At 35.5% G+C, this 72089-nt stretch overlaps 3 protein-coding genes across 4 annotated transcripts in view; 1 reads left to right on the top strand and 2 right to left on the bottom strand.

Moving 5' to 3' along the window:
* Window positions 1–13947: 13947 nt before the first annotated feature.
* On the bottom strand, window positions 13948–33770 carry LOC144978623 (adapter molecule Crk-like). Its single transcript, XM_078924915.1, has 8 exons — window positions 33612–33770; window positions 32550–32669; window positions 29957–30110; window positions 29536–29580; window positions 27523–27651; window positions 26277–26351; window positions 25191–25268; window positions 13948–19360 (listed from the first exon to the last, which is right to left on the bottom strand). The coding sequence occupies exons 1-8, from the start codon at window positions 33644–33646 to the stop codon at window positions 19253–19255; spliced, it is 744 nt and encodes a 247-aa protein (XP_078781041.1). The 5' UTR covers window positions 33647–33770; the 3' UTR covers window positions 13948–19252.
* Window positions 33771–33856: 86 nt separating this feature from the next.
* LOC144978622 (tRNA (guanine-N(7)-)-methyltransferase-like) lies at window positions 33857–52321 on the top strand. Of its 2 annotated transcripts, none has more exons than XM_078924914.1 (7): window positions 33857–33962; window positions 38181–38320; window positions 40114–40262; window positions 47335–47519; window positions 47924–48037; window positions 51062–51211; window positions 52142–52321. In XM_078924914.1, exons 2-6 carry the CDS (start codon window positions 38226–38228, stop codon window positions 51182–51184), a joined length of 666 nt encoding a protein of 221 aa, XP_078781040.1. In that variant the 5' UTR covers window positions 33857–33962; window positions 38181–38225; the 3' UTR covers window positions 51185–51211; window positions 52142–52321. The 2 variants fall into 2 exon arrangements, with proteins under 2 accessions (XP_078781040.1, XP_078781039.1); XM_078924913.1 differs by having other exon boundaries at window positions 33868–33962; window positions 51062–51163.
* An 8632-nt stretch (window positions 52322–60953) lies between these two features.
* LOC144978620 (fatty acyl-CoA reductase 1-like) overlaps window positions 60954–72089 on the bottom strand; it is a 38517-nt gene continuing 27381 nt past the window's right edge. The window contains exons 8-12 of the mRNA XM_078924912.1: window positions 71039–71120; window positions 68981–69070; window positions 67735–67864; window positions 67387–67514; window positions 60954–66999 (exon numbers count right to left, since the gene is read on the bottom strand). Coding sequence (XP_078781038.1) covers window positions 66837–66999; window positions 67387–67514; window positions 67735–67864; window positions 68981–69070; window positions 71039–71120 — 593 coding nt within the window. The 3' untranslated portion in view covers window positions 60954–66836. The remainder of the gene's footprint in view (window positions 67000–67386; window positions 67515–67734; window positions 67865–68980; window positions 69071–71038; window positions 71121–72089) is intronic.

The following is a 72089-nucleotide window of genomic DNA, read 5'->3' as shown; positions in this document are numbered from 1 at the left end:
TTTGTTTCATGACGAATATTTCTTCTCACAATGTTTTAACATTATAAATTTTTACCTCATTTCTGTTAAGCAATTATTTTCAGACAATAATCTTAACAGTTTTTAATGTATGATTAATGACCCAGGGAATGATTTTCTTGTACACGGTTGTTACTTCTTATGTCTTTGTATTTATAATGTACACATTTCGTTGATTGGATTTGACTTAATAACATTTCAATGTATATATAATATTGTTCCCCCTTCAAAATACTGACTGACCTTTGAATATTTATCATGTAAAGCACATATATATATATATATATATATATATATATATATATATATATATATATATATATATATATATATATATATATATGTGGAAATGAGCTAATTGTGATTGTTATAAAATGATGCAAGTATTTATGTTTTGTGTTTTTCATTCGTCATTTGAAATCCAATTTTATTCAGACCTCTGGGTTGACTTCCCATGGTGAGCAGAGAAGTTACTCTTGCCTTGTCTTCTAACCCTTCATAACTGATTTTCCTTTCTATGTCTTTGTTCTAGATTGACATTGCTCGTTTTTTTTTTCCTACGTCCTGGCGGGGGTCCTTAGCTGAGAGGGAGGCAGTAAAATGTATTGTTCCTTTTATATTTTTTTCCTCGTAAACCATCTCCTTGCTATGTACTAGTATAGTTTTTAGTTTGAATAGATTGTACTTTGTAAACATTTTAGTATATCCTTCATAGTGAGATCCTCTGCTTGTGCCTGGATGGGACTTTAAGGTAACGTCAAAATGGACACACGGATAGATTGTTCGTGGAATCTTCTGTCCTGGATTTGAACCAGACTTCTTAAGTCTTATTTTTTCTTTGGTGTTTTTAACTTATGATCTACAACTTTTCCCCTATCATCTTCCTTTTTACTGGCACTGAAAAGCCCAACCGTGTTGCAAGGGCTTAAAAACACCAAGAAACAAAAACAAAAAAACAAAAAAAATTAACCCAGTAAACTTAATAAGCTGGCATGGTAGTTTTTTGCATCGCTTGCGACTGCAAAATATCACTGGTGTGCATTGCGGTCGCAAAATCTGATTTTTTTGCAAAGTTTTACTAATTTTTGAGATTTTGCAAAGAGAAAAAATAGGTGGAAAAAAAAAAAGACGTATTTTTATTTCTTTTAATTTGATAGCTCGTGAAAGATAATTAATCAAGAGTAGTTTCTTTTTTATACTATCTCATTTTCTTCCTTTTTCCTGGCGCTGATATGACCTTACATTTGTTGCAAGCGCAGTGGAACCCTTAAAAACAAACAAATACCTTACTCTTTCATGAATTATGGGTTTTTAGGAAAATTAATCGCAAATTTTTGCTAATTTTTTGCAAATTTTGCTGTTTTTAGCTTGCAAAATTTGGGATTAAAAAAGAAAACAACCGCCATGTCAGAAAAAGGGAAATTAGAGCAGGTGAAGGAGACTGAGGATCAGATCTGTTAAACTATGTGATATATCCAATGTTGGCCTAACTACTGGAGGCTGTTACTACTGTATATATATTGCATTAAGGGGATGGGCGGGTCCTCGATTGTCAAAAATCGAGTAAAATATCGATTTTGAGATTTTTTTATTTTTGAAAAGTTTGAAACCTTTGCTACATGAAAATGTGTTTGTTGACTCTCAGATGGGTCAGTTTAGGTCCAAACTGACCTCTTGAAGTCCAGGGGTCAGTAAATATAATGTTACAGCCTGGCTTGACAGCGAAAAAGCCATATAAACATTAGGCCAATATGAGCATAAAACATCGATAATAATAGGGAAATTTGGTATCGATAGTTTCGTCTATTTTTGGTCTATATGAAATGCCCACTGTCAAGGTCTTCGGTCTATCTATATTTAGTCAAGAGCCTTTCCAAAAACCCCTTCTCTGACCCTGTGAGGGTTGCCTCGATTGTAGTAAAATCGTGAGTAATTGTTGTGACCTTTGCCTTGCTAGCGCTGTTCTCATTGGCTGTTCAAAATAGTCGATGATAACATGACCTGATACTGCTTTCTGAGTGGTTAGCGGGCGAGTCAAAGTTCATGCTTTGACCTCAACTTCGCATGCGTCGCATGTAAACATTGTTATTCTGTGTGTGATTTTTCTTCTTCCCGGGGACATAAAAGTTTTGTTTTCAACTGCATTTTTCTTCACTTGTGAAAAGTACCGACACGTACGCAACAAGTATGCATAGAAAGACTCGAATTGTACGACTTGCAAAATCAGCAGCTCGAACAAGATGGGAACAGTAATATTATTGTGAATTTTTATAGTTAGAATTTGTCACTCCTTCGTAACATGAAACAAAATGAAAAAGCGCTGAGGTCTCTAAATGAAATGAATGGAGTTACCGTCGAGCTAGACTGAGTATTGGTTGTAAACGAATGAGCGAGAGGTTTGTTATGCACTTGAGAACGAGAGAGAGAGAGAGAGAGAGAGCGCAAAATCCACTAACTGCTCAAAACGCTTTACAAAGGGTCCCTGACCGACAGCAACACGTAAAATGTAGAACAAGACATGACGCCTGTTAGGCGATATTACAATTTTTCCGACAGAGACAGCACTGTTGACAGCTAAGTACTCATTTTACACCCGAATACGGTGAGAGAACGGGAGTAAATAGTCTTTTCCAAGGACTCAACTATGCGCTGAACCAGGCTCGAAACCAGGACCTTCCGATCCGAAAACGAGTGTCATACCACAAGACCATATAGCCGCTCATAGCTCAGATAGATAGATAGATAGATACATAGATAGATAGATAGATAGATAGATAGATAGATAGATAGATAGATAGATAGATAGATAGAGTGTGTGTGTGTGTGAAGCCGAGAAAAGGCAAGGCAGGAACAGGAGGCTGAAGAGGGAGGGCCTGCACATCAAGCAGGGTCATTTTGACGCATGAAGCATGATCTTGTCTGAGTTTCCTGTGCTTGAAACTTTGAATGCGTTTTTCTCTGTTTGTGCTTTTTCTACATATATTTTGCTACTTTTCCTTTATTTGTAAACATTTTTGCATGATTTTTCGCATGTGCATACAGTATTACTAGCTTCATAACACTGAGCATTTGTATTTCAGATTTATTTTATAAATTTTGCGTAAATGTGGGTCAAAAGTCCAAAAATGGGTCAATTTTTGATGTTTCAAAATTGATGAACTTTGAAAATCAATAAAAATAATACTATTGTAGATATTAGAAAATCGATGCTTAGCCCAAATGAATGGCTCAAATACTACTTATATACCTATTTTCATGTCAATAACTTGTCATTTGGCGAAGCCTTAGCATTTTGAAAACTACTTCATTATAGGGTATCAAATTTCAAAATGGCGGCGTTACCATGGTAACGAAAAACTGAAATTTAGGTTTTCAATTTTTTTTCCTCTAATTAGGATGTACATAACCTAAAATTACCACTAAAAGTCAGCTACTTATTACATTTTAGAATTTCGCCTTCAGGACCCGCCCATCCCCTTAACTGGGATTATATTTCTCCTTTTTAAATCTGACACAATGATCTTAGAACAATCTGCTAGAAAAAAAATGTCACAAGAGTTTGTCCACCATTGTGAAGAGAAGAAGATGTAGGTGGACTGGTCATGTGCTTAACAGAATAGATGATAATGCTTTTAACTAGGACAGTCCTCAACTGGACCCCGCAAGAAAATAGGGTGGAACATAGGTCCCAAGTTACAAAGATGGCATCTGATCGCTCCAGATGAAAATCCGTTGCATCAGGTCTTTTGTGCTGTTCAAGGACCAAATGGAAAGTTAGTGTAAAAGTAAGCGAATCCGGTGATTTGTTCATTTGCTTATTTTTTGGTCCAATCGTGCAGATTTGGAAATCTTACACAAGGAGTTGTGGCTTTAGCTAGTTATTCTACTACGCTGCTGCAAATCGATGATATGCATTTAGATAAGATACTCACAGCATCTGTCAGTCAAATTTAATATACCAACACACTAAACTGTGTTGAAGGTTTAGAGTATTCTTCGCATTCGCTAGGTTTATAGTCTGATTGATAGGTACAATTTACTGAGAACTAATCACTAACAGGCTGTCTAGAAACGATAAAGAGCTGAGTGACGTCATCAACTTCGTTCTCCAAATAATAGTCCCACTTTTGTTTGTGACCTTCAGTCTCGCCAACCACTTACACTGACAAAACACTTTTTTTATTGACATTTTAGAAAAAAAAACAAACAGAAAAAGAAAATAAAACTAATTTACATATCAATTAATTGAAAGGACTCCATTATTTTTATGGTTTCATTTTTAATTAGATTTTATTTTAATAAGGTCATGACAATACATTGACACGAAAAGAAATATAATATTTTGGCCAAATCGTGAAAAGGCATTAAATAGCACATCAGCACTGTATTGATTGAATGCTGGCAGACAATGAGGAAGGCTTTGTTATAATAATCCTATTATTAAAAACTGCATTTGTATTTGTAGAGATACTCAGATATTCAAGGCCTTTGAAATCTGAAAAAGTGACAAATGAGAGCCATTGTGTTATCCTTCTCTCCCCCTATCGTTAATGTTATGATTTACATCTGATATGCTGGACTTTTTATTTTTTTTTTTATCTGGGGGGTTTGGGGTTGGAAGGGTGGTTAACAGAATTTATCAACAGATCAGGGCGTCTTATTGTTTACTGCTAAATAAGGATCATAAAGTTGTTTTTGTGAAAGTAAATAATAGTGATTGTTGATAGTTGTTTACATTCATGACTTATTTTTTTGGGGTCAAAAATGACCAATTTTGTTATGAAATCACAAAATATAGTACCCGTTTTGGCCAGAACTCTTAAAATTTAACTTCAGAAATCGATAGATTAAAGGGATTTTGATTTATTTTTATGACCCCCTTGTCCACCAAGCTGAGATTAGGTAGCTGGCTCTGTTAGAATGTACTTCTCGATACCCAAAGGGTAACAAGCAATTGCTATTCTGGTAGGACCTTGGGTTCCTCGTTCAAGTCCTGCTCTGGCAACGGAAAGTTGAGTCCTTGATAAAGGTTCTTTATCCACATGCTTTTACCATTATCTAGTGTAAAATGAGTACCTGGTCAATAACGGCATTGTCTTTGTCCAAAGAAAAAATGTTGTACCACCTTACAAGCATCATGCCTAATGTTTTCCTGGAACCTCTTGTTTGGTCGGTTTTACAGTTCTTGTGACGCATCAAACCTAATCTGTTTTCCTGGAACCACTTGTTTCATCTGTTCTAGGGATTTTACAGTGCTTGTGACACCCATAGATCATATCAAGTAAAAAGGACGATGAATGAAGAGGAAAAGTTGTAGATCTGAAGTTAGATTAGAAGCGCCAAAGAAAAAACAAGTCATTCACTTACAAAATAACCGGCTGGAGTATGTTGTGTTTGCTCACTGAAATACACAAGCATGTCGCCACATGACGCACACACTCACGTGATCAGGAGGGTTTTGTTCCTTTTCATAGCACACTAGAGACAACGGGTATGGGGGCCAAGGTCTTTATCTATCATGCCCTTTCTTCCCCATTGTCTCATCCACCGTACGCCATGCACATCAACGGGTAGTGATTGTCCCCCCCCCCTCCCCTCCCCCCACTTAAAGCCTCACTAGGCTAGTTAGTTTCAAGTCGAGGGTTTGCCAGAGTCTACTTGTATAGATTTTTTCATTGAGTTGGAGAATTGGATCCATGAGAAGGAAGAATCTTGTCTGGACGCCGGTTTGGATCATTCTTGGTCTGGCTACTCATCTTTAGCTGTTCCAGCAAGATTGGATCTTGGCTGGTATCACCTTCAGGGTCATAAAATCGCAAAAAGAAACAGCTTGGTGAGAAAACTCGCAAGTACCACACGGGGAGCCTCACCTCAGGTACTGAGAACGTCTGCTTTGGCACTGTGCTCCAGTGTGGGAGAATACTGTGCCCCTGTTTGGATGTGTCCACATGTAAACCGGATTGACATCCGATTAAGAGAATCAATGAGAATAATAAGAGGATGTCTCAAGTCAACTCCAACTCAATGGCTCCCAACACTGAGCGGCATTGCACTGCCGTCTTTGAACAAGACGCTAATCAAAGGATACATAATGCATGCAAGAATTTATGAAGCTACAGATAACACTCCTATATACATAAAGTAAGGGAACACCTTCAAAAACAAATAAGACCTTTCCACCTAACAAAATGGTAGACTTCAGCGTGGAAGATGTTTTTTAAAAAAAAATGTTTTTAAGGGTTTTACGGCGCTTGCAACACATTAAGGTCATATCAGCGCCAGTAAAAAGGAAGAAAATGGGATAGTAAAAAGTTCTAGAATAACAATAAAGCACACAAGAGAAAGTTAGACAAAGGGGAATTGGTTCATATATGAAACAGGTGTAGATTCCAAAAGCACTCTATCAAAGTACTTAGTTTGAGATCACTTAAAGTCTCATCCAGACACAAGTACAGGCCCCCGCTAAGAGGAACACACTCAAATGTTTTACAAATCATATATAATATAAAGGAAGCATAATACAGTGCATAACAGAGAGATGATTTACAATGAAAAAATTATCATCTCCCAAAACTAACTATACATTCAACTGTTTCCCCCTCAGCCAGGGCATCTGGCCAGGACCAGGACAAAACCAAGTAATCTCATTCCAAGACAAAGACAGAAAACATGTTGGAAAACAGATATAAGGGGATAGAAGACACAGTATGTACCCGCCTGCCCACTATGGGAGGTCAGGAACCCCACCCAGTCAGCGTGGAAGAGAAATGTGGAACAGAGAAACACCAAGCGGATGAAACATCATAAAATATATCACCAAGACTGCATGCATTCCACAATGCCAGGGATTATTGTTTTCTCAGATTGCCTTTTAACAGGACATGGCAGAACTGCATCAAATATATGCAGACGCAAACTTGGGAACAATGATGCCTGCCGGAAATGCCAGGCAGCTCCAGAGACCACATCATCTTCCACTGCCCAGTGACTAAACTTTGAGGTAGCTATGGAACAGTTCTTGGGGCGGAGGAAGACTTTCGAAGCTGGGTTGACGAAATGAATTTGGAGGTGTAGCCATACCCTACTACTACTAATATAGATATCACTGGGGTTTGCCAATCGGTAATAAGAACAAAATGAATGGCACTCATCGCGCAATTAGCTTAGACAAGGGGACGAGTGATGATAGCCTGTCATCTGCATTTTTTGCGGCCGCAAATGTAAGGGCGATCCGCAAATTTGGGCAAATTTCCCAAAATTGGCAAATCGTGGCAAATTTTGGGAAAATTGGCAAATCGCGTGGCAAATTTTGGGAAAAAAAAAGAAGCGAAAACAAAATAACGAAAAAAAAAGTGCGAGACTTGAGTTATGTTGCAGCTTTGCCCGGGCCCAAACCATGACTCGCAGTTTATCTGCACACACTGCAATTCCCAATTTTTGTGATATTCCTCAGCATGAGTTCACGAGGTATATTGAGAAACTGGGGCCCAGTGCTGTGAGAGAGCCTGATACTGGAATTATAGATCTGACCCTATTTTGGAAGTCTGTGGCAGATTATATTCCAGCTCTCGCTGCATCGGCGTCCCGGTATGCCTTCTCAACATGCTCGTCAGCTGATGCTGAGCGAAGTTTTTCTCTTTGCAATCTTGTCTTGCCTTCCAGAGGCGTAGACTCACAGAAAACAACATCAAAGGACTAGTTTTCCTTTACTACAATAAGTTTATCGATGCCTCTTTTTTTGAGTAGTAAAAGAAAACTAGGCCTTTCATGAGTCTGACTGAAAGTAAGTGTACGTTTGTGTGTGTGTGATTGTCTGAAAGTTTGGGCGCATAAATCGCTTTACATTGTGTAAATTAATAAATTTAGCCTCCTTAAAATGTAATAAATAATAAATTGTCTTTTATATATATTTTTTCCTGTATTGCATGTTAATTTTTACTGAAACGCTTAGTTCTCCTCGGCAATTTTGTGTCTTTTTGGCAAATTTTGGTTTTTTTTGGGGCAAATTTTAGGTCCCAATTTGGCAAAAAAAATGCAGATGACAGATGATGTCGTCTCAACTCGCTCTGCCTTTTCAAGCATTTAGATCATCGCATGCCTGTTGCGTGGGAAAGATGATTCTCACGACATATATAGTATAGTAAAAAATAAATAAATAAAGAGTCACTCTTAAGTCTTAGTGTTTAGCCAAGCTTCAGAGTAACAGTAACAGGAAGCCGGGCTGTCTTTTTGGAGATATGTAGTTATTAAAAGAGGATAACTAATAAATCAATCAAATGTTTGTTACTGAAGGGTTGTTCCCCTTGAGATTTGGATACCATAACCTTTTTTTCTGGTCCCAGGGAGTTTATCTTAAGTGGACTTGATCAACGCATAAGAGAGATGATTTATAACAAGGAAAAAAAATAATCTTGTTTTGTTGTTCCGTTTCAAATGGCTAGTTGGAATTTCGAGTTTTCCGTTTTGTGCTTTGTGGAATACGAGGAGTTTGTTGATGAAACGTCTTTCATGTAGCGGTTTCAATTGGAGATCGTTCATGAGCTGAGTTGTTCTCATATCCCGCTCATAGTTTCCACTGACATAACTGGTTGTATTATTATTACTAGTTTGAGAGGTCACCTTAAACTCTCATCCAGACACATGCACAGGATCCCATTAAGATTGTTTTGTCTGTCTATAACTCAGTCAACCCTAACACCGACTATATCCGTAGTTTACCTGGATTACTTTTACCCCATGCCTATTTATTACATTTTTCTGAGACAAATCATAGCCGTAATATCAAAGCAAATGTTTTTAGTTTTTGCAAGTTAATGGTAGTTGAATAAAACTATGTCCATGCTCATTTTAAATACATTTTTCCAATTATGAAAAATAGCAAAAATCTCCACGATTGAGTGAGTTAAGGGTTTTGCGGCACTCGCAACACATTTAGGTCATATCAGCGCCAGTCAAAAGGAAGAAAATGGGATAGTCAAAAGTTCTATATTTAATAACAAATTAACAAAGCACCCAAGAAAAAGTAAGACAAAGGGGAACGAGTTCAAATAGGGAACAGACGTAGATTCCAAGAGCACACTATCAGTGTACTTAGTTTGAAATCACCTAAATGTCTCATCCTGTCAGAAGCTCAGGTCCCTACTAAGAGGATCCCAATCAAATGTTTACCAGATATATTCCAAACAAAAATACAAGGATCAGGGCATAACTGAGAGATGATTTACAAGGAAAAAATATCACCTCCTGAAACTAACACTTTACTGTTTACCTTTCAGCCGAGGATCTCCTGCAAAGGCCAGGACAACACCAACGAGTGACCCCATTCCAACACAGAGAAAGCAACAGAAAACAGATATAGGTAGATAGAAAACATAGTGACCTCCTGCCCACCATGGGTGGTCACAAGACCCCATACAGAGCACATAACATAGAGATGATTTACTTTGATTTCTTTTCAGGAGATGATATTTTTTCTTTTAAATTGTAAAGCCTTAACACATAACAGAGAGATGATTTACAGCTAAGGAAAAGATATTTTCTCCTTAAACTAATAACATTAATTTGAATGTTTCTCTCAGTGAGAGACTCCGGCCAGAATAAGACAATGTCATTTTCAAGACATAAACCAAAAATAAAAAAAAAAGAATCTGGAAATAGAAATAGAAATTGTTTTTAAGGGTTTTACGGCGCTTGCAACACATTGAGGTCATATCAGCGCCAATAACAAGGAAGGAAATGGGATAGTAAAAAGTTATAGAATTACAATTAAAGCAGCCAAGAAAAAGTAAGACAAAGGGGAATTTGTTCAAATAGGGAACAGATGTGAGATCACCTAAAAATCTCACAGAGACACCAGCCCGAGATCCCACAAAGAAGAATACACTCAAAGGTTTACATATATGTTATAGAATACACTCAAATGTTTACATATCATATGTTAAAGATAAGACAAAATAACAGTACATAACAGATAGACGATTTACAAGGAAAAAAATATCTCCCAAAACTACAACTATACATTCGACTGTTTCCTCCCAGCCTAGGTCAAGTCAAGACGAAGTAATCTCATTCCAGGACGAAGACAGAAAGCAATTGGGAATCGGATATAGGGGTATATAAAACACAGCAAGCACCTCCCTGCCCACTATGGGAGGTCAGGATCCCCATCCAGAAATAGAAATTAGACAAAGAGGGATAGCATTTTTTTTGTTTTTAAGGGTATTACGGCGCTTGCAACACATTTAGGTTATATCAGCGCCAGTAAAAAGGAAGAAAATGGGATAGTAAAAAGTTCTAGAATTACAATTAAAGCACCCAAGAGAAAGGAAGACAAAGGGGAACTGGGAACAAATAGGGATCAGATGTAGATTCCAAGAGCATACCACCAATGTACTTAGTTTGAGATCACATATGTCTCATCCGGACACAAGCACAAAATCCAACAAAGAGGAATACACTCAAATGCTTACATAATAACACACAACAGAGAGATGATTTATAAGGAAAAAAATATCAGCTCCCAAAACAATAACTATGCATTTGACTGTTTCCCTCCCAGCTAGGACTCAGGCCAGGGCCAGGACAAAACCAGGTAATCCCTTTCCAAGACAAAGACAGAAAGCAAGTTGGAAAACAGATATAGGGGATAGAAGACACAGCAAGTACCTCCCTGCCCACTATGGGAGGTCAGGAACCCCACCCATAAGAGGGATAGCAGACACAGCTAAGAGGACATCTGTTTTTTTTTTTGTTTTTAGGGGTGCAACACATTACGGTTATATCAGCGCCACTAAAAAGGAAGAAAATGGGATAGTAAAAAGTTCTAGGATAACAATTAAAGGACCAAAGAAAAGGGAAGACAAATGGGAAATAGTTCAAATAGGTAACAGATGTAAATTCCAAGAGCACACTATCAAAGTACTTAGTTTGAGATTACCTAAAAGTCTCATCCAGACACAAGCACAGGCCCCAACTAAGAGGGATACACTCAAATGTTTACAAATCATATATAATACAAAAACAAAACATAATACAGTGCATAACAGAGAGATGATTTACAAGGAAAAAAAAAATATCATCTCCCAAAACAAACTAACATTTGACTGTTTCCCTCCCAGCCAGGGTACACGGCAAAGACAAAACCAAGTAATCGCAGTCCAAGACAAAGACAGAAAGCATATTGGAAAACAGATATAGGGGGATAGAAGACAGTATGTACCTCCCTGCCCACTGTGGGAGGTCAGGAACCCCACCCAGAAAGAGGACATCACCCATTACATATAGAAAATGAAGTGCATCACGCAACGCTCAAAATGAAAAAAAAATTTATTTACATTATGAGCCCCTTCTTGCCACGGTGACAACAGCGCAGGAGGGATAACGTGTGGAAAATTAATACATTAATAGAATAGATAAATTGCTGGGGGAAAACAAAAACAAATAATTTCAATTACATATTATGTAAAATCCAAAAAAAAAAATTAAAAGAAACAGAAAAAATACTTTATACACTCCTGACATGGTCGCATACAATGATTAAATATAACAATAACAACACATTAATATAGGATATTTTCTATGTACAAAAATGGAAACATGCAACTGGTACAATATTATCTGACAGTAATATTATTATCATTACGTTATATATAACAATTTGAGTAGAAATTGAACTGTAGGCATCTCCACAACTTGTATCAAATTACAAACATAGACATTAATAATACAATAAAGGAGAATCCAGTGAAAATAAGTTAATTTAACCAAAGTAATCTGTTTGTTTGATGACACGAGGGAAGCAGCTCGTGATTATGACATACTGAAGTACATATGAATGGGTAATACACTTTACTTCTTTTAAATCCACAGCCACTATGCTCTTACATAAGCCGAAATAAATGCCTATGAATTTTGGTCCCCCCACCTCATTGTACCATGAACTTTAAGATGTCCTTATACAATCTTCGTCTCGGCCCCCCCCCCCCCCCCTTTCACTACCAAAACCACCCTCCTCCCAGCCAGGAATACTTTATTAGTCAGACCTGCCATAAGCCAAAACAAATCTGTTACCACATGAGGCAATGACAAAAAATTGTTGACTCAAAAAGCTCAGAAGTATAGTCGGAATACCTTGTCGAAATGTAAATTGTGGACAAAGTGGATACACTTTATCCACACTATGGGAAGATATTCAAGCAATTATTTTTTGGTACAAAATTTCATGATTTAGATAATTTTCCATCAGTCAAATCTTTCCAAGAAAAAAATATTCAAATTTCAAGGGAAAATCTGCATCGTTCAAAAAGGCATGTTTTCTGTTTGTTTTGTTTTGTTTTTAAGGGTTTTACGGCGCTTGCAACACATTAAGGTCATATCAGCGCCAGTAAAAAGGAAGGAAATGGGATAGTAAAAAGTTCTAGAATTACAATAAAGCATCCAAGAAAAGGGAAGACAAACGGGAATTGGTTCAAATATGAAACAGGTGTAGATTCCAAAAGCACTCTATCAAAGTACTTAGTTTGAGATCACTAAAAGTCTCATCCAGACACAAGCACAGGTCCCTGCCAAGAGGAACACACTCGAATGTTTTACAAATCATATATAATATAAAGAAAGCATAATACAGTGCATAACAGAGAGATGATTTACAAGGAAAAAAATATCATCTAAAACAATAACTATGCATTCGACTGTTTCCCTCCCAGCCAGGACTCCGAGCAGGGCCAGGAAAAAACCAAGTAATCTCATTCCAAGACAAAGACAGAAAGCATGTTGGAAAAGAGATGTAAGGGGATAGAAGACACAGTATGTACCTCCCTGCCCGCTATGGGAGGTCAGGATCCCCACCCAGGCATGTTTTCTGCCATACACAAATATGAACAGTCACTCTTAAACGCTGTAGATTAGGTGCCATACAGGTAAGTTACACACCCACTGATGCATGCAATATATGTATAAATGGCAGGTCTGAGAAATTCTGTTTTTGTTTTTTTTGTTTTTAGAATTACAATTAAAGCACCAAAGAAAAGGTAAGACAAAGGGGAATTTGTTTAAATAGGAAACAGATGTAGATTCCAAGAGCACACCATCAAAATCAAAGTACTTAGTTTGAGATCACCTAAAAGTCTCATCCACACACAAGCCCAGGTCCCAACTAAGAAGAGGGATACACTCAAATGTTTAAAAATCATATATAATATTTAAACAAAACAATACAGTGCATAACAGGGAGATGAGTTACAAGGAAAAAAATATCATCTCCCAAAACTCTATACATTTGACTGTTTCCCTCCCAGCTAGGGTATCCAGCCAGGGCAAGGACAAAACCAAGTAATCTCATTCCAAGACAAAGACAGAAAGCATGTTGGAAAACAGACATAGGGGGATAGAAGACACAGTATGTACCTCCCTGCCCACTATGGGAGGTCAGGAACCCCACCCAGTCTGAGAAATTCATCCATGGCGCTACCCTCAAACTGCTTACCTACATAATAACATAAGTTTACCACATTCATCACAATTTGAGTGCACAAAGTCTTAATTGGGATCTATGACATTTGTCCTCTCCAATAACAATAATATTATACTGGCACAAATGATTAAAGTATTTCTGCTCCTTTTTAAGTTCATAAAGAGCTGATTAATAGAAAAAAAATATATGAACGCAACATAAAATTTGAAAACTATACATTGCGGGATAGATTGAGTGATACACAACCTGGACCTGAGAACAGGAAAAGGTTTGCATAGCATATGAATTGACACCAGCTCCAACCTTGGGCACAGAGTGACGAGATAATTACTAGAATGGCAGAGAAAGGATCTCCAAAAAACTCTTAGTTCAAACCTGAATTATTGACAACATAGATCAATAATAATTAATCTTGGATTGGTCTTGCACATGTTCGTTAGATTCAGTAAAAACTGGGCTTTTTAATTTTTTTTTTTGTAATGAATCATTTTAGTTTTCCTCTCCCCTTATCCACGGCTTATATCATATGTCATCTTATTCGTTATACTGCTTTTTAAAAACACATTTAGGTCATTTCAGTGCCAGTAAAAAGGAAGAAAATGGGATAGACAAATATTCTAGATTTACAATTGAAAGCACACGGAAAAGGTAAAACACAGGAGATGGCTCAATAAGGGAACAGATGTAGATTCCAAGAGCTCATTATCAGTGTTGTTAGTTTGAGATGACCTTAGTCTCATCCAGACACAAGCACATGATCTCATCAAGAAGAATACAGTCAAATGTTACAAACCACTCGATATTCAAAACAAAAAATATATATCAGTACATAGCAGAGAGATGATTTACAGGGAAAAATAAAAACCCCATCTCCCTAAAATTATAACTATACATCTGACCGTTTCCCTCTCGGCCAAGGACTCCGATCAGAGGACAAACCAAGAAATCCCAATAGAAGACGAGGACAGAAAGCAACTCGGAAAACAGATATAGGGGGATAGAAGATGCAGCAGGTAACCTACTGCCCACAATGAGAGGTCAATAAACTCCACACAATATTCATTATCTTCTTCCACAGCATGATAAAAACTAGATTGTACGTGGATGCGGTAATGGAAAAATTTATGTAAATCAAATCACAATAGAAAGGATTCATCACAAAGTTAAGTTGATACAACTATCTAAAATCACAGAAAAGATGAAAAAAAAAGGGTAGACCTAATCACAAACCTACTTAATCTGACTGGCAGAGTGGGTAAGAAGTCAAGTTAGAGTTCAAACATTTTACACTTAATTTGACAAAACCTGGACAGACATTCACTAACCGACTAAACTGTCTTTTAAAAAATCTAAACATTTAGCTTCAAAGGCTTTTTTCCAATACAAACAACATTACTACAAAAAAGAAGCACCCTCATGCTGAATATGATTGTGATAGAAAAGACTGATTTGAATTTGAACATAAATAATACAAGCATTTTCCTCCAGGGAATCAAACACATGTTTCAATACATCTGTTGCCTTAGTTTAAATTTTATACATTAATACCATGTTGATCAATCAAATCGGTGATTGAACATATTAAAAGTGACAAGATTGACAATCAAAGGATGGGGAATCGCCAGTCTGACCACATTGATTGTAAAGGAGAGAAGTTATATTCTTACTCAGAATTGTTAAGGGCAGTGAAAACAAAATATTTATTTTCTTGGCTTAAAATAAAAGTTTCACCATAACACGTATGTTTAAGCAAACTTAAGCGTAAATTTTAAACTGTCTTTTTTATTTGTTTTTATCACTTTTTACACGATTCAATTTCAAATGCTTTAAAATAGATTCTAGAAACAGATTCATTGTCAGATAAAGACAAAAAAAAAACAAACAAAAAAACCTACATCAAGTTTTTAAAGCTTAATTTGAACTAAAATCTAAAAGAAGAAATCTATCTAAAATTATCAAAATTTTTGTGGAAAAAAGTATTTATACTAATGTCATTGAAATCAATGCTCCATCAACTTATACTGCTGGGAAAAGAAGATGAAAAACAAAGAAATGCGTTGAGAAAATATATAAATCCAAATTGCAAAACCTGATGGGTAGAACAAGTATGATGGAGAGATATCGTGTGGTAATCAAAATGCTCAAACAACATCACTGTTTACAACCACCAATCACTCAATGTCAATGTGAAATATAATGAGTATAGATATAAATGTAAAAATTGTAGGAAATAGAACTTCCAACATCAATTACAGCCCTACCACAGGCAACAAACAAAATGATCTAGATATCAATCTCTCCCAGCTCCCACCCCCTCCCCTTACACACCCAAAAATAAAATTAAATTAAAATTAGAATTAAAAAAAAAAAAGAAGTTTATAAACATAAGTGTTCACGACCACCACCTTTGTAAACGAATTATCCTTCGAAAAAGTTTTGCAATACAAGTTATTTAATTTAGTCGCATACTAATCTCTAAGCATAATAAACTAAATTTCCAATCATCATCCCTAAATAATCTAAAACTTGTATTTAATTACTCCTAAAAAATTCTATATCTGATTATATTTGTATGAGTGGCAGGTATGCAGTTACAACAATAATAGACAATCATTAACAAGTTATCATTAATGGTGAATTCTTCATCCTGTATAATATATATATTTATATTTATAAAACATCCATTTATCTTGGAAAATGGCAACAAGACACGTCACAGAGGTTTTAGGGAAATTTATACAAAGACAAAAACCGATTAAACCGAAATGACCTAAAAAAAAATATCCAACAGATAATAAAAGTCAAACCAAAACCAGTCTGAAATGCTGTCATTTTTATATCTCTGTTTATTGTTAACTCTCTCAACAATCTGAAAGTGCCAAACTAAAAACCCAAAAATATAACTTCCAATTTATGGTTCAAACTGTGAAATTGTAGGGGAAAAAAATGGAATTCAAGTCTTGACGTCATACATTCTGCTCAGATTAAACTGTTTCCAAGGGTTCTTGGAAGCATTGACAATGACCATCAAGAGCAAAACATTTTTATATATAATCAATCAGGTGTGAGTGAGTACTTGCAACAGGATCAGGATATATTTTAAAGAAAATTTGAACTTCAAGAAAAAAAATCTGTTTCAACCAAAATTTCTACCCTTTTATGAATTACATTTTTAAATGCTTTAGACTTGATAAAAACGTAACTACATTTGGTTACAGATCCCTAACCGAGTAAACAAACAATTATTCACCATTATTCTCTCAGTCTGATTTTAAATATTTGAATCCGGAGATTATACCCCCCCCCCCCCTCTAAAAAAAACAAAACTTTGGGTCTCAAAAGAATCTGTGTTTCCAATTCACCCTGTCTAAATGGAAGGTCTGATTCCCTGGCTATAGGCAATGACAGATTGTGTCAGGGTGCTAGCACAAAATATAAGTACTTGCACTGTATAAAATAGGAATTATGTTCTTTTAGGCATGCATGGGGGGAATGAAACATTGGGAAGCGCATTGAGCATGGTGAATCGATGAAAATGCACTATACAAATATCCATGTAAAAAAAAAAACCCAGCAAAACAACAAAACTTCCAAATTCATGATTGAGGTGCATGCTTTGTTTATCTACGGATTTTCAATCTCAATACCAAAAAATATTTAAACTGACATTAAAACACAGACTCATTTCAACTCCGGTTTAATCGGTTTGTTACAGCTAGAATTAAAAGGAAAGAGAGAAAAAGAAGTGAAAATCAAAAGGAAATAAACCATCAAACTGTCTGGGTGTTCAATGTCATTCATTCCTTTACATATTTGACAAAATATCATCTGTTGTATTCACAAAGGCATTTATAATATATTATTTTATCTGTTATATATATATACATATATAACTGTTTGAATTGCTCAGGCATTCTTCCCTCCCTTCCAATCGTTACATTCTAACTGATCCCCCCAATGAATAATGTACTTCATTTTAAAAAATCAAACAACCTCTCTGAAATTTCATTTGTACGCATGTCACAAGACAGGAAAACATGAAAAAAACCCCCAAAAAACAACTCTCCTAAGACAATTATAAAAATTTTCAAGGCCTAATGCCTTGCCAATCTGAATCAAAATACAAAATCATTGAGTAACACATCCTTAAAAAAGAAAAAACCCAATAAAATAACCCTTAAGTAAACAACGATACAAGTCTGTAATACTAATATTTCACTGCGAAACGAACTCATTCAACTTTAGATGATTTGCTCATTCGATCAGTTCGTTGTAGGGATACAGGATGATTACTTCCAACACACTGATAACCTTCTCACATCACTAATGGGCAATGGTCATTCACTGTTAACAGCAGTGAGTATCGATCACTCGATGGTAAATGTCATTGGGGTAATCAACATTGGACTAAAGCTGTTATTCCTATAACACTTTTAGTAATAGGTTTTAAGCTTAACAAACACAAGTGGTACATATCACTTTTAAGAGTGAAATGCAAAACTCATTTTAAAGCAAAAACCAATGAATGACACATTCTGAACACACTGGTCTTTATCCTAGTTTGATATCTCCAATTCTGTTTGCAATCTTTGACTTAAAAAAAAATTAATAACAAGATCAGCAGCTTGAATGCGATTAAAATCACAAAAGTACTTTTAGTAAGTCACCTGTAAAATGGCTGAAAGGAGCTGTGTAAATATTGCATATAAAGAAAAGGATGTTGAAATCAATGAAAGGCAAACTCAGAAAGATTTGTTTTAAGATTGTTATAGAAGTCGAAAATGAAGTAGAATTTCTGCTTCTGTTAATAGATCCATAAAATGGGTACCGAGTTGGGAAACAAATGATCAGAAAATTTTGTTTCAGTGAGACTCCTCAGTAAAACTGGGTATCTTAATAGCTAGATCATGTTATAGACTTGTGTGCTTAACCAGCAATGAATCTATAAAGCAAAAATAACAACCAAAAAAAAAACACAACAAAACACACAATGATACAAAACCTAAATTCTAGAATACTGTAATGATCAAGCCATTCAACACCCTTACCCACATCTTGATTATTGAATTATGTGTCTCACTCCATCTATATATATGTGTGTTCATATTAATTCAGTTCTAGTTGGGCTTGCAATCAGTTAATTCCAAGTGAACACCTAACACATGTTCTTCCTTCCGCAAGCATTGTTATGAACAATTGACACAACTTCTGAACAACTAATTATGACAATACTTTCAATAGCATCTCTGGACAATTTTTAGTGACCAGTATCGGAAAAGAACAGTTAATTTTTTAAAAAATTATGTTTTTATACCATACACTAGAAAATAATGAACATATCTTTACATATTTGAGTGAATTAAACCATAATAACTACTTATGGACAACATATTGTAAGGCCTCTTTGTTTTAGGTACTATGAGAACACATTCAACTACTCTCAATGAGTTTGATCTTGTTCATAAAACTTTGTTTCTATGCCTTGTTTGGCCCTAATTAATTCTCTTCCTCTGTATCTAAATTGATTGGTAACATTAGGGGGAAGAGAAAACTGAATACCCATCGACTTTGAAATAACAATGCATAGTTACTGGCTGTCAATGTCCCAAAGGAAATGTAATAATACCTAATTATGGCAATTGCGCATCTTTACGCCTATTCGAGTTTACCATTTTATATCATACAAATCACAGTCTGTTTGTCACTGTTAACTGTCAATCATTCTGTCGGTCCATCTGTCTGAATGTTTGTCCTTTAAGTTACCTATAGGAATTCTATGTGTGTGAATGGGAATATGCCAGTTTTGCCATTGATGCTCCCTACCCACTGGCCGTGCATGGGCATTTCTGTTACTGTTACTATATCTCCAACCTGAAACAATGAGATGGGAAAGAATATAAAATTCAATCATAAAAACTGCTTAAAACATAATATCAACAAGACCCACTCCTACATATATAATAAATAAAAACAATATTTTCTAAAATTATCTGAATTCTTTTTTTTACCATGTTACTTCTTGATAATAGCTTAGGTGACATGTAAAACAAAATAGAAAAATGATCAAAAAACAAGATGATCAAAAAACAAGTTAATATAATAGAAAAAAGTTGAGAGGGTAGTTGGCAATAAAGAAATACAAATGTCTGTTTTGGTTTTCGTTAAATGATAAAAAATTCATAAAAATTTCTCCGACAATGTTCTAATGAACAAAAGTAAAATAAGGAAAAAGTGAGACCGAACATTATGTGTCAGAATCTGTAGCAAATGTAGGATACTGTGTCAAATCTTGTGTGAAGATATAGATGATACAAAACATAGCGAATGTGTGTTGGACAACTGGCATGAGAGGAAGAGCTAACATGAGTGCAGTGAATGAGAAGGAACTGCCCATGACAGCTAAACTCGTGCTATGGACTCCCATGGAAACAAATATCTTTATAATTGGTAGAAAAATAATGAGCTGTCCGAGAATTTACAGGTCTGTTGTGTACTAACCCCCCCCCCCCCCCCCCCCACCAATTTTTTTTTTTTTAAATAAAAAATAAAATCCTACACATTAAAAATTGGAAACCAAGGCTTTAAAGAGAGCCCTCAACAAATCTATCTGTTTGCACTCATGAAAATTAAATCCTTACATAATGTTCCCAAGTAATCTTAGTACAGTGGACTCCGGATAAGACGATGCCCAGGGGAACCGAGAAAAAAATCGACTTATCCGAAAATCAACTTAACCGGAGTGTAACCAAATGAGCAAAAACGCATGTGAACAAAGCAAACCAATCTAGAATAAGTATGTCCCTTCATATCGCGCGGTCTCTGTAGTGGTCATCAGAGGCTCCTACCCCCAATAGCCCCATAGAGGAATCAGAATTCATAAAATCAGAATTTGAGATAAAAAAGCGGAATCAACTAACTGTTCTTGACTATGACATGCTTTGCAACAGAAAATGTAATAGTCAATCCAAAAGTACTCAAATGATAAAATATAAAATGTGTAAAAATGTACAGATTGTGTAAAGACTAAGAATGGGGTCAAATAATAATAGAGAACACACAGGTCCTGGCCGTCTGAGAGCAAAGCATTGGATTTAACCATGACCTTGTCAGGACCCTCCCCCCCCCACCCACACACACCTAATCAAACAAAGGCCCGTGCCGGTACACACACACACACACACACGTACACAGGGCTAAAATTAAATAGGGAAAAAAGCTGACCGTACTCAATAATATTATTACCGATTGAAGCCAACATATAATATTACCAAGGTCATTGACCTCATATATTGGCGTCAACATAATAATAATAATACTACTTCGGTCAACCCCCCTCCCAAACATATAATATTATCAGACATCAGCAGCACACACTTTGAAGGGACTAATCAGACACACAAAATGTGTGTTGATTGACCATAAGTGGTGCTGACAGCAACAAGCCATAGCTCACTTTTTTTTCACTAGAGATTTTTTGTTCAATTTTCCTCGTTTGGAAAGGTGAAAAGCGGAATTTTTGCCTTGAATGTGGAATGTATACAGATTAAGTGAAATTATTCCTCAAAGCGAAAAGCGGAAGGGTAGGAGCCTCTAGGTCAAGGTCATGCTTCTTGGAAATCGTCGAGACAGAAATAGCTGGTATGCTAATTTCCTATGCGATGATTTTCTGTCCTATGCGATGATTTTCAGTCGCATGCCAGACTTTCCAAATCATCGAATCTTCCTTTTCCGCGATAGGCTTGCCATTGTAGTTGTAGACTTGACTTGAATTCTTGATAAAATTGATACTAATTAAGAGGGCCATTACATAGGACGGCCTGGGATTAGAACCCAAAAAAATCTTGAACTTGAAGTTGCGACAATGTAAAATTTGAGATGGAGAAATTAAAGTTATTCAATACTGCTTATGTACATCCAGGGATGTAAATGCAAACTTGAAAAAAATTCTGAAATTCTGCGAACTCATTTCAATAGTCTACATCGACCGTCTCAGTAGGTACCTACTTCGGAAAACTCCAGTGACACTCCAGGAATGAGGTGATAAATGGCCTTGTGATTATGACAAGATTTTTTGGACTTTTGAGTGATAACTCTCAGAATAAAATCCAGATTATTTTGTTTTTGGATGGATTTTAATGATTTATGTCTCCTTTTTGTCAGGAGGAAATACCATTGTTTGGTGTTGTTCATGCTTAAATCAGTGCCCATTTAGTAAATCTTATCCTTATCTTTATGGATTAAACAGGGTTAAATTAGTTTGGGATAATGAAAAAAATCAGAATTTTGCAATTCTTAACTTATTTTCACTGCACATAATCCAACATCTAATTTTTTACTTTAAAATTAAATTCAAGTCAAAATATTCCCCCAATGACTAAATGAATCTGACAATAATAAAAACTCTTACTCAAATTTCAACAGCCATATTATTACTAAGGCCAATTTTGAAATTGGAAAGATGGTCACTTTCCGATATTTATCATTTTCTCAGGTCCCAAACCCTTCTGCTAATAACAAAGACAATTAGAGTACATTACAATTCCAATACTACATTATTAGGTTTAGAATCGTGTTTAAAAGCCTTTTACTTTATTGGTGTAGCTTTCAATGAGAACAAACAAATTTGATTTTTTTCCCCCACCACAGTCAAAAGTTCATCGTAGTCTCAGCCAGAAATGAGACCCCATAGACATTTCTCACAAAGACCAAGGCTAAGGGAAATGTATCTTCAGACTTATTATGACTGAAATGGATTGCACCACACAGTTATTACTTACAGAAACAGAAATAAATTCCAACTGAGCCTTAGGAAGAAAGTGTAACAACAACTTCAGAGCTAAGTCATCAATACTCGATGTGCACCCACCATCTTCTACTTTCGATTCTGATCCCATGTTTTGCTTCCGGTAAACTAAAAATAACCCTCCTTGTTTACACAATAGACGTGAATCTAGTTCCGAATTAAAATAAGGAAAATTCTGAAATTTGAACGCTATCAATCCTTAGTACTTCCGAATTAAAATTCGGAAGCTGTCGTGGAAATAAGTTGAATGGTTAAATACACGTATAATCATAACTGACACAACAGTAGTGTTAATAAGTGTTTCAGTGCATTGGAAATGGGTATACACTACAAATTCTCTATATATGTACAGCAGTATCTCTTATCACAAGAGTTGTTGGTAGTGAGGTATTGAGAAATATTTAAATAGTTTGGGGAAGCTAGAAAATGTGTGAAAAATAGGAAATTCTAATAATTCTGAAAGATTTACATCCCTGTACATTGAATGTCTATATACGGGGCCACAAAACAGACGCAGTTCGAAAGTAACATCGGGACCCCCCAAGGAGATAGTCTGAGCCCGATTCTGTTCACAATATACTTAGAACACGCTCTGAAAGAAGTTAGAAAAGTCATTCCAAAACCAACGACTCATATTGAGAATGCAATCCCTAGAGAAATCGCCTATGCAGATGATGTCGACTTTATTGGATCAACACCAGCAAATATAGACATTCCCTTCTCAGGAAACCCTAGAGACCTAAACAACCGCATCACAACAATTGAAGTTAGAAATAGCATAAAGTGCCTAAACAATAACAGATCCCCAGGCGAAGATGAAATTCCCGCTGAATTGCTGAAATGCGGTACCCTCTCCCTGGATCTGAGCATTGCAAACATAATGAACAAAACATTCTCAACACACAAAGACTGGGACATAAACAGCGGTGTCCTAATTACAATACAAAAACCAGGAAAAACGAAAGGACCCGTAAACAACCTGCGCCCAATAACATTACTGAATACCATAAGAAAAACACTGTCAACTATTGTCCTCAACAGAATTAGACCGACAATAGAAAAATATCTATCACATAGCCAAAGCGGGTTTCGCCAAGACCGAAGCACATCGGACGTTGTATGGACACATAAATGGTTGGCAGCAAAGGCACTCAAAGAAAACATATCCATAACAATAACCGGAATCGATATGTCCGCAGCCTTTGAAACGATCGACAGAGGAAAACTTTTGGAGATATTAACAGACATAGTAGACGAAGACGAGCTCCGAATAATCCGATTTCTCCTCAGCAACACAAAGATACAACCAAGGATATACGGGGCCACAAAACAGACGCAGTTCGAAAGTAACATCGGGACCCCCCAAGGAGATAGTCTGAGCCCGATTCTGTTCACAATATACTTAGAACACGCTCTGAAAGAAGTTCGAAAAGTCATTCCAAAACCAACGACTCATATTGAGAATGCAATCCCTAGAGAAATCGCCTATGCAGATGATGTCGACTTTATTGGATCAACACCAGCAAATACAGACATCATACAAAATACCCTCATGAAATATAACCTCCAAGTCAATGCCAATAAAACCGAATTTACAACAATATCGAGGAACAAAGAGGAATGGAAAAGAACAAAGAAAGTCGGCTCACTAATTGGAGACACCGAGGATGTACAAAGAAGAAAACAGCTATCAAACGCCGCACTCAGTAAACTCACCAATGTATGGATTAGAGGTGACAAAATAAAGAGAAAAACCAAACTGAAACTGTACCGTGCTCTTGTAAAACCGGTACTTCTGTATAACTGCGGCACTTGGGCGTTGACAAAATCCGAAGAAGAACATCTGGATGCCTTCCATCAGACACAGCTAAGAAGGGTACTGGACATCAAATACCCAAAAAAGATCTCAAATGAAGCACTCTATAAGATCACAAAAGAAAGACCAATCTCCCTTGACATTTTACAACAACGATGGCAACTTTTCGGTCACATACTTCGCAGGGACAAAAACATACCAGCTAACCAAGCCATGTCGGGATACTTCCAAAAACACGGGAACCTTTTCAGAGGAAGACCGATCACAACACTCCCTGTGATCCTAAACAAAAACCTCACAACACTTGGACAAAGCATTAGTCTCATAACGGCAGGGGACCTTGAAAATCTGAGAACCCTAGCAGAGGACCGGTAATATTGGAGACACCTCACACAGGAAATACTGGAAGCAGCCAAGGCGACCCGATCTTTCGGTCGAGACGCGAAAGGCATCTAAGTCAAGTAAGTCAAGTACATTGAACACGGACGTCAGGCAAAGCACCTACATCACATCGATGTGCGTCAATCGTTCGCGGATATTCTTAACCACTGAAAATTCTTACTGGTAGCTTTTTTAACCAATGGAAATACTTGTTTATTTGTGATTTTATTGTAGTCATGAGTGATAAGAACATCGACTTAAGCGACATCGACTTATGTGGAGGTTTTTTATTTTTTTTTTACTAATGTTATATAGGAAAAAGGGGGAGGGACCAAGGAAAAAAATCGACTTGGGTAAAATTCGACTTAGGCAACGTCGACGTGTCCAGAGTGCACTGTATTAGTCTTGATGTGTTGAACCATTACAAAAACGATCTTGTGACACAGCCTCATAGCTTATTTTACTTAATGCTTTATTTTTTATTAGTTTACACAGAATATGGCAGACATCAGAGTCAAATCTAACAACATTCAATCTTGACAGATTAAACATAGTTCAGGTGACGATTAGAACTATTTGGAATTACTAGAACTGATGGGAAAACATGCACCTCCACCTGGAGAAAAAAAAACCAACTTAACACGAAGCCACTTTTAAAAAAATGGAGTGTTGGATAGATGATGATATACGACCAATCTTACCTCCAACTTTAGCTGCGTTTTGTCGTAAGCACTGGGAATTCTGGGTAAAATAACCTTTGCTTGTGCTGGCAGCTGAATCTAATACAAAATATGAATTTTAGAAATATGTGTGAGATTTAAGAAAAATATTAAAAAAAAAAAAATTCTCATACAGTAGAAGTTTCCCACTGAACCCTTCTCCCACCAGCATTCGTAGGTACAATATTCCCTTATGCAAATGACCAGATTTCATATGTTAATTCACAACCAAGGATGTATGGGATTTGTGAGCATGAGTAAAGTGCCTTACTTGGATGTCACTTGACAACGAAACCACTGCCTAATTATATATGGCCACATTATGGCAGCTATCTTAGATTAGGAGACACTTTGCAGCTCAACCGAGCACCTCTACTTTTCTGTTACAATTTAACAATCAGCTGATTTTCTTTTGCCTTCAGGGTAATTTCACACACTTTTTTTCAAAGCTTGAATACTGTTTGTGTTTTTTATGGGATCAACTGATCTCACATCTCAAACTAAAGTCAAGGCAATTCCAAGAGCTGTGCAACAGGTCATTGTTTCACATAACATGCAAAGCTCAATTACTGAATTATTTTCACCAAAATAAGATGGACCCTCCCCAACACCAACAATATCCCCAGTGACAAATGATTCCATGTTTTTAGTCAATTTTTAAAGTGCTGAATTATGAAAAAAAATAAGGAAAATAAAAGACAAAACAAAACAAAACAAAAATAAAACAAAAAAATCCTTCTACGATGAGTAACAATAAATTATGCAGCAACATTGAGTGGTGCTCTGTGATAATGATTAAGAGAAATTTAACTCATATCACAACTCATGGAAATCTTTGGACTGTGTCTACTTCGAACTCGAGCACACTCCAGCTTTAAGCATGTTTAAGTCTCTTCAGGCAGCCCTACCGTTTTCTACTTAAGTCTCTTCCCAATGACTATGCTTAAAGGAGGCATGGACACTCTGAGTCACACACTGTGTAATATGAATGAATGAAAAAAAACCCCCTAACAACAACAACAACAAAACAAACCAATAATAGAATATCAAGGTTATGGTTGTACTAACCTCACCGATGTGTCGAATCTCAGGTTGCATATATTCACCTTGAGAATTATTCTGTCTAGGAGCTGCTCGCTCCATCTAAAAAAAAATAAATCAAAATCAGTCAGCAAAAGTAAAGTGAACATATTAAAATGAAAGAACAACTAAAACAAACAAAATTTTAAGACAAACAAGATAGAAAAAAAAGGGACATGAATGAGGATGTGATAACGATGATGATGTGAAAATTTACAAAATTATGGGAAAGTTAAAAAAACAAACAAAACAATTGTTTTTGTTTTTAAGGGTTTTACAACACATTAAGGTCATAGCAGCGCCAGTAAAAAGGAAGAAAATGGGATAGTAAAAAGTTCTAGAAAAACAATTATAGCATCCAAGAATAAGGTAGACAAAGGGGAATTGGTTTAAATAGGGAACAGATGTTGATTCCAAGAGCACACTATCAGTGTACTTAGTTTGAGATTACCTAAATTCTCATCCAGACACAAGCACAGGTCCCCACTAAGAGGAATACACTCAAATGTTTACAAATCATATATAATACATAAACAAAACACAATACAGTGCATAACAGAGAGATGATTTGGAAGGAAAAAAATATCTCCCAAAACTAACATTTGACTGTTTCCCTCCCAGCCAGGGCCAGGACAAAACCAAGTAATCTCATTCCAAGACAAAGACAGAAAGCATGTTGGAAAACAGACATAGAGGGATAGAAGACACAGTATGTACCTCCCTGCCCACTATGGGAGAAACAAAACCACAAAGAGTACTTAAAAATTGATATTTAAGTTTGTGAAATATGTTAATATCTTTCTTGAAAACTTCCACCAATATCGGTTGAAATAAAATGGGAGGGGGGAGAGGAGAGGAAGTGTATGAGGAGGAAAAACAACACTCAACAATGCTTATTAGTTCACTCAGCAAGCTACATGAAACCAAATTTTCATTTCATTAGGTGAAAGTCGCCTGCTAAATGCTTTTGTTCTACCATTCTCAAAATACCAGTGGAAGTTCATAACCTAGCTAATTGCCCATTGTCACATGAGTCTAGTGGGGTAACATGTGTTAAGTTCTTCTCCCATTAAAAAAATAAAATGGCATGGCTAGTATCTAGCCACATCTACCAAACGACTAATGTTAAACCTAGTTTGACTTTGCTACAAGACAAGACATTGTTTCCCTTGTCCATCAACACTAAAATCTGTGAAGATGAAAATCATGCAACGAAGCACAATGACAAGCCCACCCTTTCTGTATACTTGACTGGGATCTGGCCCACTTGGCCGTTGGAATTACGGGCTGTCCACCACTCCTCTTCATCTTGGGATATCACTTCTAGGACATCTCCTCGTCTGAATGGTAGATCCTCTGGGTCCTGGTTTATTAAAATAGGAACAATAAGTCTCAAAAGCAGACTAAAGTCAGACATACCCAGCCATCCCAACCTCACATTATTCCAAGATGAGACAAACTGCTGAAAATTGAATTAGTTGACACCAGTTGGAACGTTCTATTGGAACCACCTGTCTATGACAGAATTATCTCTTTATAATTTCTACTGATTAATCGGAACACATGCCGGTTAACTGAAATGATTACAAGTATATTTATTATTTTCTTCTAAGAAATCAAAATATAAACATCTATTCTATGCTGAACAGGTGTGATATCATCTCGCGATTTCAAACAAAGAAATACGTCCATTGATAAATAAATAGCATAAGGTCTGACACCACCCCTTTCCTCTTATATGGTAATATGTTATGCTTTACCCATTAGGCCGTCTTCTGTAACAACAAATAATTATTGAGAGCTAAGGTAATGATGAATGGTTTATTTGCTTTTAATGAGACATACCGCGGTAATTAAAACTATATTATGAGTTGTAATCTATTTATTTGTCCGATTTCAGGATAAGGGCATATTGGCAGTTCCAAATAAACGTGTAGTCATAATATAAATGCTACACATTCTCTTTCATTTGCTACCACGAGTACAAACATGTTATATTGAATCTTAAGAAGATGGAAGACAAAACTTTAGACGAACAAATGCTAAGATTCTCCGTATTACTAATATTTATATAGCTATTGCAATAGATGTGTTTGTAGCCCTGGTAGGTTGTTTCAAATATAGAGGTCAATTAAATGACCAATAATTGGAACAATTTCTGTGTGACACGAGTTGTTACGATTAAGTAGCTTGCACTGTATCAGTCTAAATCATGAATTTTAATAAATAATAATAGTAATAACAATATAAAGCACTTGCATAGTGCATAACCATGACTAGGTCATGCTTTATGTGCTTCACAGTTACAAGAATGACAATCTAAAATATCAACAACACACATACACACACAACACAAACAGACACACTTTCAGTTATTCCTAATGAAAAAAAATCTATATTAAATACATGTGAAGCATTGACGGAGACTTAAAAATAAGGTTTTGTAAAAAATTAATGTTTAAGCTTTAACTTAAAAACATCGACACTTGATGCTTCGCAAAGCCCTGGAAAGATTGTTCCATATTTGACGACCAAGTATTGAAAACAATCTCCCACTATAAAATAAATAATTTGAGTTGTTGTGTTCTTGAAGTTTAGTGTGGTCAGACGAAGACCTTAGCATTCTAGACGGAGAATAGACATTTATGAATTCATTGATACCTAGGTGCTAAACCAATAAGACATATAAAGCAGATGACGATCTTGTTTTCAACACTTTCTTTCAATGGCAACCAATGCAATTCAAACAGAATGGGCAGCGAATGTTCATATCTCTTTTGTGATTCATGATCAATACTCTCTTATGGAGGAAAAGGTAGCATCGTTTAAATATGGATGTGAAACCATATCTCTCCAATGTTTTTATTCATCACATTCTTTAGAGGTTTCCGTGTCATCATATTGAGTGATTTTCTTTCACTGTTCTAGATCTATGAAGCAATTATCTGATTCAAATGTAAATAATGTGCATGAGAACATGATTGAATAAATGTTAAGAACACACTTAAAGACAATATGCTATTTATGCTTTATATACCAAGAACTTTTCAAATGAAAAAAAAAAAATAATAACCCTAAAATTTTGCGTACTGACAATTTTAATCATAAATTAAATTTTAAACATCCAGCTCACTTAATTCAAAATTCAGACCCACTGACACCACCTGCATATATACCACATTAAACTGGTCCTACAGGCTACAGAGAAAAACCACATTCATGATAAATTAAGTTGTCAAACACTCACCCTTCCACCAAAATCATATTTACACAGGAGTTTTGTTCTGGGAGCCTGAAAGAAAAAAAGGATAATTACTTAAACATTGATAAAAAAGCATCCTTTTTATTTTTCTGAGAGAGACAGATAGAAAAAATTTAAAGAAACCTCATTTTTTGATGATTTGTGAAGAAAAATAAATCTTGTTTTGGGAGAAGAGAAAAATTGCCAATAACTTAAATTCAAGAGAAAGAGAGGTTGTCCAAAGAGACCTCATTTTTAATGATATGCGAAGAAAAATCACCGACTGAACAGCAGTAATGGAGAGAGAGAGAGAGAGAGAGAGAGAGAGAGAGAGAGAGAGAGAGAGAGAGAGAGAGAGAGAGAGAGAGAGAGAGAGAGAGAGAGAGAGAGAGAGAGAAAAAAGGAAAGAGGATGGGATGGGACATACCGGCCTGACGAGAGTAGTGGTGTCAAGGTAATGTGTCTTGTAGAAGTTTAGAAGGCTAGGGATATCACCAAATTCTTTATCTCCAATCCTAAATCGGGATGTTCCACTGGTGTATATACGATTTATTATGTAATGACTGACTTTCTCTTCTTCTCTGCAAAAAAGAAAAGAGAAAATATGGAAATAAGCAATAAAAGATTATGAATAATGACAAGAAAGTGAAGCCGAATTCACCACGTCTTGCAGTTTGGATGACAAACGGCAATAAGACAATTCAGTAGTCTCCACCCAAGCGCCTAGTCACTGGGAGGCAAGAAAAACCAGCATACAAGCTTGATAATTGACATAAAGAACTTGACATGAGATCAAAGCTGGATCTTTGTGAGTTGATTGAATGCTCTTCAAACTGAACAATAGTGGTAATGGCCAGCACCCCTAAAACAAGACCATTTATGAATAGAAGACAACAGTATAGAATTTCTATTCAGTTATGGGACAACGTGGCTCAGCAGTACGGCCTTTGCTTCATATCGAAAAGGTACCGAGTTCAATCATCCGCCGCGCTGTGTGGCATTAAGCAAGTCACCTTGCTCTAGCTCACTTTGAAGCGCTGTACTACGGCTGACGTCTGGGTTATTCAAGACTTCCCTTACTTGGAATAGATCCCAAAGACAAATTTCCCCATGGGGATGAATAAAGGGAATTTTATTATTTACTATTTGTTTTTATTAAACAATTCAATGAAACTGTGTAATACAATCTACCTAAAATACATCCTCCCACTTCTTTCTTGTCTGTAACTTCAACATTTTGATATGTTTTTTCTCTGGAGACTTATTCCACCAACTCAAGGTTGACCGTATGAAAGAGCACTTTTGTTTGTTTTTAAGGGTTTTACGGCGCTAGCAACACATTTAGGTTATACCAGCGCCAGTAAAAAGGAAGAAAATGGGATAGTCGAAAGTTCTAGAATTACAATTAAAGCACCCAAGAGAGAGTAAGACAAAGGGGAATTGGGAACAAATAGGGATCAGATGTAGATTCCAAGAGCATACCATCAATGTACTTAGTCTGATATCACCTATAAGTCTCACCCAGACGCAAGCACAAGATCCAACAAAGAGGAATACACTCAAATGCTTACATAATAATACACAACAGAGAGATGATTTATAAGGAAAAAAATATCAGCTCCCAAAACAATAACTATGCATTTGACCGTTTCCCTCCCAGCCAAGGACTCCGGCCAGAGTTGGGACAAAACCAAGCAATCTCATACCAAGGCAAAGACAGAAAGCATGTTGGGAAACAGATATAAGGGGATAGAAGACACGGTAAGTACCTCCCCGCCAACTGTGGATATAGGGAACCCCACCCAGAAAGAGCACTTTGATGGCTTCCTCTTTTATTTGAAATCACTGAGGGGGGATTTCATTTGGTAAAATATTGCCACTTTGGCAAGCTTTCCTCTATGTTGGAATGATTCAAGATCCAAATCAATTTTGTGACTTGTTTTGATTAATTAATTAAACTGTATTCGTTCGGTCTCCTGATTGCTGTTTTGTGGCGAGGGACACTACAAGAAAACACAGCTAATGTTCGACTGAGGTTTAAATACCAAAAAATGTGAGACAATGACAAGCAGGATGATGCCTGAAATAACTGTTTCAGGAGAGATGACCAAACACAGTGAGGATTTTACATATTTAGGAAGTAAAATTAGAGGTGATGGTGGAATAAGTAAAGAAACAACAACCAGAATAGGAAAAGCAAATGCAGCATCTGAAAAATTATACAAAATAATGAAGTCAAAGACAGCCCAACTAAAAACGAAAATCAACATCTTTAAACCAGCGTTCTTATCAGTTCTTTTATACGGAAGCAAAACACGGCAAATGTATGCAAAAGACAAAAATCATAACGCATTCCAACAAAGAAACCTAAGAAAAATACTCAATGTCAGCTACATAGACAACGTAACAAATACTGAAATTCTAAATGGAACTGGAATGCAGGACATACAATCACCATCCAATGCCAACTGACCAGGACACGTCCTCTGCACAAAAGATGACCGCTTTCCCCAAAAAGCATTCTGACAAAAACGAGGATGACCAAAGACAACCTGGAAAGTAAAATATCTTAAAACTGGGGAGATGAGATGGTACGAGGCATACATAGCAGCACAGGACAGGGAAGAATGGCTAATCTGGATGGCCCAATGTGGCAAAGACATCGGAGGAACTAAGGTCTATGGTAAGGACAGTCTTCAACATTGTATTTAGCTTTTTTGGGTACACTTTACTACTCTGTATCGATTTGTTTGCCCAGTTACGCCAGGCAGACTGACATCACCTTCAAATCCACATCACTGTTTTGTTGTACTCTTGTGAGATTTGTTTTATTCTATAACTATAACAAAATCCCAACATTGTATTGATACACAGCTCACAAAAGTTAACCATTATTTTGCAAAACAACTTTCTTTGTGCCAACCCATTCAGAGTGTCATAATGTATGTAAAAATCATTTAAATAAGTATAAAGTAGCAGACAGTATATTCCCAAATCGAATACAAATAATCACAACTCACTTGACACATAAAACAAAGTCTCCTTTTTGCGTTTTGCTCTCCCTGACCAGGAAAACGCCGCTGTGTGTCTGTTGAAGTATACCGTTTGTCTCTTCCCTGGAAAGCAGGCCAAAAAACCAACTGTGGAAAAATTTTAAAAATAGATGGATGGAAAAACTGACTGCATATAATATATGATGTATAAAATCTGTAATCCATGGACCTGAGGCCTACCAGTACAGCATCTCATCTTTCAAATTTAAGTGATATTGAGCATAGTCAATATGACTAGATGAGTGATAATGATTGTAACATTTACCCAGATTAGATTGTGTGTCATTGAGCAAGGCACTTTACACAAATAAATACATTTAACCCAGCTTTGAATAAACTCAGCCTGACAACAGGAAGAGTGACACACATTGTAGTGAGATACAGTACAAAAGGACACCTATAAATTTGTGTAAATACAAGACAAGTCTGGTTAAACAAGATGGACAAGGAGTTGGAATAAAACGCGGCTTTGATTTAGCAAGGCTTCTGTTATTTTGTTGCGCAGTAGTGAGTGTGAGCAAAGAACGAGGTAATTCTCGTTACAATTTTACGACCAAGTTGTCTGTGTAGTCTAGTCAGTTCTGAGACCTAAGATTCAGGTGAAGGGTGGCTCTATTCTCAGAAAAGATGCAACTCACTAGACATTCCTCACTTTACTGAATTGAAAGTAACAGTTGCGAACCGAAAGGAGTAGGGTAGGAATTGGGGAGGAGGAGGGGGGGGGGGGGGGGGGGTGGCTGTGAAAACACTTCCTTAATGTTCACAAAATCACACATAACTTTGAATGGCAATCAACCAGATTTTTTTTCACTCTTTTCGGACATCAAGGAAGCGTCATCTGTTTTGACATCCCTTCCCCCATTTGAAGAGAAAACAAAAGAATTTTTCCACGAAGTGCGTCATCCAAGTGACAGTCATCGCCGTAGAGATGGGGGGCATAGTCGTATCAACAAAAATAATTTAATTGAAATAAATATCCTCTTGAATGAAGATAGTACCATAGATTCTATACTTTGAATATGAGCCAACCTGTATTTATCCTCTGGATCGAAATCAGCTTCCATTTTTGATTCGAACAAGCAGGAAATTTTCACTTCCACATTTGGCAAAACATAGGTTTAGTCAGTTGATGAGATTGAGAAGGGAAGACAAATTGTAGCAGCCCGTGAAAATACGAACTTTGGTAATAAAGCTGGCATAAGTTACTTTCGTACTTTGGTGTTTCAAGGGAATTCCCCTTCTTGAAACCGAAAGTGAAACAGGAAATCTATTCATTCATTCCAGTATTCCAGCCACAAGCCTCAAACGTGTTTGTTTACACTTACGTTCGTCAGCATTTATGATGAATATTTCATTTTAAAATCACAAAATCGGATACTTGTAAGGCATTTCTTCCTCACCAAATCTAGAAATAATTTCATGAGTGATTAAGGTTGAGGTTTGATCTTGATCTTAACAATGGAATCGGTTTGCGCGCATACGACGAAGGTGGCGTTGCACACTATTGGAATTGGAGGTGTAAAAAAACGCACCGTATTTACGCACCTCCGTTGCCGGTGTAAAAAAAAAAAAACGTACCGTTTTTTATGCACCTCCGTTGGTGGTGCTGGTTGATTAATGAAAATGTTGCTGCTTGAAGCTCGAAGGAAAAAATTATAGTTGTTGTTGAATTGTTAACCTCACTTATTAGACAAAAGACATACTGTAGACGTTTCTGGTTTCCCCTATATATATCAACAAAACACAACGAATAAGTATAAGACACTAAGGACGAATGAGAACTGTGTAGTATGAATGGCGTAGATAAGGTAACTAAACATAAACAATGATTGGACAGGAAGTTTCTTTAAACACGATAAAACGTTTTTGAAAAACAACAAAGAAGAAAAAAAACCCAATATAAAAAGACAAAGACGCGGTAAACGAAGACACTGTTATGATGATATAATATTATAAAATGACGTTTACATTCAAATGCATGTCGATAACATTGAATGGTACCATGTTGTTTTTCTAAAAAATATAATTGATAATAATGATAATGATAATAAGGTGGCGTTTTTATGAACCTCCGTTGGAGGTGTACAAAAACGCACTGTTTTTATGCACCTGCATTGGAGGTGTACAAAAACACACCGTTTTTATGCACCTCCATTGGCGGTGATGGTAAATTAATGAAAATGTTGCTGCATACGTCCATGAGGTTTAAATAGTTTTAGATTGTAGTTTAGCACACTGCTTAGTGATTACCGATGTACGTTTATACAATGATAATAAATGAAAGAATAATAACAATAATTTTAAAAATCAAAAGTAAATAGAAACATGGCACACAAATACTGATCTCAAATAAATAAATAATTTTAGAAAATTAAAATTGAAGTTTTTTAACAACATGATAAATAGTTTTTGAAAAAAAAAAAAAAACAAACAAAATAAACAAAAAAAAAAAAAAAAGAAAGAAAAAAAGAACAAACAAAAATGATGTCTTTCTCAATAAAGTAAAGTTAAAAAAACAAATATCTACAAATGGGAAACAAACCCTGTACTTTCAAGGTTAGAGTCTGACAGCTTGTCCACTGGGCTACGGAGCCACCTGACTGTTCATCAGATTTAATAAGGTCTTTCTAAAACATTATTTTTCCTTCAATACAACTTCTATTTTCTGGTTCTATATTTCGATTTTTAAAATTATTATTATTTTTATATAAATTTATTAACAAAAACATCCTACAGATGTCTCAATATAACTTTTGCCGTGTCCAAATACAGAGCCACAATTTCACTGATGAAATTGGGTGGGATGCATGACGGAGGTGTATAAAAACGGTCCGTTAAGATACACCGTCAACGGAGGTGCATAAAGACACTACATAATAATAATAATAGATTAATTTAAAGTTTTAAATATATGACCAGGAACTATACCAACAAAAATGATGTTATTCTCAATAAAGTAACCTTAAAAAAAAATGTCCACAATGGGGTCGAACCCAGTACTTTTAAGGTTAGAGTCTGGCAGCTTATTCCACTGCGCTACGGAGCCACCTGACTATTCATAACATTTATTAAGGTCTTTCTATAACATTATTTTACCTTCAATGCAACTTCTATTTTCTGGATTTACATTTCGATTTTTCAGATTATTTCTTTATTTTTTAAATTTATTTTGAACAAAGACGTTCCTCCAGATGTCACAATATAACTTTTGCCAAGTCCAAATACAGACACAGCATCGCTGATGAAATTGGGTGGAATGCGCATGCGTAATGGAGGTGCATAAAAACGATCCGTTTAATTTTTATATGTCTTTTCCTGAATTCCAAGACGAGTTAGAATCAAATAAAAACAAGAATTACTCTTGTTTTAGGAGTCAGCGGGAAAAACAACAAAAACACGGATGAAGTGGCAAATCCCTGCCAATGCCAATGGTATAAATTAAATAATGCCTGATAGATTAAAAATAAAAATAGGATTTCCTTTGTCTTAAAGGAAAATATTCTGCACATCCTCATAATAAGGAACAATTCACGTATATATTTTTGGAACAAGATGAATCTGTGGCAGTTAATAGTAAATAGTTGACGATTTACGGGACCAACTGGTAAGGTCTGTGACAAAGAGGAAATATGAGAGAGAGAGAAGAAAAGGAGAAAATGAAATAGAGACAGAGAAGAACATTTTTCATATCACTCCATTCTCCATGACAGTTAAGTGTTGCCGATTTACCAACTGTGACACAGTCCGAAGCAAAAAGTGGAAATGAAAGAGAGAGAAAAGAAAAAATCTGAGAAACAAAGAAAATGAGAGTAAATATTAAATGACATCACTCTGTGGCAGTTAATAGTAGATAGTTGCCGATTTACCAACTGGCACGGTCCATGGCTAAAATGGTGAGTTGAGAGATAAAAAGAAGAACACGGAAGAAGGAATGAAAAGAGAAAACGAGAGCATTATTGATATTATTAACAACAATTAGTGAGAGAGAGAGAAAGGAGAAAATGACAGAGAAACACACAGATAGAGAAAAGAAAATGACAAAGAGAGACAATGAAAAAGAGAAAATGATAGATAGAGAAGAGAAGTGAGAGTTTAAATTAATATTAATAACATCACTCAAGAGAAGTGAGAGCTTTAATTAATATTAATATTAATAACATCACTTCGTGACACTAACGTTACTCAGTGGGAATAAGTCATTCTTTGTCTTCCTCTAGCTCTCTTTCCTTCGATCATCCCAGATGTTACCAACTTTTCTATTCCGTCTCTTCTCCACACAAGTCCCAGAAACCGTAACTGCCTCTTTCTGATGGTATCGATCAATATTCTTCCTTTTCTCACCTTCTCCAACACTTCCTCGTTCATATACCTGTCTGACCATGATAGCCTCAACATTCTTCTATACACCCACATCTCAAATGCCTCTAACCTTCTCGTACATTCTTTGTCAAGCGTCCACGTTACACAACCGTATAAAATGGTACTTATAAGGTATGTTTCTACTACTTTCTACTACTGAATCAAAAGCTTTGGAATAATCAATGAAGCATAGATAAAGTGACTTTTGTTTTTCGATTGACTGTTGCATTATTGTTTTCAATGTAAAGATTGCATTTACCATACCCTTTTCTTTAACAAAACCAAACTGCTCGTCACTTATCTCTGGAGAGATATCTTGCTCCTCATTCTTTTCATAAGTATTCTTAATATAATTTTTGTGGCCTGACTCATTATGCTGATTGTTCTGTGTTGGTCACAGTCAATAGTTCCTTTTTTTTGGGTATCGTAATGAATACTGATTGTCTCAAAACATTAGGCAATTCACCCTTTTTGTATATGATATTAAAGGCTTTTGTCAGAATGTCTATTCCCAGATCATCGAGGGCGTCAATCAATTCTATTGAGAAACTATCTTGGCCTACCGTTTTCCAAGCAGCTTCTACTTCTCGCATAGTCTGGGGATCCGTGTTCGCAGTAGAGATTTCTTTATCCAAGCACGTCCTTTTGTCATCCACTAAATATTTTTTATGTATACTGCCCAACATTCCAAAATTTCGTTGTTGTCGATAAGTGTATTACCGATTGTGTCTTTAACGCATTTTCTTGTAATGTATTGTCCTCAAAATAGTGGCAAGGCTGAGATTCCACTTCAATTACTATTAATAGATATAATGAGTACATCACCTGGAGTTAAAGGGATATCTATCCAATGGAAAAAAGAAATTTATCTATATAAGACCAGAAAAGGGACTTGTTTTTAATAATTTTATCGATTTCGATTTGCAATCGAGATACAGCTGTGTTGCCATCTTTGAAAGTTTTGGTGTAGCTTTAGATATCCCAGATATTGTCTGTATCACACAAATGCAGCCAAATTAACAATTAAAAGTAGCTGAAATATCAGTATTAAACTCTTGTATGACCACCAGACAGCAGCAGAACAATTTCGGTGATTTTTTGTTTGTTTTACTCCAGATATTTTGCCAAATGACAAAATCTCAGAACAAGGGAAGTAATCCATATTTAGGCTCTTATTTTTTATTTAATCTTTGCATTTAATTAAATCTTTTTACATTAATTCTATCTTATATTGTTTAGATATAATTTGAAAAATTTACCAAGTTTGGCCAAAGTCACAGAAGAATGAAGCCATCAGTATCAGCAACTCGTCTACCCCAAAAGAAATTTTATCGACAGAGAGCGCACTCCAATCCAAATTCTGACCATAATTTAGATTAGTAAGTAGACAGTTGAATTTGTCGAGGAGACTGGTCGTTACTTTAGGCACTTTATTACTTTATTATTATTATTATTATTATTATTATTATTATTATTATTATTATTATTATTATTATTATTATGGAATGTCTACATACACACTTTATTATTATTATATTATTATTATTATTATTATTATTATTATTATTATTATTATTATTATTATTATGGAATGTCTACATACACGGTAACCAGCCACCTAGCCTCAGGATCTATGTAAACAGTAACTGGTTTGCAGCTGCGATACAAGCAATGCGACCTCACTGTCTTGTGATTCTGAGTGTGTGTGCTGCTTTTTTCACGGGCACTGTTCGGGGGTTGATATCTGTGATGGGAGGGCAGCCTACTTTGAGATTGGCCAGATACATGTTAATGTGTGTGAAGCAATTTAATGCATACATCGTGGACTAGTATAGATTTTATTTTTTCGCATTTATTATTTGTTATTATTATTATTATTATTATTAGTATTATTATTATTATTATTATTATTATTATTATTATTATTATTATTATTATTATTTGTTTGTTTGTTTATGTTTTAACACTAAGACTTGTTTAATTCCTGTTTCTTGTGTGTTTGATTCTTTTTTTTCAATCCACATAATAATCAGATCCTGGTTTCTTCAATTTTCTTTTGGCGTGGGTTGGAGGGAAGGAGTAGTTTTGTTATTGTTTTAAAACAAATTTTATTACTTTATTATTTTTTAATGAACACGCGTAATTTGATTGACATGTATCAATTTGGAATCGTCCTTTTTGTGAGATGAGTAAGCTTTTAAAAGCAATGTATTTTCTGTTAGTTTTAGATGTAAAAGTTATATAGTTGCGCATTTAGGACCCTATTCTAATTATACCATAATTATTTATTTTATTTGGTCGTCTCGTCCTAAAAATTTGACAGTCACAGTCCAATTTGAGATCAGTCGTAAACAACCACTCAAAAAGTGGTAAATTCAAGAAATCAATCAAATAAAATATCATGATTAAATTTCATCATGGATGAAATTGTGACAGGTTGAAGAATCGAGAGTGAGCGGGATTTAATGCTACAGTATGGTATCACCACTTTATTAGATTCAAAAGAGGGCTGGGCTTTGCAGTATGGGTTTGTGATGTAATCTGTGGCAATTAAATAGGAGGGGAGGGGGCTGGGCATAGTCTTGACAACAGGTAGACAATGACAGTTGTAAAGAGAGACTGAGCGATGTCCTTTGTTTTGGGATTGACAACTGTGCATTGTGACCAATGAGTTTGGTGAGAGTTTACTGTCTGTCATCACGGCTAATCTCTTTGACTCTTACAAATGTTGAGAATAAAAGAGTGAAAGTTAATCCAATCTGAATAAAATGTTAGCTTGCATCATAGCTGGTTTTGATTGACAAACCTATACAGGGCTGCCATATGGTTTTTGTTTGAATCAAATTGCTCAGTCTGTGGTGGACTAAGAACAATGTTTACAACTGGTTTGAGTTTACCATATTTGTGTAAAATGTTGCAATTATGGACAGGAAATTCAACTTCAGTTAATTGTAACTTTGGTAAATCGCAACATTTTCGCTGATCCCAATGTGTTGCGATTATCCGGACTGGACTGTAATAATAATAATAATAATAATATTATTATTATTATTGCGATCATTATCATTATTATAATTATTGTTATTATTACTATTAATTTTGTTCTGATTATTATTATTATTGTAGAGTTAGTGTTTACTGTTTAAAAAATGTTCACTTCTATTCCTCCTAGCCCGGTGTCTCCAGACAGGATGGACTGGTCCACATATTACCCAGATCATTTCACATCACAACCAGAGGATTCCAATTCAACCACTTTAACAGATAAGAAGCCAGTTGTTCAATTTGCCGACATTGGTTGTGGCTATGGTGGTTTGCTTAGTAAGTGATCCATAAATTTCAACTCATAATTCTGGGTGGGGTTTCTGACCTCCCATAGTAGGCAGGGAGGCACTTACTGTGTCTTATCTGTTTTCCAACATGCTTTCTGTCTTTGTCTTGGAATGAGATTATTTGGTTTTGTCCGGGCCCCGGCTGGATACCCTAGCTGGGAGGGAAACAGTCAAATGTATTGTTATAGTTTTGGGAGATGATATTGTTTGTCTTGTGAATCATCTCTCTGTTATGCACTATATTGTTTTCTTTACATATTAGCATTATTATTATTATGATTTGTAAACTTTTATGTGTATCCCTCTTAGTTGGGACCTGTGCTTGTGTCTGGATGAGACTTTTAGGTGATCTCAAACTAAGTGTGTACTTTGATAGTGTGATCTTGGAATCTACACCTGTTTCCTATTTGAACAAATTCCTTTTTGTCTTACCTTTCTTGGGTGCTTGAATTGAAGTTCTAGAACTTTTTACTATCCCATTTTCCTCCTTTTGTACTGGCGCTGATATGACCTTAATGTGTTGCAAGTGCCGTAAAACACTCAAAAACCAAAAAAAAAAAAAAAAAAACTCAATCAACTCATATTTGGATGGTATAAAGGTCTAGTGGGCTATCCCACGAGTTTTCAAATTTCATATTCTTATGTTTCATGGATGGCATTTCTCTCGATAAAGCAGGAAAACTGTCTCTCTGAAATCTTCCAGCTAACCTTGTTTGGTAATGGTGCGTTGATTTTGTTAAAAGATGAAAGTATTTGCTGTGTAAAAGAAACAGTTAAGGGAAGCTAGATGTATCTGTATCCTTTTCTATGATTTAAGGGTGATACAATTTAATGCAGAGAAGCTTTCACGAAATATTTTTGTCGATGGTCTATACAAGAACATTTTTCAGGCTCTTTTGATTTTAGCAAAAAAGGCATTCCTGATGTTTAAAAAAACTTGAGCTTTTTATATAGCGCAATATCCAGTAAATGTTCCCCAAGCGCTTTACAAAAGGTCCCTGACGCATAACGTGTAGAACAATACATGATGCCTGTTAGGTGATATTACAATTTTTTCAGACAGACAACCAGGTATAATTTTACACCTGAGTGCTGTGACTGGGGGGCGGGGGGGGGGGGGGGTTCCCTACCTCCCATAGTGGGCAGGGAGGTACTTACTGTGTCCTCTATCCCCCTATCTCTGTTTTCCAACTTGCTTTCTGTCTTTGTCTTGGAATGAGATTACAGTACTTGGTTTTGTCCTGGTCCTGGTCAGATGCCCTGCTGAGAGGGAAACAGTCAAATGTATAGTTAAGAGTTTTGGAAATGATATTTCTTCTTTGTAAATCATCTCTTTGTTATGCACTGTATTGTTATATTTACGTATTATTTATTATTTGTAAACATTTGAGTGTATTCCTCTTAGTGGGGACCTGTGCTTGTGTCTGGATGAGACTTTTAGTGATCTCAAACTAAGTACTTTGATAGTGTGCTCTTGAAATCTACATCTGTTTCCTATTTTAACCAATTCCTCTTTGTCTTACCTTTTCTTGGGTGCTTTAATTTTTACTATTCAATTTTCTTACTTTTTTACTGGTGCTGATATGACCTTAATGTGTTGCAAGCGCCGTAAAGCATACCTGCCTACTTTTACAGATCGTCCGTAATTGTTACAGAAATTAGGTAGCAATTTCGGCATATGGAAATGGAAGAAATATTACGGATTTTGATTTCACAGCAATTCGGTCGTAGTGTTAGAGAACGAAAAACAAAACAATTATTCCGTCTACTTTAATGCTGATAGGAGCCACTTGGAGGAAGCGCTGCGTCACGTGATCACTTTTTAGCGTTGCTTTAGCGTTGATCACTGGAGCCCACCAACTTCAATTTGATTTAAATTCTATATTATTATTATTCTATATTTTCAAACGGAATTGTGTTCAATTTATATGTTGTGAATTCATTCATCTGGATAGTGTATATATTCGGAAAACTTGTGCAATTTTAAACAATAGTTTAACACCTATTTATCGCCTGCCATCTCGGTCCCTTTGTTTACAAACAATGAACGCCATTTTTGGTTCCGAGTCAGTGATGGAGAAAGAAACAATCGAGAGTAGCCGAGCGGACGATAAGAAAGGGAAAGGAGGTGGTGAAGTGAAAGACGGGGCGAGCGAGAAGGAATGTGTTGGGAAAGGAAGTGTAAGAGGTGTGAAGGGGAAAGGTAAAGGAAAGAAAACGGAGGGGAGCAGTTACGGTGCTGGTAGTAGTAGCGTTGGTAGCAGTGAACTGGACTTTAATGAAATAAAACAGCAACTCAGTGTGTTGATGGGATTGGTGCCAGTGGTGAGCCAAATGAAGGAGGCCTTTGACCGTTTTAATGAAATGGAGGAGGAAGATGCTAATGTCAATATTGGCCTTTCGCGGCCAATATGTAATGATGACATTGAGTCTGATCTTTCGCGATCAGGCAGTAAAGATGTAAGTAATGCTGACCTTTCGCGGTCAGGCAGTAAAGATGTAGAATGTAATGCTGACCTTTCGCGGTCAGTTGATATGGTGCCAGGCAGTAGTAGAGATGCAGGGATGATGGAGCAGGCATTCTCATATTTCGAGAATGTGGTAGGCAGGACAGAAGTGAAAGGGAAGGTGCTGGCAGAGAATGTTTCAACTGGTGTTACACAGGTTTTATGTGACGGTCTGCCCAAGGATACGATTACTGCTCTCTCTGAAAAAAAAATATCCAGTGCCAACAAATTGGTGAAGGAGGCCTTTGACCGTTTTAATGAAATGGAGGAGGAAGATGCTAATGTCAATATTGGCCTTTCGCGGCCAATATGTAATGATGACATTGAGTCTGATCTTTCGCGATCAGGCAGTAAAGATGTAAGTAATGCTGACCTTTCGCGGTCAGGCAGTAAAGATGTAGAATGTAATGCTGACCTTTCGCGGTCAGTTGATATGGTGCCAGGCAGTAGTAGAGATGCAGGGATGATGGAGCAGGCATTCTCATATTTCGAGAATGTGGTAGGCAGGACAGAAGTGAAAGGGAAGGTGCTGGCAGAGAATGTTTCAACTGGTGTTACACAGGTTTTATGTGACGGTCTGCCCAAGGATACGATTACTGCTCTCTCTGAAAAATATCCAGTGCCAGCAAATTGCTCTAGACTAGAGGTTGTCCAATGCAATGAGGAGGTTTTTAAACAGATATCCCCTGCCTCTAGAATGAGGGACGCATCCTTGCAGAAAGTGCAGGTATCGCTTATGAAAGGCATTACTGCTGTTTGCAGGGCTATGGAGATGGTGAAAGGAGATAACAAAGAAGTACTGGAAAATATTTCGGATGGAGTCGCTTTGCTCACCAATGCCTCTCATAGTTTGGATATTTATAGAAGACAGTCACTTCGCGGTGAAATTAGAGATGACCTCAACGCTCTCTGTACCGCTTCCTATCCTGTTAGTGACAAGTTATTTGGGAGCAACATTAAAGATAAGATTAAAGACATGAACGATTCTATTCGAGTGGCAAAAACCACAAGGAGATTTTCCCCGTACCCGTCCCATGGCCAGAAAAGGTTTCCTTTTTTAGGCAAAGGTCAACCATGGAAAGGTCAAGGAGGGGGGACAAACACCTTTCGGGGGAATACAAGGACATGGAACAACCACAAACAACACCACAAGCAACACACATTCAAAAGGAGGAATTAAAGGATAAGGTAACCCATTTGCATGGGGGCAGAACTAAATTATTTATATCTACTTGGAAAATGTATACCTCTGATCCTTTTATTATTCAATGTATTTCTGGATGTGCAATTGATTTTTTGTCCCCTCCTGTTCAAATGAAACCAGCTCATACTATCCAATTTAAACAGGATGAAAAGTTAGCTTTACAGGAGATGATAATACAATATGAAAGGGATGGTGTTATCCAGAAATGTACACCGGAGGAGGGTGATTTTGTTAATAATGTTTTCCTTAGGGAGAAACGTGCTATACCCGGTGAGCAGAGGAAAAAGTATCGAATGATATTAAATGTAAAACATCTCAACTCCTTTGTGCGTTATCGCCATTTTAAGTATATAACTTTGATAGATATATTAAAGTTTCAGTTCAATCTTTTATTGAATTAGAATGGTGGAAGTCTGAAGGCGTCCACAGTAAGAAACGATTACATATAGATAACCCTTCTTTTGTGATGAGAACTGATGCTTCAGGTCATGGCTATGGAGCAATTATGAATGATGTTGCCACACAGGGTATGTGGACGGAAGAAGAGCAGATGGATCACATCAACGTTCTAGAAATAAAAGCAGTTTATTTAGGACTTCAATCTTTGTGCAAAGATATTTCCAATTGTCACATTCGGGTAGAAGTAGATAATATGACAGCTGTTTCTTACATTAATAACATGGGGGGAACCCATTCAGTTAAATGCAATGACATCACACGAGAGTTAATTTTATGGTACAAAACCAGGGGAATATGGATTTCAGCATGTCATATTCCCGGAGTGGAAAATACCATTGCTGATGATTATAGTAGAAAATTATCTATTCATACTGAGTGGTCGCTTAATCGAGCAGAGTTCAATAAGCTTTGTGATCATTTTGGAAATCCAGAAATTGATCTTTTTGCTTCTAGAACCAATTTTCTTATTCCCAAATATATGTCGTTATATCCTGACCCATCTGCCTGTGCCATTAATGCCTTTTATCATTTATGGGCTGGATTTGTGTATTTATTCCCTCCATTCAATATGATCCCCAGGGCTCTACAAAAGATACAACAAGACAAAGTATCGCGAGCGTTGGTGATAGCACCAATTTGGCAAACACAGACTTGGTTCCCCAAACTTATGACTATGCTGATAGCGCCCCCGGTCCATCTAAAAGCCTCAAAACACCTATTGACATTGGCATCAGACAGGGCAGCTGTGCACCCTTTGTATCCAAAACTAAAGTTGATGGCTTGTCTCTTATCAGGGCAAAAATCCGGAAACAAGGAGTTTCCAAGCACGCCTTAAAAATAATTATGAAAAGTTGGCGTCGCAACACCCAAAAACAGTACAATAGTTACTTACTGAAATTTATCCAGTTTTGTGATGCTGATGGGGTGGACCCTATGAGTAAAAATGTTCAGACTACTATAGCTTTTTTGACAATATTATTTCAATCTGGATTGGGATACAGTGCCATCAATACAGCGAGGTCAGCAGTGTCAACATTGAACGAGACCGGTTCAGATCCGCTAGTGTGTAGATTTATGAAAGGTGTATTTCATTCTCGACCCACTCGTGCCCGTTACACTACTGTTTGGGACATATCTACTGTGTTAAATTATTTAAGATCACTTTCCCCTGCTCGTGATCTTAACCTTTTTATGTTAGGAGCCAAACTTCTTATGCTATGTGCTCTTGTTACGGGACAAGGTGCCAATCATTTCATGCCATGACTATTGAATCATCTTGTTTATCTATTCATGATAGCAAAGCTATATTCCATATTAGTAAATTGCTTAAACATAACTCGCCTTCTAATCCTCAAACAATTATTACACTCCATGCATTTAATGAGGACAGGCGGATTTGTGTTATGACATATCTACGAGCATACTTGAAACGGACTAGACCACTTCGATCTTCTAATAAATTGTTTATTAGCACCCTTAGCCCTCACTTAGGAGTCTCCAAGGATACACTGTCACGTTGGATTAGACTTATCCTAACCAAGTCAGGAGTGGATACTAACATATTTAAAGCACACAGCACACGATCAGCATCTTGTTCTTCAGCAGCTAAGGGTGTAGATATATGGCATGTACTTAATACGGCAGGATGGAAAAGGGAGTCTACCTTTGCTCGATTCTATAAAAAGCCCATTGAATCTCATTCGGAATCTTTTGCAAATTCAGTACTATCCTCAAAACCTGCCCTGCTTTGAAATCTCCAAGTGGCTCCTATCAGCATTAAAGTAGACGGAATAATTAAAAAATTATACGAGTCTTACCTTGGGAAGACGAAGTATGATGATAATTATTCCGTCTCTTAATGCTGAAGGAGTCAATTGCCCTTCCCTCCCTTGCCCTTACTATTAATATGATTATAATTCTATATTGAGTATTATTGTTGTTTTTCGGTGAAATTGTGCTATATATTACACATGTGTAACCTATCGCGGGATAAGTTCATAGAGTACTTAGTTTAGTTGTGTATTATCATTACTACACACTTGTTGTGGGCAGCTTTTTCGGAGTTAAATAGTGATCACGTGACGCAGCGCTTCCTCCAATTGACTCCTTCAGCATTAAGAGACGGAATAATTATCATCATACTTCGTCTTCCCAAGGTAAGACTCGTATAATTTTTTAATTATATTTTTTTTCTTTTAAGTTCCCGCAGTTATTCAAGAAAGAAAAAAAATGTTCCCTTTAAGTAATAAAGCCTACTGCTCAGTTCACGCCCATGATAGCTTAGTCGGTTGCCAGCTCGTAATGGTGGAGGTCAACAACATTTATTTTACGTATAGAAGGTTGTAGAAAAGCAGTATTTTTTATACTTTTGTTGTTGTTGTTGTTGTTAATTGGTGGAGTATTACTAAAATTTTACCATTTATTACTGATGAATTTTGTGTTGGCTACTGATTTTGAAATATTCAAGTAGACAGGTATGCGTAAAGCCCTAAAAACAAAAAATGAGTGCTGTGAGAGAATGTGAGTAAAGACCCTTTATCAAGGACTCAATTGCAGAGATGAATGGCGAATCTGGAAGGCCCAGTGTGTCAAAGACACAGGAAGAAATAAGGTCTAAGGTTCGGACATAGGGTGTGAGGTGGCCGGGTGCTTAAGGCACTGTACTCAGGAGGGTCCTGGGTTTGAGCCTTTCCTCGGGTACTTTTCTTTTTGATTTTGTTCTTGTACAAAAGTATTAAGGAAGGCCATTTTATTTTTATTTTAAATGGACGTAATTTTCATATCGACATATCACTGTGAAACAATGTTATGATCAATCTCTCTTTAGATTAGATGAACGCAAACAAGTAATGAATAATTTTTTTCTCTTTTATTTACATTTGTGTACACAGTCAGTTTATCTCCCATGTTTCCTGACACTCTGATGCTTGGAATGGAAATAAGGGTGAAGGTCAGCGATTATGTAAGGGACCGAATTTCAGCTCTGCGTCAACAGCATCCTGGCCAGTACACCAATGTGGCATGTGTTAGGACTAATGCCATGAAGTATATGCCAAATTACTTCTCTAAAGGCCAAGTAAGTGGTCTGTTCTAAAAAGAAGATCATTATCATATGGAAGGCGATGTCAGTACTGCATTTTTTTGTCTTGATTCAATATTTTAGAAATTTGCACATTTTGTTTAGTTTTCATCTTTCGATATTTAAAGCAAAAAAATATGATTATGAGAAAACCAAAAAATTTTTTAATGTTGACATACACTGACAGGACACTTTTTCCATTTATTTTGTCCAATTTGGTTTGAAATCCTTTTATTTTGAATTTTTTAATTTATGACCAAAAAAAAAAAAAGAAAAAAAAAAGGCAAAACATCTTCTTTGAAGGTCTATGAATTTTTGACAAGGTCACCTTTTATTAAGAAGAAAAAGGAGCTCAAGGTTACCTCAATAAACTTATTATTGTTTTTCTTCTCTTTTTTCAGTTGACCAAAATGTTTTTCCTGTTCCCTGACCCCCATTTCAAGAGAACCAAACACAAATGGCGGATCATTAACCAGACATTATTGGCAGAGTATGCCTATGTTTTGAGTGTTGGGGTAGGTCATTGTCAGCGGTTAATAATTGTATGCATTTAATTTACATGTATTCTCTGGTCATGTGCTGTGATGGTAGTCGTGCGGTTATGTGGACTAGTGGTATGATACTCGCCTTTGGGTCGGAAGGTCCTGGGTTCGAGCCTCGCTCGGCGCATAGTTGAGTCTTTGGAGAAGGCTCTTTACTCACATTCTCTCACCGTAGTCAGGTGTAAAATGAGTACCTGGGTCAATTTAGTTATAGTCAAAACTATAACTTTACATTTGACTGTTTCCCTCCCAGTCAGGGTTAGGACAAAACTGAGTAATCTCATTCTAAGACAAAGACAGAAAGCAACTCTGTCCGAAAAAAAATTGTAATATTGCCTAAAAGGAGTCATGTCCCGTCCTACATGTTAAATGTTGCTGTTGGCCAGGGACCCCTTGTAAAGCGCTTTGAGCACGTTTCGTGGATATTTCGCTATATAAAAGCTCAATTTAGTTATAGTCAGCCTGGTTGTTTTATGTACCGTGCATCTAGTCTTTGTCCTATTGTTGTTTTGTGTATTTTTAAGGGTTTTACAACACTTGCAACACATTAAGGTCATATTAGCGCCAGTAAAAGGGAGGAAATGGGAGTCAAAAAACTTCTAGATTTACATTTGAAAGAACACAAGAATAAATAAAGGGGAATGGGTTCAAATAGGAAACAGATGTAGATTCCAAGAGCATACTACCAATGTACTTAGTTTGAGATCACCTAAAAGTTTCATCCAGACATCAGCACAGGATCCCACTAAGAGAAACACACTCAAATGGTTACTGAATACATAACTAACAATACGTAACAGAGAGATGATTTACAAGGGAAAAAATATCATCTCCCAAAACTATAACTATACATTTGACTGGTGTTTCCCTCCCAGTCAAGGTTAGGATAAAACTGAGTAATCTCATTCTAAGACAAAGACAGAAAGCAACTGGGACAACAGATCTAGGGTATAGAAGACACAGTGCGACCTCCTAGACGGCATGATTTACACTCTTATTATGGTGTTATGAAAAAAATGTATGTTCACTTAATGAGTACAATAAGTGTACAGACCATAGCAACTAAAGTACTTTCCTGTACTGTCTCCTGATCCAATCAGCCTGTGAGATTCTGAGCATCACTCACAATTTTAACACAGGCGATTTTTTAAAATGCATGGTGTTGTCAGGTGTCACAATGCGATTCTGTCAGTAATATGTCAAAGTATTGATAAATGGGGGTCCCGAAAACTCGTAGAACATTCGCTTTGCACGCACAGTGACCGAGATTGATCCCGGGTGCGGTCGAGATATTTTCCTGCCCTCCCCCTGTCCACCCAGCATTGAATGGGTAGCGGAGTTTGTTAGATTTGACGGAAAGTACTTTGCGATAGACGTGTCCTATACAAAGGATAGTTAACAATTGCTATTGTCCATTTCACGCTATAGAAGCCGGGAGAAACTCCAGCTCCATGGGCCGAATGGCTCTGAAGGAAGGATATGAATAAATTCTCACAAACTGTGGGGCTGATTGCTTTGGGTGACAGGCAAGTATATAAGATGGCTATAGCACTGACCAGTATTGCCAGTTTATGGATGAAAATTTGAATCTTTATTTTAAACTGGTGCAAATTTGTCTAGCAGATGGGTGAAAATGAAATGCATAACTGAATTTTTCCATGTAAAACAGCTTAAACAACACCATGTTTTTGGAATTTGGCATTAAAAAACGCCAAATTGGCACCCCTGAGCCCAACTTTTACTTTTGGCAAATTTTCTAATTTTTGTCAGGTGTTTATAAGGACATCTATGAACTTTTATTGTGAGGTTAAATTCAAATAAAAGATTGAGTTAAGCAATAAAACATAATTGTTTTTAAAAGAATCCAATTTGTATTTTAAGAGTAGAATGTATATTTTTAGGTGATACACATTCTTCGTAGATTAAATATATATTTGTAGTCATGAATGATTGATATACAAAGTTCCAAACTGACACACCTACCTAGTGCTTCAAATGTTAAAGCTTGTGCCATTTCCACAAAAGACATTTAAAAAAGTAATGCCTGTAAAACAATATTCGTCAACATTGTTCGAAATAGAAAGGATCATAGAATACAGTGAAGCATTCCTATTCACCATTTGAATTCCATCCGACCTGTAGTAGAGGCTCTAGGCTTGACAGAAGAAAAAAAAAACTTTTAAAATAATTAAAATATTAATATTATTACAGCTGAGTGTTAATATCTGTTGAATGAAGACTCAAATGCAAAATTGTTGTCCTTTGCTTTAATGTGTCGACAAAACTGCTCCTTCATATCTATGCAGCCTATATTTCATTGTACTCTTCTTCCAGAATTTTAAGGTCTAGTGATCATCTCCGATTAAGTGGTCCCAAAAAAGGTTCCAAAAAGTTTTCTAATAGTTCTTTTTCTCATGCTACCCCTTCTATTTGGAACTCTCTTCCAATTTCTTTCAGAACATGCAATACAGGAAGCTATTTTTAAGATAAATATTAAAACTTATTTTATTAGAAAATATTTGATAGATTAAAACCAGTTTCCGTAATATAGTTTATTTTTTCTTGGCCTGAATTCTTCGATCCATGATTTTTGTATGACTTGTAATTGAGGCCTTGATGTTGTATTGAAAATACATCTAGAACTGTTTGAATATGGAATAGGTGCTGTATAAATGATTAACATTAGTATTATTATCTTATTGACTTCTAACTCGATTTCCTTCTAATTCATGTCAACAAAATACCCAGTTGACAATTCACATATAAACTAATATTTAAGAAAAATTGCTGAACACATCATGTCAAAGTTTGAGAATGTAATGAGATTGCATAAGAAGCCTATAATATTTAAGAAAAAAGCTGATCACTTAAAGCTCAAAGTCTAAGAAAGTACACAATGAAACAAGGTTGCATAAATATGAAGGAGCAGTTTTGTTTTTTATAATTAAAGCAATGACTATTTTAATAGTTTTGTCAATTGATTGATGATTTCCACAGGGTCTGGTGTACACGATCACAGATGTGAAAGACCTGCACGATTGGATGGTGGAACACTTCACGACTTTTCCATTATTCTCTAGAGTGGAAGATGAAGAACTAGTAAGAATTGAGTCCCTCTAGGTTAGCTAAACAGGCATGGTCAATTAAGTAAGCCCTTGGAATATAATAGACATTTAGATAACCAAGCCTCTCAGACCGTCGTCATAAGTGATTGGTATTAGTAAACATAGCAAACTACACAGGTTTTACTATTGATGATATGTGTCTTAGTACAATACCCACCATTTTACCCCTTGATCAAGAGAACCAACACAGAAACCTAAGTGTAAGCAACAACCAACTATGTTTGCCCGAGCACTTATGAAGGTGTGTCACAAATTCCATGTTTTGATTGGTCAAATATCTACTGGTTAATTCATTAAAGAAAAAAAACAATGTCCAGACATTTAAAGTTGTCTGAAATAGACTTAATAATAAAGCACATTTATGCTTATAGTGCTTAGAATATCCATTCTGTGTGAAGGAAGCTCTAGGAGTAATGCAATCAATCATTAAACAACTGATTCAACTAACAGTCACACATATTAGCGGTGTCATAGATAGCAAACAATGTCAAACAAAATCTTGAGGTTCTTATTGAAAATGGTTAAAGTTAAAGATGTTGCTGTTCTACCAGAAGTAGAAGTTTGATCCAGTCTTTTTGTGTACCATCATCAGCTGAGATGACATTGCCTAAGTAGATTTAGACAAATTAGATAATATTGAGTTTTGTGAGAGTTGCTTCTTTTACAGCCTTGTGGTCTCGTGGTATGACACTGACACTCTCCTTCGGAAAGTCCAGGGCTCGAGTCCTGCTCTGAGCAGCTGAGTCCTTGGAAAAGAGCACAACCACGATTTTGTCGTTTTCGACTCCTCCTCCTCATTATTATTATTATTATCATCATCATCATCGTGGTTTTTTTGAGTGATAGCAATGGACCTTTTGAATGCTTCATGCTGCTGTATTTTCTCAAACTTGAGATCATAATGGTTCCAAAAATCAAGTCTTTCATTGTTATTTGACATTATATTTCACAGAAATCAGATGTCGTGGTTGAAAAATTGTACGAAGGAACAGAGGAGGGTCAAAAGGTCACAAGAAACAAAGGTGACAAGTTCCTTGCTGTCTTTAGAAGAGTAGAGCACAAATTGTCATAACATTTAACATCTCATTCATTGGTGACAGATGAAAATAAATGAAAACACAAAAAATTGTAATATTTTCTTCTTTTTTTTTTTCATGAAAATATAATCTAAGAGATAATGTACAGAATAAACTGTGCCGGAGGGGGAGGAATATGGCCATGTGTATACAATTTATAAAGCATTGCACTGGCAACTTAAGAATGATGGTTTGAGCCCCACCTTTCGGTATCTCAATTTCTCTCTCAGAAAAAAACCCCCAAAAAACTTAAGGCCAAAGGCTTATTTAATGGCATTGTGCCTGACCCTTGGAGTTTTACAGCTTTCTTTGGATTAGGTAGAACCTGAAGACACATTTCCACCCAGATTGAATCAAAGGAATTTTATATGTATTATGATTTGTTCTTCGAAAGATCAGGAGGCAACTTCCCATTAGTGGATGACTGGATCTCCCAAAACTATAACTATGCTTTTGACTGTTTGTCTCTCGGCAAATGGACCGAGCCAGTTGGAAAACAGATATTATATTATATGCGCATAAAAGACATAGTAAATAACCTCCCTGTTCACTATTGGAGGTCGGGAACCCCACCAGAATGTCTGGTTTGTTCACCTGTCAAAAGTCGAGCTCACCAATAAAAAAAATTTAAAAATTCCCAGAAGGAAGGGTAGGGGTGGGGGGGGGGGGGGGCTGTATCACAACATTCAGGGGATTTCCTCCAATGTGCCTCGTTACATAAACAGGTTGCCATCCAAAATAAACATTAAGCAGGCAATTTATATTCATGTATTCATAGGAAGAATACTTTTAATCATAGGGAAAAAAATAAAAACAACAATGGGATGAAACAAAATTTTATTGTAAATTTTTCGTTTTTCATTGGAGAATCCTAGTCATGCAAGAGAGGAGCAAGCAGGAATTAACTCATTATTCGTAAGATTGCATGCAAGTTGTTTTGTTTGTTTTAAGGGTTTTACGGTGCTTGCGGCACGTTTAGGTCATATCAGCGCCAGTAAAAAGGAAGAAAATTGGATAGGAAAAACATCTAAATTAAAAGGACTTGAGGAAACAGTAAGACAAAGGGGAATGGTTCAAATAGAGAACAGATGTAGCTTCCAAGAGCACACTATCAGTGAACTTAGTTTGAGATCACCTAAAAGTCTCACCCAGCACAAGATCCCACTAAGAGGAATACACTCAAATGTTTACAAATCATATTAAAAATAGGAAAATAACAGTACATAATGAGATGCTTTACAAGGAAAAAAATATCATCTCCCAAAACTATAACTATACATTCGACTGTTTCCCTCCCAGCCATGGTCAGGACAAAACAAAGTAATCTCATTCCAAGACAAATGCAGAAAGCAATTGGAAAACAGAAGACACTGTAAGACATAATCAGAACAGAGAGATGATTTACAAGGAAAAAAATATCATCTCTAAAGGTACTATACATTTGACATTCTCCTTCCCAGCTGAGGATCCCCACCAGGACCAGAAAACAAACTGAGCAATCTCAATACAGAGCAAAGACAGAGAGCAACATGGAAAGGGGGAAAAAGCACGATAGAAGACACATCAAGTAACCTTACCTCTTGCAAAATGAATATTGCATGAAGAATCTTATATCCTTTCAAATGGATAGATGATTTACTTGGGAAAAAATATCATCTCTCACAAAAAGAGTAATTCATTTCGTTTGACTGTTTACCTTTCTCCAGGCTGGGCCCAGAGAAAAACAAATTATAGCCCCATTCTAGAAAAGGTCACAAAGCCACATGGATAGGACAAATAGTTTAGGGAGAAAGATGAGAAAGCAACGCTGTAGAATTGATAAAGAATCAATCAGACAGTGGAGTCCACCGTCCCCACCCACTGATAAGAGTCAAGGATACCCATCCAGAAGAGAATTGTATTTCAAATAATTGTCATCCACAACTCAGTCCTTAATGGCTGATTTACATGAGAAACCTACAGTGCTGTAGTCATTGGTTTTCTGCATGCATCACATTACTGCACACTATTCCTGTGTGACAAGAGTTTTTTTGCTATAATGTCTCCATAACTGCATGCAAGGTTCGGATAACTGCACACTCTGCTTCGACCATCTTCTACTTTTCCCATCCAATATTTTTACAACCAATGTAAATTCACTTTCACACATTTATCAGGGACATTCTATAGTGCCATAACGTTATTTTAAAGGCTAATTACGTATTACAACACGTGAATCTACACCGTTTGCCATGCAAAGTGTCATAATCATAATGTTAGTAGTGAGAGTTTACAAACGGCAAATCTTCGTCATTATCTCCTTATGTATTAAGTCTTCATAACGTCACGCTTTTGTCAACAATCTTCCAATTTTCCCATAAGATTTTAGTTTTACGACCAGAGTAAATCAATGACAATGAAAACATATGTGTGTACCAATAATTGGTATTAGGGCGCCATCACACTGGGCGACGAAGGCATGTCAATGTCAATGAGTTTTTCTATTTAATTTTGATGAGCTAAACAAAATAAATTACTTGATTTATAGTACAGAATTTATTTTCAAAAATTCTGATAAGCCTTGGTCGTTCCATTTGATAGTTTGAACATGTAATTCATATATCATAGGAGATAATCTATGCTTTATTGACGTCTTTAATGTCAGCAAGTATTGTCTCCCTTCACATATTGGGTAACTGAATGCCTTTTAGCTCTCCCAAGCACCGTGCAGAAAAGCGATGGCTACTGTACAAATATAATAACAATCCTTATCAACAATTATACAAGACAAGACTAGCAGGAAAATAAATTACATCACAATTAAAATAACGTAAACCATAGGGCAAAAGACATTCCATTCATACAAAAAGGCAACAGGCAACATTTTTAAAAAAATGATTATTTAATGATTTCAGATTAGGTTTTAAAATATTAGTGTAAAAATAACCAGATCAACATGGGATTTCAAACCAATGAAAAAGACATGATTGGAAATAACAAATAAATTTATTATAACAAACTCGCATTTTACGAACCCTTGCCTTTAACAAACTATTTTTGAAGACCTTGTTTTTTTACCCCAATATTAATCTTTGTACCTGTTCCTCCACAAATATATCTATAATTTTTCTGGTCCCTCGAAGTTCATTATATGTATAGGAGTTGGAGAGTGCTTACAAAAATAATTAATAATTAGGAGAAATTTAATCGAAATATGAAGCAAGAATAATAATTTAAAAATTAAATAAACCAGAGACCTTTAAAATATAGTTCGAAAATTCGACGACAATTCTTAACTAACTTAAAATCTCCTCTCCTGAGCATTCTATCAATTATGTATTTCGTTATATTTTCTTTAAAAAATGAATTAATGATTGGTTTACAGTACAGTAAAATCTGAATTTCAACAAGCACGAGCAAGCAAAATCCTATCTTGGATGGTGGCATAAGATTAATTACGACCTTTTTTCATCCATGAAATGTGCTTTACAAGGAGCCCATCCCATAACCCCACTCAACATGTAGGACAAACATGATGCATGATAGGCACTATAAAATATCTTTTTCTCTTGAAAAAGAAAAAGCAGTTACGGCCATGTACCAGTACTCTTTTTACAGTGGATTTTTTGGGTAAGAAAATGTGAGTAAAGAGCTTCTTCAAAGGACTCTAATTTGGGCCATCCACTCCAGATCATAAAACCAGACTACTAGGACACATTTTTAACAAAAGAGATAGTGGGTAATCCCATCTACAAATACGTGGCCATAGCTCGACTTTATGTGAAATTTCATGAGAATTCTGAGTGAAATCAGATCCTAACCTCGGTGATAAAAACATGACCGTGGCTCTGCATCATATGAGATTTCTCACTCAGTGAACTCTTTTATAAATTGGGACCATGTCTTTAATTCATATGAGATTTCTTAATTAAACCTTTTATGAATTGGGGACTTATTTGACAAAAACATGACCATGGCTCCGCTTGACAATCATTGTTGATCAGATCATATCTGGACAAGGTTATTGTTTTTGTTCATTTTTAAGGATTTTCCGGCGCTTGCAACACATTGAGGTCATATCAGCGCCAGTAAAAAGGAAGAAAATGGGGTTGTAAAAAGTTCTAGAATTACAATTAAACCATCCAAGAAAAGGTAAGACAAAGGGCAATTGGTTCAAATAGGAAACGGATGTAGATTCCAAGAGCACACTATTGAAGTACTTAGTTTGAGATCACCTAAAATTCTCATCAAGACAACAAAACTTAATACAGTGCATAACAGAGAAGGAAAAAAATATCATCTCCCAAAACAATTAATACGTTTGACTGTTTTCCTCTAAGCAAGGGCATCCGGCCAGGACAAAACCAAGTAATCTCATTCCAAGACAAAGGCAAAAAGCATGTTGGAAGGAATATAATCCTATGGGAGGTCAGGAACCCTACCTAGTTGCCAAGGTTAAGAATATTTGATGTGAGTACAGGCATTGTCGAAAATTATTCTGTGTAAATAAAATGTTGTACAATGCCAAGAAACAACACCATTATAATCATGATTGTCATCATCACAAGTGAAATGTTATCACTTGATAGCTTTGAGCTGATCAAAATGAAACTGATTTGGTTAATTGGTGATGCAAAATAAAAATAATAAATTATTTAAAAGCCTTATCCATTCAGCCAATATTGTAAGACCAGACTTATTTTTTGTTTGTTTGTTTTTGTTTTTGAGGGTTTTACGGCACTTGCAACACATTAAGGTCATATCAGCGCCAGTAAAAAGGAAGAAATGGGATAGTAAAAAGTTATAGAATTCAATTAAAGCACCCAAGAAAGGGTAAGACAAAAGGGAATTTGTTCAAATAGGAAACAGATGTAGATTCCAAGAGCACACCATCAAAGTACTTAGTTTGAGAAGATCACCTAAAAGTCTCATCCAGACACAAGCACAGGTCCCCACTAAGAGGAATACACCCAAATGTTAACAAATCAAATAGAACATGTAAATAAAACATAATACAGTACATAACAGAGAGATGATTTACAAGGAAAAAAATATCATCTCCCAAGGCAATAACTGTACATTCGACTGTTTCCCTCTCAGCCAAGGACTCCGACCAAGGTCAAGACAAAACCAAGCAATCTCACTCCAAGACAAAGACAGAAGGCTATTGGAAAACAGATAAGAGGGGATAGGGGGATAGAAGACACAGCAAGTGCCTCCCTGCCCACCTGCAATATTCATCAACTGAACAATTTCTAGTTATGTCTGCTAAATGCAAGTTCGTGATTTGCTGTGTGATTGTGATGCAGCAAGTAGAAGTGACAAGAATGTCATAAATATATATATATGTGGAATGACAGGATGAAAACACATTAAAATGCATAACAGCAATAATATCGACATTGCACCAAAATCATTCCTTTATATCAGTAAGGGCAATAACAGTTCTGCAACAGACAAAAAAAACATGAGATTATAAACCAATGACATAACACTAGGAGGTAAAAAGAGAGCCAGTGAAAGAGTAAAATTATTGACGAATGATTTTTACAGCTGAGATCAATGGCACGAATTTACAAGATGATTCCTGGTAAACAGAAGCAGGCCATAATCTCTAACCAAGACTAAAAGCCAGCATTTTCTCATCTTCATTTATATTGGCAATTTCATAAGGAACCTCACTGTAATCCAATTGTGCGTTGTGTGATTTCACTTCATTGCAAATCATCATGATGCGTATACTGACAATTTAACACAGTCTCAGAAAACAAAATATAACCATAGATGAAAAAAAGGTAAAAAACGGTTAAACACAAATGAACTTATTCAAATAAACAAATATCATTTTCAAAGTAATTTTTAAAAATTCGGAAGATAACTCATATTAGGAGTAATATAGAAAATATCATGTTATTTCTGAATTATTTTTCACACACCCACACACATTACTTATTACAGTTATTGAACAGTGTTACATTTCAGACTAAGCAGAATTTAGGTCATCAACATGCGGATCATTTGATAAAATAATAATTTTGGTCATATTATCAACAAAAACAAAGCAGTACCTACTTTTCAGTTAACAGTTAAGTGGTAGAATGAGCAAAAAAGCTAAACATTTCTTCCCATGACTTTTTTTTTTGTTTTTGTTTTTAAGGGTTTTACGGCGCTTGCAACACATGAAGGTCATATCAGCGCCAGTAAAAAGGAAGAAAATGGGATGGTAAAAAGTTCTAGAATTACAATTAAAGCACAAAAGAAAAGGTAAGACAAAGGGGAATTGGTTCAAATAGGGAACAGATGTAGATTCCAAGAGCACACCGTCAAAGTACTTAGTTTGAGATCACCCATCCAGACACAAGCACAGGTCCTAAGACAAACGCACTCAAATGTTGACCAATCATATAATATAATATGTAAACTAAACATAATACAATGCATAACAGAGAGATGATTTACAAGGAAAAAAATATAATCTCCCAAAACTATAACTATACATTTGACTGTTTCCCTCCCAGCCAAGGAACTCCGGCAAGGATCAGGACAAAACTAAGTAATCTCATTCCAACGTAATGACAGGAAACAATTGGAAAACGGGTATGGGGGGATAGAAGACACAGCATGTACCTCCCTGCCCACTTTGGGAGGTCAGCATCCCCACCCAGTTCCCATGACTTCTGCATGTAGATGTTTCAATCTCTGCAAAAAAACTGAATCTATATAGCTGAAATTTTACCCAAAATACGAATTGGACAATAATATTTTAAAAAATAAATGAGAATTTGTACAATTTCCCATTATCTGTTCAGACCTTCATTTGGCAACCAATAGGATCTCATGCATCACTGAATGACGTCACGGGAACAGAAAATGCAAAACACAATCGAGTGCCATCAGGTTTATAAGTCGTAATGATATTAACATCAGGGAACACATGGAGAATGGCGCACAGAAATAACAAGACTTTTTAACAATCTATGAATAAAATAATTGCAGATTTCTAACTCAAATTTAAAAATCAAATATGAGAATTGAATTGAAAATTAAAGGATTTTGAGGTGCAAGAAACATTCTTTGGTCATAATACAAATATATATATAAAACAGCAAGCAGATTTTTCAAGGCTAAAAACTAAATGAAACACTATAATTAGCACCTTTAATTTAATTAAAATTAAATGACAAATAAAATGCATTATAAAATGACAAACATAAAATTTCGATGAAACATTAAGCCAACAAGCCTGGAAAAAATAATGTGTGCATAAAATAAAATAAAATAAAGCTTATTTAAATACATTGTTACAATATTTAAAATACCTGTCTAAAATTACTCGAATAAGAGATGAATTTACATTTGTATTGAAGCAGATACCACATAAAGCCATCATGTGGTTTTAAAAGTCTGAAGACAAATGTTCTTGCAAATTTTCCATTGCTTCATTACGCCTTCATGTAATTTACACAATAATGCAAACCAATTAGTCACATCTCTCCAATCCGAACACCTCCATTCCCAGAAGATAAATCCGGATAGTGGAATCAGTCCCTTAAGTGTACAAATAAAGAAGAATTAAATCTGTCCCCCAGGCAATCTGTTTGGATCTGGAGACATCCGGATTGTGAAGTTGTGGATTGGAGGGATGCCACTGTGTGTTTAAAATTAGGGCAAGGTCCTTTTAGGTAGGCTACATGAGTTTCCATTACTCTCTATATTCATCATTGGGGATAGTTTACTTAAACCGTTTCTGGTATATCGACATCCCATTTTTATGGACATATAATGATGACCTATATCGACCTAATTAGGATTTCCCATATTGCCTCATTAAGGATCACAATTTGTATTGAGTCAACAGGCAATGAAAAAAAAAATCAAAGAAAAAAGGTTTAGTGATAAAGTTACATTTTTTGGGTATTTTTTTTACCAGCCAACAAAGATAATGTAGAAAAGATTTCTTTTCAATTTATGAATTCAACCTTTTTATCATTTTCAATATCAACTTTTAAAAGGAATGTCATCATAAACAAATATCAACAAATAATCAATCAATAAATAATTTAAACACCAATCATAAGCATCATCATCATTATCAAATTCCCTCTATTAAGTACCGTATTTTTTTCAAATCCAAAAGTGACCCATCACATCAATCTGGTGTTATGTCAGGCTGAATAAGCATGATGAAAATTACATTGTAAGCTTCAATTCTTAATTTTCAATTTTTCTACTGAATAAAATCAATGTAGTTTCTTAAAATGGAAAAAAAGGGAACTCACATTTTGTAATTTTATGATATAGGAAGAAAGGTGAATCCTGAAAATTTGAAAATTTCCTTGTACCCAGCACCCATTTTAATGAATAACCTTTCTTTTTTTTTTTATGTAAAAGGTTTGATAAATCACAATTGTTGTATTATGATGCCTATGATGATGATATATTAAACCCTATGGTTGAGAGCAACTTTTGGATGATGTAATAATAAAATCTGTTCTTTGTTCAGTAGCTGAGAGTCCCTCAATTCTTTAACTGTGACAAAATGATCAATTAAATAGTTTTGGGTTATAACTTTCGCCTTGTTTCTTAACTGAAACACAAATAAAACAATAAGTAAAACAAAAGAAAACACCAAATTTACTTGAAATGTGTGGTTTGTGAACAACCTTTGGCTTTAGTCATAAATAAATAAAATAAAAATTAAGAGCACGGTTTTTAATTGTAGAATGCACATTTTATTGGTTTCATGAATTTTAAAACTTTATCTAGCTGACCATGCATAACACCAGAATGAGACGAGAGATTGCAAACACTGAACCGCTCCCCAAACCAATTCTGACAGTCAAATATCATACAAATACTTCCATCAAAATTCTGATCAGTGTCCATTCTACATATAATATAAAAATATTGCACAAAAATACTTGGGCAAATCAACTTCAAAACAATAGAAATGAATGTATAAAGCCACCATATTTTCTGGACCCCCCCCCACCTCGAGCCTTTGACTTTCGTCAGATGGGGCTGATACTAGTATTTTTATTTGTCCATTTCAAGCAATGTATGGGTTTCATGGCTATTGTTTTGATATTGCAATGGATAAACAACGATAGAAATCATACATTGCTAATGAAATTTTTAAAACGAAGTTGTGGCTTCTACCCTGGAGCGGCGTATGGTAGGATAAAATTGGAACGGTACAGCTTATAGTCAGGTGACTCTTATAGTCTGGAAAATACAGTGATAAAACTACTTTAAAAAATAACATGCTAAAAAAATGAAAGTAATGGTAAAAATGTGGGAAAAGATCAGTACAATAAGGGTACCTAAACTAATTCAATTTTTCAACAAACTGTTTGAGCAGCATGTCTCAGTGACGTCTGACAATATTTGAAAATTTTCAAATACGTTTTGAACAAAACTGTTCATGAAAATAAATTCCAATCTAGTTGGCAAGCCTGTAGATGGTATAAAATACACCTGAAATCAATGACGGCGACATAATAAATAAGATCTAGTGACATGAAATTGGTGATATGTGGTTTTGATAATAAAAAAATGAAGATCTCCTCCTCTCTTATGCAAAAAAAAAAAAAAAAAAGAAGAAAAAGACAATAAATAAATAAATAAATAAAACATCAATAACAAACACATTAAAATAATAACAATAATAAACCAACTATAAAACACACATACAAAACGGTAAAAAACGAGGGTAGAAATCAGAATTTCTTTGAATGTCACACAGAACAATATTGAAATTTTAAAGAAATAATTCGTCCGATTGCACAGCCTCAATCATTACTTGGTAACAGTGGTTAGACCAAACATGTAATATCAATGTGGCAATAGTTGAAGAAGATTGAGGCACATCAGTCATTCAAGTTCAAAAAGGACAAATCCAGGGCAAGATTTTAATATTTAACTCATCTGATCTTTATTCATTTATTTTAGTTTTCTGCTCCACACTGGTGTCCTTTTTGCAGCATTGAAAAAGAAGAATTCCAGCACTTAAGAGAGAATGATGTGCATAATACTTAAAGACATTTAGAAAGTTTCACAGTTCAGTATCCACAACACATGGGTCAAAGTCGCCTAAGAAAAAGTATTGTCCTTGTGGACTAAATCTGGTGGCAAAATGGGAAAACTTGTGGAATGAGATATTTTATAAAATTCAATAGATCCATAGACTTCGGGAAAATGCCCAGTCTTAACATTTTATTAAATGGAGACAATTTTTTTTAATGCTATGATTTCAATAAATGACAAAATAATTGACTTATCATGTTCATTCTTTAAGATATTGAGTTCAATACCAACTGCATTACCAACTGATTTTGTGATCTATCCTCTTAAAACAGTATGATGTCAGGGCTAACCAGATGTTCAAAGGTCGTTTTTAAGTCAAAGGCTTTTATCACTCTCAGAAACGATGTCAATTGTCTTCATTAAGACATACAAAATTAACCAAGTGTCATAGTTTGGACTATAAAATCTATTTTTAGCATCAAAATCACTCAGGCATATCTCACTGCTTTGAGGCGTTGGGTCACATTTTAAAAATAATTTTTGGAATTGGAGACTCTTTGGCTTAAAAATCAAGTCTAGTTTTGACGAAGAACAACTAACGTTCTCATAATCGACCTGTACAAGTGTGAGATCATAAATGTGAAAAAATGAGGAGAAAAAATATTGTGGAGCATGTTTAAATGAATAAAATGTGGAAGATTTCCGAATAAAAAATGAATAAATAGATTGATAAATAAATCTACAAATAGGATATACAAGACAAAAAAGAATACAAAAATAAATATCAAAAGCTATCTTTCTGGTGTCAGACTTGAAAAAAAAAAAGTTTAGGAAACACAGAAAGATGTATACCCAATAAATGTTATTATATGAAGTATCAATGAGTAGTCCTTCGAAGCCATGAGACCACAATTTATCAAAGTTTCTAAGCATTAAATGAACAGATGTATTTACTAACCACCCTATGGATAGGATACTCGTAGTTTTCTGTCCCTTTGCTTGAGAAGTAACACTTTACCGTGATTGGGATTTCCATATAAATATATAAATAACAAGAGATATGATTTGAAAGATTTTAAAAACAATATTTTCCCCTAAAAAAGAGGACATCCATTTAATTTATTGGGCTATTTTGCTCTTAGAAAATGGATCCTAACCAGAACCAGGGCAATACTTAATTGTCTCATTTCATAACGAGGAAAAATAAACTATAAGCCAGGAGACCAAGGAGAAACAATTGACCTTCTCATCTCCCAATGGAACTGTGGATGATATGGCTAACTGGTAAAGCCTTGGATTGTTGATGAGATCAGATTAAATTAAAGCAATCGCAACATTACATTGTTGAATAGGCAAGCATATTTTTCTCGATGGATTTGAAAATGAAGAGGAGACGTTGGGCTTATACATATTTAAATTCAACAACTAAAATACTAAAAATTCATCGAATATAATTTAATATATATGGGAATGAACATATTTTTTTTTCTTCTAGAAAATACATTATTTTCCTTTTGTTCAGGGGCAAGACACGTGTAGACCTCTGCTCTCCTCTCTCCAGACTTCATGTATGTACAATCTTTCAATAGTTTTTCTGTTGACTTAGGAAAGTGAGGATCCAATTTATTTTTATATAAATATAAAAATTGCTCTGTCAATTTTCTCAATTTATTTGAGATCCATAACTTCAGTTAACATAGAATCTGCATTAATTTTAGGATAACAAATAAATGACAATTTTAAAACTAAAATCAAATGTAAAACAATCAAATTGTTACAAAACAGTCTTTCGAAATAACACTTTAAAATACAAATGCAAATGTAACTTAAATTTAAAAAAATAAAAGAAGAAAAAATCGATACAATAAAAATCATGGTGGACTTAACGCTAAGATAGAGGACACAATAACGTTGACTAGTTGTTAAAAATGCAAATTTCTGATCTTTTGATTTATAAAAGACATGCATAATCTATGTTCAGTTTTTTTCCACATAGTGATCACCGATATGGTATTTATATTTATAAAATGTTATACTATCTAAGAGGGAACTTTTAAATCAGGAGAGTGTTCATAAATGAAACAAAATATATTCTTTTGCTTAAAATGGCTAAGAAACTTTTGTTCTTTGACAAACTACCGAAATGCTCTAAAAACATTATTGCACAGTTTCCTCCAATACTAGGATTTCCACATCAAGTTTTTTACTAGGGAGTTTTTGTAATCATTCAATCTGTTCTTAAAACTTTATCCACAATACATAATTATACAAACAAACTAGAAACATAAAAAGAAAAAGCACATACCAAACCACCCAGGAAATATCCAAGATGGCAAATATTATGAGACGACAATGGTGACAAAACTGTTTACACAATAGAAGATGAGCACGATTGTCTCTCATCACAATCCTCCTAAAACATCCTGACATATCAAAGTGTAATGATTGCAACCAACTGATGTAATTTATCACCCATCTCTTCTGTCCACCTCATAAAGGTATTTCTATGATAACTACATCATCGTGATACTCACAATATCTCTTCCTCCTGATCATTTGTATTAATAATTGATGAAGCTAAATTATGAAAAAAAAAAAAACAACTTAAAAATATTTTTTTTTAAAATAAAACAAATGGACTCCATTATGTAAAGGCCATCCACAATATTAGAAATAAAAACAAACTAACCCATTCAGAATAAACTACATGATACACACTTACACACCCTTCTCACCAGATATCAAATAACTTAATCAAAATTTACTTTAAATTGTTTTTCATCAAATTTGTGACTCGCCGTCTTCGAGTCAAAATGATCAGAATGAGCAAATTTTAAGTTTAAGAAACAAACTTAACTCAGTTAACAACTCTCTACAACTCACTCAACCCCAGGTATCTACCGAGGTACTATCTGCCTTACCTAGAGATTGCCGGTACTTTTCAAAATTGGAAAAAAAAAATTCTCATTTACTCACTCTAAAACTAAAAGAAAATTGGCATGTACATAGTTCTATTCAACTAATCAACATTATATCAAAATTTAAAAAAAACAGTAGCTTTAATCATAAGCCTATAAATGTCGATACAATGACAATGTCAAAACTAAAAACAAATGTAAAACAAAGGGTAAAAGTAACCAGCACCAAACACAGAGATTGCCACTGTTTGGGGTTGAGTGAGTTAACCTATTCAAACTAGTCATTTATTTTAATTCACATTTTTAAAGTTAAGTTTAAAATTCAATTTTCTGCACCCGGTTTACCTCGACATAATACCGCTTTGAGGCCAAAATGATCACATGGAAGAAAACGATAGAGGAGGAGCTGGTATATCAATCCCAGCAACCACAAAACATGACAAGAGATCTTTGACTTGTGAGTCAGAGTTTATCAAAATATGTGTCCACAAATTATAATTTATTTTTGGCAACTAATAAAATCATTTGCATAAAATTACACAGACCACCAAAACAACTTTTTAGAAATTCAAACATGATGATGACAAACAGATCATCAACTTAATGCATCAATTATTTATAAATAAACATGGAAAAGCTCATGGGAAAGTTCAACATAAATGAAAGGATTATTAACAAAGAAAAAAAAAGGTTCAATCTAATTATATGAATAAACTTTTATTAAGCTGTTATTTTTAATTAAAGAACAAAATAGATATGATACTTTAATAATAAATGCTATGTTAAAGCACAAAAGCACTATTTCATTTCATGGTTAAAGCGAGGCAAGTGAAGTCACTACATTCAATTATCACAATTAAAAGTCCAAACAAAAAACAGAAGTGCTAGGGGTACAAATACTATAAAATAGAATAATAATAATAATATGTAAAACCTATCATAATAACATATTTTATGCAGATCCTTATAGTTACATATACACATGTTGAAAATTTTTTTTTAAATGTTCACCTCGATTAATACTACTAAAACTATTGAGCAAGATTATAAAGAAATAATTTGTTCGATTGAGGCGGTCATATTGACCTATCTTCCCTAAATAAAAGATGCTTACAAAAATTCACATCCATCTCAAAGAGAAGACCATACAAACTCGATGTCTTTATAATTAACAGTTCTCACTTGACTGACACACGTGATTGTCAAAACATTTTCATCGCCTTTATTTGAACATAAATGAAAGAAAGAACCTTTCTGGAAAAAAAAAAAGGGGAGGTGTGGAAGCGACAAGATATAATTAAGACTCAAACTTTTCTTCATCTAATAACAAAAGCAACATAGATGGAAGATAACTAAATACATACTGTATAGCCATTTATGCTGTTGTTGTTTTTAGCCAAAGAACATTTTAAGTCAGAGAGTTATTAGTTTTATTATATTAGATACTTTATCATTTCTTGAAACGCTTTTTTGGATATTTTTTCCCCCATTTTTGTTCAATACATTGACAGCTCAAAGTTCAGTATTTAATTTGTCATGATAAATAGCAAGGCAAGCGTACATAATAAGGCAAGACGGGGATAGGAAAGTCAAAATGTATTAGTTCATCTAGAAAACAGTATACGAGTCGTCATGTCTGTGGAATTCCTCACTTGTGCATAGTGCTAGTGATTCGGAAAAACCGTACAAACTTAAAGACCAGACTGACGATGAAAAACCAAAGGTTCCTGGCAAACTGTGACTTGGCAATCAGCACTCTCCACAGAATGGCAATTATGGCCGAGTTGAATATTGTGCGAATTATGCGTAATCTGAAAGCAAAATAAAGGGGAAGAGGCGGGGCAGGGTGCAAATAGAAAATAAGAATGAAAAATGTATTTGATTGTCAAACCCAATTATATAACAATTCAAGGCTTTGCTATGAGGTATTTCAAGGTGGTTTTGGACACATATGGAGAGCTCGATTGAAAACAAAACAAAAAATTATAAAACAATAATTCCCTGTTTGTGACAACCAATCAGATTCCATTTCATGTCAGCCTTTTAAAAGAGTCAATTTTCTTTAATTGTTGAGTTCAAATATCATATGTCATTGATAAAAAAGGATAAGATTGCTAAAAATGAGGTCTGTGATAAAGGAAATTTGGCAAATCAATTTGTAGTCAATTTAAAAATGAAAAGAAAAAAGTAACACCTACTTGCGAATATGAGCCCTGGCAGCAGGAAGGCCAGCCAAGTCCTCATTCAAGACATATTTCTTAGCACCAAGGCAATAATTTTCTATGTAGGTTGGCCAGTGAAGAGGCCGCATATCAAAAAAGAACATCTGTGAAATATAAGACATTATATCATTAAATAATATATTTATTGGAAATTTATTTGTAGTTAAATATATATAAATCATTTACATAGACCACATACAGTTTGTTTTTTTAAAATCTGATTGCCTTATTCATATGAGCCTCTAAATGATATAGTAAACTATTGATGGATCAAAAAGGTTGAACAAATATAAGGAAAATTCACAGGCTGCATCTGAATCTTACTCTAAGATCGTCTGGTGTGAGTTGATGTCGCAGGATCTCCAGATTGGTTGACTCCCACTGCCACTCATTGCAGGTAAAGAACTGGATCAAGTCGATGGAGCTATGGAGTTTGTTGTACATTTTCACCATTCTGGGAATAAACAGGCACATATATTTGTATCAAAGATACAATACACAAAGGGACATCAACTCCAGGGGTCAAATGGTGGAGTGGATCAGACATTCATGTCATTCCAATGGAAGGTTTAGACAAGTTATCACCATCTGACTTCTACCTTGGGAAAGAATTTCAATCCTGACTGCTTACAACACAGGCTAATGCTTGAGTTATGTTGGCCGTTTTTCCAAAATAGACCCTTTTAAAATGTACACTAAATCTGACTAAATCAGTCGAATCATGTACAGAAAATTTCCCTAAGGGATTAATAAAGGAGAATTTATTTTCATTATCTTTATATAAATAATCTAAAAGCTCTTCAAGACTAAAACTTCTCTCTCTTGCAAATGCATTTTTAATGAAAATTTGGAAAAACAAGCCTGTGACTGCAGTTTCCTCACAATAAATTAGTTCTCGCATTCATTTCAAACATGAAACACCACATTTAACACCTTTGTACTTCTTTTTTTAAAAATCAATAAATAAAGAATTAAATAAAATATAACCAAATTTCCTAAAGATGAAAAAATGAATAAATAGATAATTCTTTTTTAAAACAGCAAGTAACAAAATGACTGCAAATGTTGGATGTCTCTCATTCCGGAGGTTAAAAAAACCCAATTTAAATTCATAGAAATAAGAGCAAGTGGATTATCCAACAATGAAAGCGAGTTTTGGAAAATTTACTTGGATGCCATATAAAATATGCTGAGTAAGAAAATGGCATATCTCTGCAACAATAAGCAACACTCCTACGTACCTTGTATCAAGACTCATGATGCATAAAAGATATTAACACAACTTTCTATAACCAACCCACTTTTACTATCAACCAAGTTTATTGTGTCGTAGATCTGCATGGAATGATTGCTTTGCTGAGGGAAAAACGTGTAGATTGAACTCAAAGCTAAACTTCCGAAGGGATGATCCTTTGGGAAAACCCCTGATTTTTGTTCCCCCATGTGTAAGTGAGCTGAAATAAAACTTGGCTAAAAAAAAAAAGTCCATGCCAGCAAACTATAATACTGGATTTTATTTACAAGAAGGAGAAAAATGAAAATAAGAGGTAAAATAATGTTTAAAACTCACTTTGGCTTCCTTCCAATCAAAGACAATGCCATGTCACAGATATAGGCAGGGCACAGGTGACTCACAAATTTCCAATAGTCGTTAAAAAACCTGGAATTAAAGGGGGAAGGAACCTACAATAAAATTTGTTCTTGTTCTGCTCCAGCGATTGAAAGGTAATCAATATCTTCATACAGTTAGTTTGACTCCCTAAAGCTGAAGAAAAATCTGGCATATGGAATAGTTGTTAAAGATTTGACTTTAAATAGGATGCTCATGGGTTCAAATCATAGTAAGGATGCTTGGATTTTTCTTACGGCTGCAATGTTTTAGAACTAAAAGCTGGAGAGTGCCTAAATAAGCTAATAAGATGGAGAGAAAAATAAAGTGAGATAATGTGACTCATATAAAAGGGAACACTACAAAACAAACACCATTTCGGCCTTTGGTCTTCAAGAGGCTACGCACACCACCACAAAACGCAGATAATGACGAGAAAAAAAAAAGAAGATGACCAGGGGGGGAGGGGGGGTTTAAGAGACTGAGAAAGAGCAAAGTGTGTGTGTGTGTGTACAAGGTAAGGAGAGAAATAGAGAGTTTTAAAAGGCCAATGCATAACTGACCACAACGTGAGGCTCTGAAAGAGATTATACTCCCCATCCCCTTTAAAAAGGTTTTGCAAAGGGGGGGAGGGGGGGGGGGAAGAGATTGTTTTTGTTTGTTTTTAAGGGCTTTACGGTGCTTGCAACACATTAAGGTCATATAAGCGCCAGTAAAAAGGAAGAAAATGGGATAGTAAAAAGTTCTAGAATTACAATTAAAGCACAAAAGAAAAGGTGAGACAAAGGGGAATTGGTTCAAATAGGGAACAGATGTAGATTCCAAGAGCACACCATCAAAGTGCCTAGTTTGAGATCACCTAAAAGTCCATCCAGACACAAGGAGAGGCCCCAACTGAGAGGAATACACTCAAATGTTTACAAATTACCGTATATAATATAACATGCAAACTAAACATAATACAATGCATAACAGAGAGATGATTTACAAGGAAAAAAATATCACCTCTCAAAACAATAACTTTGCATTTGACTGTTTCCCTCCCAGCCAGGACTCTGACCAGGGCCAGGTAAAAAACCAAGTAATCTCATTCCAAGACAAAGACAGAAAGCATGTTGGAAAACAGACATAGGGGGATAGAAGACACAGTATGTACCCCCCTGCCCGCTATGGGAGGTCAGGATCCCCACCCAGAGAGAGAGAGAGAGAGAGTGATAGAGAGAGAGTGAAAGAGAGAGAGGGAGAGGATGAGTATGAAGGAAAGAAATTTCAAGGGAGCTGCAGATATTTAATTGGAGGAAAAAGGTATACACAAACCAGAAAAAGTGTGGGGCAGGCACTTATATCAATAATGATGAGAAATATAGGGTATGGAGAAGTGCCAAATGAAAACAATAAAAATGTCAGAGCCAAATGACACGGCACCCTCCACCTGGTTGAGAGAGAGAGAGAGATCAGACTACAATACAATGTTACTAATAGAAAGGAATTTAAGGAGAATGTGTCAAAATTTACCCAAGGAGATCTAATGTCTAATAATACCACAAAGATGGCAGGAAAACTCGGCAATCAAAGATGCTTTCAAAGTATAATGTCAAATCGTCTAATGGAAGTGCAACAGCTTCCCATAGTAGCAGTTTTCACTAGTTACACTTCAATGTTGTGACTTATGACAATATATCCACACTCTAAAACTTTTTCACACTTGTCAACCATCTTGAACTCATCCAGTAACTTGTGACACAATAAAGTTCAGGCAGACACTCTGCAGGCTCTATTCCTGGTCATGGTTAAATTTGCTTGGTTGTAACCAAAGTAAAATAATCATTCTTACTCTTTTAAAAATTTGAGCTATTGTAAGGGGATTTTCTATATTTTTTTACAAAATCTAAAAGGTTATAAAGCAAAAGAAAGGCCAAAAGCAGACTCCCATTTGAATATAAATTAAAGAGAACTGCTAATGACTGTTAGTATTATTTGGCCTTGTTAAGACAATATAAAACATATAACGATACTTACGAGTTGTGAATAAGAGCAACTTTTGGTCTTCTGAAACATTTTTCTAAGGGAATTTGCCGGAAACTTTTATTTACAACAGCACCTGACAAATGGAACAAAATTTTTCATTTTTATAAAATGACGAGAAACTAAGAGATAATCTATTCACAGCATCTTAAATGCCTGCTAGGACAGATCAGCCAAAAATTCTGTAGATTTATTGGAAGGACACCTGACTCATGCCTGTATGACCTGCTGAGTCAATATGGTATTATGAATACACACTAACCTGAACTCCCGAGGGTGTGCAATTAAGCGGAGTCGACTTTATATATATATATATATAAAGTGTGTGCTTTATTTCTAGGTCAACTCTCAAATATTTTTTGTGAAAGATGTACCTAAAATAGGCTAACATCAGAAAAAAAGAAAACAAAGTACAATTGTAAGTTTATATCTCAAAAAAAAAAAAAAAAAAAGGCTATGGCAAAACAGAAAAGTCTCATTGAAGGATGACTGTCTGTTTTGGATTCTGATTTTCTGTTATGCTATACCTTCCTGTCCTTTTTTTAGTCTTCACTTCTCTCTCTCTCTCTTTTTCTCTCCCATGGGAGAGAAATTGGATTGTTTGTGTTTGTCAACACCCCCTCAGGAGATGTTATGGGAACTGTTTGATTTTCTTCTCCGCAGAGGTAGACAGGTCCCTATCCGTAACAGTATCTGGCTCTATTGTTAATTGGAGGCAAGTGAAGAGTAATCTTAAAAGTTTAAATCATTAAGAACCACTTTCACAGAGTCCATACTAATGTACTCCAATGGGATATAGTTTATAACAACTCCAATAAAAAAAAAATCCAAACAATAAGGAAAAAAACACTAATTTATTGCATTAATTAATAAGACAAAACAAGACGAATCCAGCCTTTTTGACAGTCGAACGTGAACTGACAGTCACCCGATTCTTAATTTCTAACCCAATTTATAATTTACAGTGTAGAGTTTATAAGAGGATAGAGAAGACAGCAAGAGTAGACCAAACCCAGTGCTCCTCTTACCTACTTAGCTTTCACTT

Source organism: Berghia stephanieae, chromosome 8 (genome assembly GCF_034508935.2).
Source record: "Berghia stephanieae isolate SIO BIC M18660-M18661 chromosome 8, UCSD_Bste_1.3, whole genome shotgun sequence".
Classification (NCBI taxonomy): domain Eukaryota; kingdom Metazoa; phylum Mollusca; class Gastropoda; order Nudibranchia; family Aeolidiidae; genus Berghia; species Berghia stephanieae.
The sequence above is the reverse complement of the archived record's forward strand: the minus strand, read 5'-3'. Positions and strand labels throughout refer to the sequence as shown.

Excerpts from the sequence above, each read along its gene's own strand:
- LOC144978623 (XM_078924915.1), bottom strand. The coding sequence starts at position 33,646 with ATGGAAGCTGATTTCGATCCAGAGGATAAATACAG. Across the intron at positions 32,670-33,611 it reads GATCCAGAGGATAAATACAG|TTGGTTTTTTGGCCTGCTTT; the intron begins GTTGGCTCATAT and ends ATTTTTCCACAG. Across the intron at positions 30,111-32,549 it reads GACTTTGTTTTATGTGTCAA|AGAAGAAGAGAAAGTCAGTC; the intron begins GTGAGTTGTGAT and ends TCTTTTTTGCAG.
- LOC144978622 (XM_078924913.1), top strand. The coding sequence starts at position 38,226 with ATGAAGCCATCAGTATCAGCAACTCGTCTACCCCAAAAGAAATTTTAT. Across the intron at positions 38,321-40,113 it reads TCTGACCATAATTTAGATTA|CCCGGTGTCTCCAGACAGGA; the intron begins GTAAGTAGACAG and ends TATTCCTCCTAG. Across the intron at positions 40,263-47,334 it reads TGGCTATGGTGGTTTGCTTA|TCAGTTTATCTCCCATGTTT; the intron begins GTAAGTGATCCA and ends TTGTGTACACAG.